The sequence below is a fragment of the Thermobia domestica genome, chromosome 9 (assembly GCF_964235325.1).
Source record: "Thermobia domestica chromosome 9, izTheDome1.hap1.1, whole genome shotgun sequence".
NCBI classification, from domain to species: domain Eukaryota; kingdom Metazoa; phylum Arthropoda; class Insecta; order Zygentoma; family Lepismatidae; genus Thermobia; species Thermobia domestica.
In genome coordinates this window covers 44,289,307-44,361,395 of record NC_137462.1, presented here as the reverse complement: position 1 = coordinate 44,361,395, position 72,089 = coordinate 44,289,307, and the positions used below count along the sequence as shown (strand labels likewise).

General features: G+C 35.2%; 1 protein-coding gene across 4 annotated transcripts; it reads left to right on the top strand.

Moving 5' to 3' along the window:
• Nucleotides 1-21,162: 21,162 nt before the first annotated feature.
• Nucleotides 21,163-70,500, top strand: LOC145694626 (cytochrome P450 6k1-like). 4 transcript variants are annotated; one of them, XM_081771032.1, is made up of 6 exons: nt 21,163-21,298; nt 26,662-27,645; nt 48,030-48,251; nt 65,091-65,247; nt 66,465-66,562; nt 70,023-70,500. In XM_081771032.1, exons 2-6 carry the CDS (start codon nt 26,715-26,717, stop codon nt 70,190-70,192), a joined length of 1,578 nt encoding a protein of 525 aa, XP_081627158.1. In that variant the 5' UTR covers nt 21,163-21,298; nt 26,662-26,714; the 3' UTR covers nt 70,193-70,500. The 4 variants fall into 4 exon arrangements, with proteins under 4 accessions (XP_081627158.1, XP_081627156.1, XP_081627154.1 ...); XM_081771030.1 differs by lacking the exons at nt 65,091-65,247; nt 66,465-66,562; XM_081771028.1 differs by lacking the exons at nt 66,465-66,562; nt 70,023-70,500 and having other exon boundaries at nt 65,091-66,240.
• The last annotated feature ends 1,589 nt before the right edge of the window (nt 70,501-72,089 follow it).

The window sequence follows — 72,089 nt, the reverse complement described above, 5'->3', positions numbered from 1 at the left end:
CAATTATTTCGCCTCGATCGAGTTCAACGACGGAAAGGAGGATTACTGATTGCCTTGAAACGAAGTTTCAAGGCTAGACAACTCCTTTTACCCCCGTTACACACACTAGAAGCCCTTGCTATAGAAGTCTTCCTCCCCGGGATTCCTCTCATATTGGTCACGGGCTACCGTTCTCCAGCACATGCCATAGACCCCAATGATTTCGACGTCATCTCGACTTTGGGCCCCAAAATCATATTGGCAGGGGACTTCAATGCAAAACATGGGGAATGGCACTCCAGACGTTCCAACGAAAACGGACGAATATTACACCGGTATTTGCACATCTCCATTCATCGCCTATGGGCCACCTGATCCAACTCACCATCCTAAAGCAGGCGGCGAACCGGATGTGCTGGACATAGTTCTAAGCAAAGATACCATCTTCTTAGCTACACGTCCTTACGTGATCTCAGCACTGGACTCAGATCATGATCCGGTCCTTTTCAAAATTTCGCATCGTCATATCTCCCGTCCTGCACCCGCTCTTATCTCCCGAACTACGAACTGGGATGACTATAAGCAGGAATTAAACTCTTTGCTCGACATAGCCGCTCGTCCAAATTCTCCTGCGGAAATTGATCAAGCGATTGTCCATCTTACAGTTGCTCTACGTACGGCTGACTCCCTCAGCACATCAATAATACCTGACTCGCAGTCCGATCCACTCTGTGACTTTCCATTACTTCGTCTTCATATCCATCTCAAACGCTGGGCTCGAAGTACTTGGCAGCGAACCAGACATCCACTATACAAAACGCTATGGAACACCTTAAGCCGCAAAATCAAGACCATCACACGACGACAAACCGAGCAGTACTGGGAGACACTTTTTCGTGGGGTCACACTTAATGACACTAAAATTTGGCAGTATTCCCGCCTTTTCCAGCGCCGAGAGACTTCTCGTCAAACTCAAATACTGCAAGGTCCGCATGGAGTCATACATGACGACCATGGGCAAGCAGACTTATTTGCTGCATCTCTAGAGCGCCAGTTTACACCTAATGCGACTCCTGTCGCTCCTCACATTCGGCAGGACGTTCGGGCCACTATGCGCATGCTCCATTTTCAACCAATACTTCCCCTGCCTGAGGTCGTAACACCAAGGGAAGTTGAGCGTCAGATTTGTCACTTGCCCAACAACAAAGCGCCTGGAGTTGATCAGATCCGCCCGGAATTACTGAAACATGGGACACGGAAGCTACTCCTCTATCTTGCTGCTCTATTTACAGGCATCCTTCAGGTTTGCTACTTTCCCCGTGCTTGGAAAGAAGCGAAAGTCATTCTTCTCCCTAAACCAGGTAAAAATCCGACTCTCCCAGAAAACTATAGACCAATTAGCCTGTTATCTCATGTGAGCAAACTCTTCGAACGAGTACTTCTCGCCCGACTTCACGAGTACGTCACCACTTTGGATATACTACCCCACCATCAATTTGGTTTTCGTGCTAACCACAGCACAACAAGCCAATTAGTGAGGGTAGTCGACCACCTGACTACCTCTTTTAATCGGCGACAATATGTTGTGGGTGTATACCTCGATATCTCGGAGGCGTTTGATAAAGTGTGGTTACCGGGCCTCATTTATAAACTTCGCTTACAAGGCTTCTCTTTACCCTATCTCAAACTCCTCACTTCATACCTCTTTCATCGCTTTTTCCATGTCTCTGTGGGACAGGCCAAGTCTGCTCCCAAACCAATTCAAGCTGGTGTACCTCAAGGCGCGGTTCTTTCACCTCTGCTTTACACCTTATACACCGCAGACTTGCCCATTGTGCCACACTGTTTTCCTGCAACATACGCCGATGACACTGCTTTCTTCACGAACAGCAGCAATCTTCGTCTTTCCTATCACTATATGCAGCGGCAACTCAATGTCTTTCAACGTTGGGCTACCTTCTGGCGCCTAAAAATCAACGCGGATAAGAGCGTTGCAGTCTGTTATAGCAAAAGACGCAGCAGAGCCATCCATCGTTTATACTATGACAACATTGAAGTTCCACACCGTCTGCATGCTAAATACTTGGGAGTTATCTTAGATCGAGGCCTTACTTTTGGTCTTCATATCAGGGACATTAAACACCGAGCCCTTCGAAAATTGTCTGCCCTCTATACTATTCTGCGTTGCAGTGCCTTAAGTCATGAAACAAGACTCCACGTCTTTAAAATGGTAATTTTGTCCACAATCACCTACGCATGTTCAGCATGGCAACATGCGGCACTCAGTCACTTGCGCACGGTCGAGAGTGTGCAAACCAGGGCAGCTCGTATCATAACAGGCCATGACCGATATACGCGTAATCGTCAACTTTTAGAGGATTTAAACATATATCCTATCCGGGACGTATTACATCAACACCATACTCGTTTTTGGGCCAACCTCCCTCGCCACGTCAACCCCGCTATAGCAGCCATTGGCACAGCGCATACACACCGACGAACTTACAGGACGCCACGGTTGTAGCATAAATCTTTACCCACACTCTCCCCCTCACTGCGACAGTTGCAGCTGAAGGTCACATGACGTCGTCGTATCTCATATTCTGACTCACCTCCAAAGGTCTAATTATTTTGTTTTCTATAGCTGTCATCGAGTCAGGGACTTTTGTCCGATACTCGACACAAAACTACACTTTCAAGCTGAACTGAGCAAGCTGAGCTACATTTCTATTGTTACATTTTAATAGACAGATAGGGTCAAAACGACGCCTAAAATGTGGAACAGAAAAATAAAGACAAGTTTGAAAATTTGAATGGGAGCTGCCAAATCTACACAAAATTTGGAATCGACCAGCGAAAACGCCACATTTCTAGCAATTGTAGTTTTCGAGATCTCATTGTCGAAAAGACTGGCCACAAATGTTTACTTTTCTTGACCACAAACATGTAAACATAGCATATTCTTAGAATAATATGAGCTGTTCTTAAGAGTGGAAAAACTGGAGTGAAAAACTGACGACCATTGATCACACAAATTTAAAACACTACACTATTTTAAAGTGACATTACAAATACAAGAAAAAGAACACATTTTTAAAAGTACAGTATTGGTTTTGAGGAAGTATTTCGTAGATGGTTACTCTCAAACACTTTAGTGAAAGTAAAGAGTGTTAATTTTTGCACACTCATTGCTTTGCATGATTTTTGTTAGCGTCCTTGGACTTGATCTTCTACATCACTACACGCCTAAACAACCTTCACTTGTTTCCAAACCCAAATAAAAACGTTTCGTATTCATTCGCTAAAGAGATTATATATGTGACGCACGAACTAACACTCATGGGGGGATTATTTCTCTCTCTTCTTTTTATACATTTACCATGAACAGTGTGTTGCAGTTTTGTTTATCTCCTAGTGCTTCTGCTAATCAATGAACCTAATTTCTGGGAAATAATAATAAAAAAGATATCAGTTTATCCAAATCTGTACTTATTATACGTCATTTATGTCAAATATTATTAACTTATAGTTGACCATTACTTCAACAAACCAAAATAAAATCACGATTTATACCTTTTAATCTTTAACACGTGTCCAAGCATTTTTCTTCGCCTCATACTACCAGAATAAAATATCTATATTTCTTAATTATATTTTTAAAAATATTTTTAACCTACAGTCAAAAAAGAAACCCAATAGCGTACTAGTAGTAGAAAAATGATCGATCTGGAACAGACCTAGCTCATAATAGAACAACTCAGGAGCCACTGGGAAAATGACCACCGTGCACCGTGAGCCCACGGTCTTTTACGACCTCCATTTTAGGGGTGAATTTATTCCCTTTTATGACCACTTTTTAGGGGGTGTACTCGTTCTCTTTTATGAGCACATTTTTAAGGGTGTACTCGTTCCCTTTTATGAGCACTTTTCCAACCCCTATGTTAATTACGAACACATAGAAGAAGAGATAACACATAACACTACGTAACACACAGCAGAACAGATAACAGATAAGAATATGAAACATAGAAGGGGTGTATTCGTTCTCTTTTATGAGCATATTTTCCAACCCCTATTTTAAGATAACAGAAATTACATACGATTACGAACACATAGAAGAGGAGATAACACATAAGAGTACCTAACCTAACAAGGGTGTATTCATTCCCTTTTATGAGCATATTTTCCAACCCTTATTTTAACATAGCAGAAATTACACTGAGACTATGAACACACAGCACAACAGATAATACATAGCACAGCTAATAAAAGAGCATGGCGTATTTTCCAACCCCTATTTTAACATAGCAGAAATTACGAACACATAGAAGAGCAGATAACACATAACATAGCAAGGGTGAACTCGTCCCCTTTTATGAGCATATTTTCCAACCCCTATTTTAACATAGCAGAAATATAGCGAAGATTAAACATAGTCCATTTTAAAGGGTGAACTCGTTCCCTTTTATGAGCATATTTTCCAATCCCTATTTCAACATGACAGAGACTACGAAACATGGCGGACATAGCACAGGGGGTGTATTCATTTTCTCCACCCCTAATTGAACATAGCAGAAATTACACTGAGAGTACGTAACACACAAAAACCTCCATTTTAGGGGTGTATTCGTTCTCTTTTATGAGCATATTTTTCAACACCTATTTTCACATAGCAGAAATTACATAAGATTTTTTTTCAACCCCTATTTTAAGACAATGAATACCTATGTAACATAGCGATTGGATACGCTCTTTGAACCGATTTGGATGGAACTGAACAAAGCAGAAATTACACTGAGAGTACCGGTATTAGGTTTTAAGTATTTTGACCTTTGACCTCGATGACCACTAATTTTGGAACTTGTAGTACCTGATGACCTATTGCTAAATGTGGAAACACCACTTCGATATTTGGCTCCGTTTTCGAGTTATTAGGTTTTAAGTGTCATACAAAGGGCGTATCCCACATAAACTATCAGATCCAGATAAAAATAGATATGATCTTCGTAACCAGCATGTCCGAAAACCCTCATATACCGAGTTTCATCCAAATCGGTTAAAATTGTCACACAAAGGGCGTATACCACATAAACTATAAGACTCAGATAAAAATAAGTATGATATTTGTAATCAGCATGTCCGAAAAACCCCCATATACCGAGTTTCACCCAAATTGGTTAAAATTGTCATAGAAAGGGCGTATGCCACATAAACTATAGGACCCAGGTAAAAAGAAGTATGATATTCGTACTCAGCATGCTCGAAAACCCCCATATACCGAGTTCCATCCAAATCGGTTCAAAGAGCGTATCCAATCGCTATGTTACATAGGTATTCATTGTCTTACAATAGGGGTTGAAAAAAAAATCTTATGTAATTTCTGCTATGTTAAAATAGGGGTTGAATAATATGCTCATAAAAGAGAACGAATACACCCCCAAAATGGAGGTTTTTGTGTGTTACGTACCGGTAACTCGAAAATGGATCCACATACTGAGGTGCTGTTTCCAGATTTAGCAAGAGGTCATCAACTACTACAAGTTCCAAAATTAGTCATCATCGAGGTTAAAGGTCAAAGGTCAAAATACTTAAAACCTAATATCTTGAAAACGGAGCCACATACTCAGGTGCTGTTTCCACATTGAGTAATAGGTCATCAGATACCACAAGTTCCAAAATAATGACCATCGAGGTCAAAGGTCAACATACTTAAAACCAAATAACTCTTAAATGGATCCACATATTGAGGTGCTGTTTCCAAATGTAGTAACTGGTCATCAACTACTACAAGTTCCAAAATAATGATCATCGAGGTCAAAGGTCAACATACTTAAAACCTAATAACTCGAAAACGAAGCAACGTATTGAGGTGCTGTTACCACATTTAGTAATTGGTCATCAGGTACCACAAGTTCCAAAATAATGTCCATCGAGCTCAAAGGTCAACATAATTAAAACCAAATAACTCGCCATTTTAACTAGCTGAGAATTATATGTCTTCTTGTACTAATTAAATAAACGAAGGAATATTGTACCAATGAGAAATGTCATTTTTTCTAGACCATGTTCTAATATTTAAACAAACGAAGGGGTGAATTTGAGTGACCTATTCAATTTTGCACCAACGAGAAATGCCATTTTAACTAGCTGAGAATTATATGTCTTCTTGTACTAATTAAATAAAAGAAGGAATATTGTACCAATGAGAAATGTCATTGTTTCTAGACCATGTTCTAATATTTAAACAAACGAAGGGGTGAATTTGAGTGACCTATTCAATTTTGCACCAACGAGAAATAATTGCGTATTTTAAACAACAATCGAATAAATTTAACCGGCTCAGAAGTTCAATACTATTTTGTACTCTTGAGTGAGCTTTCCAATTTTGTAGCAAGAAGGACCATTTTTTAAACTAACTCAGAATTTCATTTCATTTTGTAATACTCAAATTTGGATGGAGTGTTTAGTTTTGTACGAACCAGAAACATTTGATTGGATTATTTCCTTATGTACTAACTGGAAAAAGTGAAGGGCCATTATTCAAATAAACGAAGGAATACCAACTAGAAAAAAAAAGAGGTGAAGTATGAATAAAATTTAGGTGGACTATTTTCTTTTGTACCAACTGGAATGTTCTATTTTTGTATCAATCAGAAAAAAAATCGAAGAAGAGCCATTTTAACAAGTTCATAATTTCGATGTTCTACTTTTTATACCAACGAGAAAAAAATGAACTAGCTGAATATTTAAATATACGAAAGAACAAATTTAAGTGACCTATTCAATTTTGTACCAATGAGAAATGGCTCAGCAAAAGGCGAAGAAGGACTATTTTATATAATTTTACTACTCAAATAAACAATGGAGTATTTAGTTTTGTACCATTTTGGAGTATTCAAATAAACAAAGGACTTATAATTTGTGTCAACTCTAAAATCAATTAAACGAAGTAATGCATTTGAGTGAGCTATTTAATTTGAAAAACCGAAGTTGAGTATTTATACCATTTTGAATTATTTCAATAAACAAAGGAATAAGCAAAAAAGGATTATTTTATATCATTTTAAACTAATCTAATAAACGAAGGCATAAATATGAGTGAGCTATTTAATTTTGTAGCTGAGTATTTTAACGAAAGAACAAAATTGTACTAACCAGAAAAACCGAAGAAGACCCATTTTAACTAACTGAGAATTTCTGTACCTTTTTGTACTATTTAAACAAACGATGGGATAAATTTGAGTGACCTGTTTTTTGTACTAACCAGAAAAATCGAAGAAGGTACCTTTGTACTAGCTCAATGAACGAAAGAACAAATTTGGGTGTTCTACTTTTTTATACCAAACAAGGAAGAACCATTTTGTACTACTCAAATAAACGAAAGAAAAAGCGAAAAAAGACCAATTTAACTAGCTCAGAATTTATATACGTTTTGTTTAGGTGTCCTACTTTTTGTACCAGCGTGAAATGCCATTTTAACCAGCTCAGTAGTATTCAAATAATCAAAAAAACGAAGAAGGATCATTTTAACTAGCTCAGAATTTCTGTACTTTTGTGCCATTCAAACAAATGAAAAAACTAAATTTGGATGGAGTATTATTTTTTGTGCCAAGCAGAAAAAGGAAAGGCGAAGAAGGATCATTTTATACCTTTATGTGCTATTTAAATAAACGAAGGAATAAACGAAGGAAAAATACCGAGCTTGTTATAATGGACTTTCATGGTTGGTATAAAAGTGAATAGGTCACACAAATTTATTCCTTCGTTTATTTGAATAACACAAAAAGGTATAGAAATTCTGAGCTTATTCCGTCGTTTGTTTGAGTAACAGAATATGGTATTTCTTTGTTTATTTGAGTAGTACAAAATGTAAATAAAATAGACCTTTTCCGTTTTTTTAATTGCAAACAAAATATTTTCTACTTGGTATAAAATTGAATAGGTTACTCAGTTTTAATAGCACAAAAGGTACAAATTGACCTTCTTTGCTTAAGCCACTCAAAATTTATTCTTTCGCTTCTTTGAGTTAGTTGATATGGTTATTTAAATTAGTACAAAATGTTAATTCTTTTCTTTTCCTGCTTGTTTTCAAAACTGAATAGGTCACAAAAATTTATTCCTTCGTTTATTTGATTAGTACAAAATGGTATAAAATTCTGAGTTAGCTAAATTGGACCTCCTTCGCTTTCTTCGTTTATTTAAAATGGTATTTCTTATTGATATCAAATTGATTAGGTCACTCAAATTTATTCATTTGTTGATTTGTGTATCACAAAACTACCCAGCTAGTTAAAATGGCCCTTCTTTGCTTTTCTTCTGATTGGTATAAAATTGAATAGATCACTCAAATTTATTCCTTCGTTTATTTAAATAGCACATAAAGGTATAAAATGATCCTTCTTCGCCTTTCCTTTTTCTGCTTGGCACAAAAAATAATACTCCATCCAAATTTAGTTTTTTCATTTGTTTGAATGGCACAAAAGTACAGAAATTCTGAGCTAGTTAAAATGATCCTTCTTCGTTTTTTTGATTATTTGAATACTACTGAGCTGGTTAAAATGGCATTTCACGCTGGTACAAAAAGTAGGACACCTAAACAAAACGTATATAAATTCTGAGCTAGTTAAATTGGTCTTTTTTCGCTTTTTCTTTCGTTTATTTGAGTAGTACAAAATGGTTCTTCCTTGTTTGGTATAAAAAAGTAGAACACCCAAATTTGTTCTTTCGTTCATTGAGCTAGTACAAAGGTACCTTCTTCGATTTTTCTGGTTAGTACAAAAAACAGGTCACTCAAATTTATCCCATCGTTTGTTTAAATAGTACAAAAAGGTACAGAAATTCTCAGTTAGTTAAAATGGGTCTTCTTCGGTTTTTTCTGGTTAGTACAATTCTGTTCTTTCGTTAAAATACTCAGCTACAAAATTAAATAGCTCACTCATATTTATGCCTTCGTTTATTAGATTAGTTTAAAATGATATAAAATAATCCTTTTTTTGCTTATTCCTTTGTTTGTTGAAATAATTCAAAATGGTATAAATACTCAACTTCGGTTTTTCAAATTAAATAGCTCACTCAAATGCATTACTTCGTTTAATTGATTTTAGAGTTGACACAAATTATAAGTCCTTTGTTTATTTGAATACTCCAAAATGGTACAAAACTAAATACTCCATTGTTTATTTGAGTAGTAAAATTATATAAAATAGTCCTTCTTCGCCTTTTGCTGAGCCATTTCTCATTGGTACAAAATTGAATAGGTCACTTAAATTTGTTCTTTCGTATATTTAAATATTCAGCTAGTTCATTTTTTTCTCGTTGGTATAAAAAGTAGAACATCGAAATTATGAACTTGTTAAAATGGCTCTTCTTCGATTTTTTTTCTGATTGATACAAAAATAGAACATTCCAGTTGGTACAAAAGAAAATAGTCCACCTAAATTTTATTCATACTTCACCTCTTTTTTTCTAGTTGGTATTCCTTCGTTTATTTGAATAATGGCCCTTCACTTTTTCCAGTTAGTACATAAGGAAATAATCCAATCAAATGTTTCTGGTTCGTACAAAACTAAACACTCCATCCAAATTTGAGTATTACAAAATGAAATGAAATTCTGAGTTAGTTTAAAAAATGGTCCTTCTTGCTACAAAATTGGAAAGCTCACTCAAGAGTACAAAATAGTATTGAACTTCTGAGCCGGTTAAATTTATTCGATTGTTGTTTAAAATACGCAATTATTTCTCGTTGGTGCAAAATTGAATAGGTCACTCAAATTCGCCCCTTCGTTTGTTTAAATATTAGAACATGGTCTAGAAAAAATGACATTTTTCATTGGTACAATATTCCTTCTTTTATTTAATTAGTACAAGAAGACATATAATTCTCAGCTAGTTAAAATGGCATTTCTCGTTGGTGCAAAATTGAATAGGTCACTCAAATTCACCCCTTCGTTTGTTTAAATATTAGAACATGGTCTAGAAAAAATGACATTTCTCATTGGTATATTGACCTTTGACCTCGATGGTCATTATTTTGGAACTTGTGGTATCTGATGACCTATTACTCAATGTGGAAACAGCACCTGAGTATGTGGCTGCGTTTTCGAGATATTTGGCTTTAAGTATTTTGATCTTTGACCTTTGACCTCGATGGTGACTAATTTTGGAACTTGTAGTAGTTGATGACCTCTTGCTAAATCTGGAAACAGCACCTCAGTATGTGGATCCATTTTCGAGTTATTAGGTTTTAAGTATTTTGACCTTTGACCTCGATGACCACTAATTTTGGAACTTGTAGTACCTGATGACCTATTGCTAAATGTGGAAACACCACTTCGATATTTGGCTCCGTTTTCGAGTTATTAGGTTTTAAGTGTCATACAAAGGCCGTATCCCACATAAACTATCAGACCCAGATAAAAATAGATATGATCTTCGTAACCAGCATGTCCGAAAACCCTCATATACCGAGTTTCATCTAAATCGGTTAAAATTGTCACACAAAGGGCGTATACCACATAAACTATAAGATCCAGATAAAAATAAGTATGATATTTGTAATCAGCATGTCCGAAAACCCCCCATATACCGAGTTTCACCCAAATTGGTTAAAATTGTCATAGAAAGGGCGTATGCCACATAAACTATAGGACCCAGGTAAAAAGAAGTATGATATTCGTACTCAGCATGTTCGAAAACCCCCATATACCGAGTTCCATCCAAATCGGTTCAAAGAGCGTATCCAATCGCTATGTTACATAGGTATTCATTGTCTTAAAATAGGGGTTGAAAAAAAATCTTATGTAATTTCTGCTATGTGAAAATAGGGGTTGAAAAATATGCTCATAAAAGAGAACGAATACACCCCTAAAATGGAGGTTTTTGTGTGTTACGTACTCTCAGTGTAATTTCTGCTATGTTCAATTAGGGGTGGAGAAAATGAATACACCCCCTGTGCTATGTCCGCCATGTTTCGTAGTCTCTGTCATGTTGAAATAGGGATTGGAAAATATGCTCATAAAAGGGAACGAGTTCACCCTTTAAAATGGACTATGTTTAATCTTCGCTATATTTCTGCTATGTTAAAATAGGGGTTGGAAAATATGCTCATAAAAGGGGACGAGTTCACCCTTGCTATGTTATGTGTTATCTGCTCTTCTATGTGTTCGTAATTTCTGCTATGTTAAAATAGGGGTTGGAAAATACGCCATGCTCTTTTATTAGCTGTGCTATGTATTATCTGTTGTGCTGTGTGTTCATAGTCTCAGTGTAATTTCTGCTATGTTAAAATAAGGGTTGGAAAATATGCTCATAAAAGGGAACGAGTACACCCTTAAAAATGTGCTCATAAAAGAGAACGAATACACCCCCTAAAAAGTGGTCATAAAACTGAATAAATTCACCCCTAAAATGGAGGTCGTAAAAGACCGTGGGCTCACGGTGCATGGTGGTCATTTTCCCAGTGGCTCCTGAGTTGTTCTATTATGAGCCAGGTCTGTTCCAGATCGATCATTTTTCTACTACTCGTACTGGTAGAGTATTCAGTTCTGTTTGATAGTGATGCGTAATTGCAGACGGTTGTCCTATACTAGTTCCGCTCGAAGGTGGCTGAAATACGAAAATTGATTTTACGGTATAATATATGTCTGAATTCTGGTGATGAATATGTTAAAAAGCAGTGTCATTTGTGCTGTATCTGTGGCAATGAACATTTCAAGATCATTGTGTCTTCTTGTTTTAAGGTCATTATGTTAACTGTCCTTGAGAAGCTTACTTTTTGGACTCAAGTCGTAGATCTCGATGCGACCTCCCGAAGAGAAAAATTATAAAGTGGCCCAAACAAAAAGTAACATATCATGTTTTGCCCATTTCGTATAGATTTGTTTCATAAGATTGTCGTTTGTTTTACTGTAAAAAAAATGTACAAATAATGTTTTGCCATCATCGCATAGAGATAGTGAGAAATAAATAAATAAATAGCTACAGTATTTTTTTTTAAAAAAGTGTTCCTTCTTAGATTTCGGAATTACTAATTCATATTCCGGAATGACTCTTCCAAGTATCAAACACACAAAATAAATTCCTTGAGGTTCACTTCGCCGAATTCCTCTGTGTTGACCTTGTGTTTGGTTCTTGCTTGCTATTCGAGAACGAAAACACTAAAAGTTTCCAGATAATATGAGGGTTGCACTGAAAGTTTCGGAAAAATCAAAGAAAGAAAACATCTCTTTAATTACCTTTCAAAGTATTCACTCTTAACAGCAATATATTTGTCCATTCGAACAATCCAATTGTCGAAGCAGTTATGCAACTCAAAAGTAGGTATCTTAGAAACGTGTATTTTGTATGTTTGCACTAAATCTTTTGGATTTACAAATCGTTGCCCAAACGTTTTACATTTGATGGTTGAAAACAAGAAAAAATGGTTGGAGTCTGGATCTGGTAAATAAGCAGGGTAACATATGAGTTCAACCTTTTCACTGTTCATGGCTCAGTGGTAGAGCGTTCACCTCTGGTGCTTGGGGTCTCGGGTTCGATCCCAGCCCCGCCAAGTGAACTTTGTGGTGGACAAACACCGTGCTCGTGGGTTTTCTCGGGGTTCTCCTGTTTCCTCCCACTTTCTTCATTCCACCATTTCACTCATCTCTCATAATCACCGTCTCCTTTAGCCTAACCGTCATAACCGTGGGACGTAAAACTCAAAGATTTCATTTCATTTTTTTCACTGTTCAGAAACTCCAGTGTTTGTACTGCTGTGTGAGAGCTTGCTTAGTCATGATACAAAATGATGCTACGTTTGGAGTTGTGGGATCCAAGTGTATTGATTACTTCTGGCAAACAAATTGTAGATACTACTCACCATTAACTGTTTTACTTTTTTGTGATTATCCAATGTATAATAGCGATGTGTCAAGACTTCCCGAAGAATAAAACAGCCATTTGTGTTACAAAACTGTGAACGAACAACTTTATTTAGTTTTGACTCGTCTTGGAACACCCATACAGCAAATTTTCTTTTAATTTCGGGTTCATATGAATAGATCCACGTTTCATCATCGGTAATGATGTTGCACACAAGATTTAAGACTCCTGTTTTGAATTGTTTGAGCATAGTCTGGGAATCTAACGAAAACAACTTTTTCACTCATAAATAATCATAAAGAATAGTTGTATTTGACTCATGCCGATAACTTAATATGCCTGAACGATATTTCAAGATAGGTCAAACGTATGGCAAGATAACCCCACCACTTTAGAAAATTGAAACAATGACTAGGTCATTCGTTTGTACTACGTTTGTACCGTTTGTACCGAAAATATTTTCGTTTGTATCATTTTCCTTATAGGGTTACTTGAGAGGTCGACTGTGGAGCTATCTTGGCGCCAAGATAGCCCCCCCCCAAATATCATCTCCTGTTTCTCGAAAACTATCAGGGTACAAACAAAGCTTTTTTTCGGTACAAACGGTACAAACGATTTGCTTTCGAATGGTGTATTCCAATTTTTTGTGCTGTGATACGGAGGGGCTATCTTGGCCCCAAGATAGGCCCCCCAACTGTCATCCCCTGTTTCTCGAAAACTATCAGGGTACAAACAAAACTTTTTTCGGTACAAACGGTACAAACGATTTGCTTTCGAATGGTGTATTCCAATTTTTTGTGCTGTGATACGGGGGGCTATCTTGGCGCCAAGATAGCCCCCTAGTTGACCTCTCAAGTACCCCTATAAGGAAAATGGTACAAACAAAGCTTTTTTCGGTACAAACGGTACAAACGACTTGCTTTCGAATGGTGTATTCCAATTTTTTGTGCTATGATACGGGGGGGGCTATCTTGGCGCCAAGATAGCCCCCCTAGTTGACCTCTCAAGTACCCCTATAAGGAAACTGGTACAAACGAAAATATTTTCGGTACAAACGGTACAAACGATTTGCTTTCGAATGGTGTATTCCAATTTTTTGTGCTATGATACGGGGGGGCTATCTTGGCGCTAAGATAGCCCCCCAAATGTCATCCCCTGTTTCTCGAAAACTATTAGGGTACAAACAAAACTTTTTTCGGTACAAACGGTACAAACGATTTGCTTTCGAATGGTGTATTTCAAATTTTTGTGCTGTGATACGGGGGGGCTATCTTGGCGCCAAGATAGCCCCCCTAGTTGACCTCTCAAGTACCCCTATAATAGGGTGGAGCGAAAAAAATTTGTTTCGAAATTCGAATTTGGATAGGGGGCAAAAGTTGCATCATATCATAGTACTTTACCATAGAAAATTTCAATTATCTAAAATAATTTTTAGCCGGAGCGCAAGGGGCTTTAAATTAGATTTTGCAAATCAATTTCCGTTTACTATATAACTATTTAGCAAATCTGCGCTGAAAGTAGACTGTAATTTATATTTTAGGTAGAGGGCAAAAGATGCATCCTTTGTCGATAGATAACAACATGAATTTTTAATTCTCTAAAATTATTTTTAGCCGGGACGCAATGGTCCTGAAACTTGGAAATAATAAGACGAAAAGTGATCAATTATAAGCATTTTGCGAGTTTGTCATAAAGAAGCTTTTTGCTATTTAATAAGTCTTCTGATATCCTACAATGAACTTTTGGCAGTATTATTAATAGTACAGATGTTTGATTGGTGATGACAGTGACGTAACTAAGGGGGGAAACGGGACTTGCGCCCCGGGCGCCGAATTGTGGGCGCAAAAATGGGCAAATATTTATTTTCACTATAATGCAAGGAAAGGAGTTTTAGCAAACTAAATATCATAAAAATATCTCAGAAACTTCAGAGGACAACAACGACTCACCAACCTTTCGATCATATCCATAGATCATAAGTTAGCTTCAAAGCTATGTTTTGAGGACATTATAAAAACCTTTGCATCCAAAAGAGGCCGCAAGACTAAATTTTAGTTCCAGCTTTTTGCGTTCTCTTTTAACTTACATCGATTTAAGAGATTTGTAAAATGTCCGAATATAATAATCAAGACAACAGCTTGATTGTTTGTCATAATTAAATATTCTATTCAAATGCAAAAGACTGTTGATTTATTCTAAAATTCAAAGAGAGGTTGCGAAAAATCGTAAGTGTAAGAACTAATGAGACTGTTAATAAAGTGAAACCTCGTGCCATCTATTTTGATTGGAAGAAAGCCCAAACGCTCGTGATGTTCGGAAGTCAAAGATATGAAGATGTAGAACATTATTGCATCCATGAAGAACCGGGTAACAAATTTCTCGGCTATGCCTCTTTGACCGGATCAGCATCAGCAAAGAATATTGCTAGTTTCATCTGCCGCGAATTACAAGAAAATAATGTGGACCTATCAGATGTGGTAACTATCGGCTGCGATGGCACTAATATTAATGTTGGTTCAAAAGGAGGAGTGATTAGAGTGCTCGAAAACCATTTAGGGAGGCCCCTGCAGTGGTGCATATGATTATTGCATTTCATTGAACTACCACCTCGTCATTTACTAAAAGAAATCGATAGTGTAAGTACTGGCCCTTGCTTACACTTTTCCTGGCTCTATTGGTAGATCTTTTTTTTTTTTTTTTTTTTTTTTTTTTTTTTTTGTGAATTGTGAAACAAATTCAGTGCACGGCTCCGAAAAGATTTCTTCAGAACCATCTCCACTCCTAAATGTGCGTAATCTCAGTTATTATCAGAGGTACTTGTGTGAAATACTCCAATCTGGCATAAGAGGAGACTGATAAAAGCCAGGTAGATTAAGAAACCTGGGAAACATGGGCATGTTCGCTGGTTAACAATGGCTTACAAACTGTTGCGTCTATATATATCAACGCCAAATCCTTCAGAGGAGCTCAAAACTCTCGCAAAGCTCGTGGTAAAAGTATATGCACAGTGTGGCTCAACATCAAACTGAAACCTCTTGTCAGAGCTCCTGCGTGGCTAAGCGGTTAGCGTACGCGTCTTTAGCGTGAGAGACTCGGATTCGATTCCCGGCGGGAGCTCGTGTGGTTCGGATTCCACGTTAATCAGTAGGTCCCGTGTCATATAGCTTCGCTGCTGAAAGGGACGCTAACCTCAAAATCAACTCAAACCTCTTGTCAAATACGGAGCAAAATGGAGTTCTTGACCATAAAACTTTCGCGAGGTTTGCAAAAGCCATACAAGACTCCAGTCAATAAAGTAATTTTCAGAAATGCATTCTATGCGAATCCTTAAAACATTCTCATTGCCATGATTGGTGAAAACAGATCAGCTACACGAATCCTTGCTGCTGATAAAAAATTCCAATCCAGAAAGCAGTGTAAACCTTCTGAAATTCGTTCCTTCGAAGTGCCAGTATTAATCTTCGAGGCTAATAATTACACACAAATGATAAACAGGAATGAATGTAACAAAACAGAACCGCCAATACTGGCCTCATGTGACAGATGAAAAATTGCAAGAGATTCGCTCTTTAGAAAATACACGTGTTAATATCCCTCAAAAGTCATACACAAGTAGTGGTAAGATTAATGAAAATAATTAGTGAAGCTTCTTTCAGTGTGGGGCACGAGAGGGAGATGTCTTTATTCGTTAGAAAATTGACTTGAGAAGATGTATGCCTAATTCGAGACAAAGTCGCAGTATTTTGCACGAAGACGTGAATGAAACTTATGAAATGGTCAATCTAATGTTGGCGGGTGGGTGGATGGGATTGAACTTGATGGCAGTAACCTCTTAGTGGTGAATTCTGGGTTGATGCAGCCTGTAACATAGAATATGAACTTCGGTAGCTTTAGAAAATCATCTCGTTGCGGCAACGAATCTTACAGTCTACTCAAATTACAGTCTACTTCAAGTGAAGAACTGTCTAATAATTACACAAATACACAATAAACATGTATTTGTTTACAAAATCTACGAAACTTAAGGCCCATTGAGTCCCGGCTAAAAATATTTTACAAAATTTCAATTTTCCATGGTAGATTTTCCATGGGTATGATGCAACTTTTGCCCCATATCCAAATTCGAATTTAGATTTTTTAAAAATTGGCCTTTTTTCACTTACTTATATAATCTATCAAACTTAAGGCCCATTGCGCCCCGGCTAAAAATTATTTTAGAGAATTGAAATTTTCCATGGTAAAGTATTATAATATGATGCAACTTTTGCCCCCTATCCAAATTCGAATTTCGAAAAAAAAATTTTTTTGGCCTCTTTTCACTCCACCCTACCCTATAAGGAAAATGGTACAAACGAAAATATTTTCGGTACAAACGGTACAAACGTAGTACAAACGAATGACCTAGTCACTGTTTCAATTTTCTAAAGTGGGGGGGCTATCTTGCCATATGTGTAGGTCAATGTCGAATACAGATGTTCTCTTTCACTATGGCTGTCGCTGGTTGGCTTTCAATAACTTCGTCACCAAGGCTGTCGTGGCCAAATCTAAATTCATGAAACCAACGATAAATGGTTGTTTTAGATGAGGCTTCATCGCTAAACGTGGCATTCATTCGACAAACACATTGTTTTTGCATTAAATCCTGTCAGAAGTCATAATGGGCTAAACCATTGCACAAAAATGTTCTCTGGTTAAATCCATTTTGTTACATTTTGTTACATTCTACACTTGAAACTGATCCTGTAAAAATGAGAAACAATCATTGTTAGTTGGATAGCTACTTTATATTAAACACATATCATACTTTACAAATATAACGATTTTCAATATATTGCAATTTCCCCAATACTAAAGTCCCGAAAATTTCTAACCAATCCTCGTATCAATGGCTAGGTTTCACGAATAAAGATATCTTGGCTTAATGGTATTCTTCTGAAATTCTTGCCACGAAACATTTCCTTTAATTCACACTGAAATTTGGATTCTCAGTTATATATACATATAAGATACAAAGCCATACAAAAGTGTATTGTTGCATTGCGTAACATTGGAGAGAGTCCAATTCTAACTTTACTTTCCTTTAAAATTAAATGACAGAATTTAAATTAAACAAAAGCAATTTAAATTAAATGCAAAAATGACGGAAAATGACTGGAAGCTTTCGAAATGTGGGTGTGGAAAAGATTGGAGAGAATTAGTTGGGTCGAGCGACCGAATGAGAGGGTGTTAGAAAGGGTGGAGGAGAAAAGAATAATATTAGATATTATTAAGAAGAGGAAGAGAAACTGAGTGGGACATTGACTAGAAAATGAACTCTATCATGAGGGAAGTACTAGAGGATGTGGTGGCAGGAAAGAGAGAGCGAAGAAGGCTACAATTGATTCACGATATCAAAACAGAAAACAGTACATGAAGACGAAGAGGTTAGTTGAAGTCCGTGGAGCATAGGGCTTCTCAGCTGCGACACGTGAACTGTCAATAATGGCAGAATACTTATGATCATGATATATATATAAACAACCACTAATACACAACTGTGTTGTTGGATTGTATAACATTGGAGAGAGTCCAATGATAACGTTACTTCCAATACAATAAAAGTAAACTAAATTAAATGCTTAAATTTCTCATGGTTATTTCCGAAGGCACATCTCTTAAATTTCCGAAGGCACTAGAGGACAGACGTATAATGATTTTGAAAAAAAAATGGTTGGATGAGGATGTGAGGAAATCTCTTCTACTTCTTAAATCAAGATGACGTGCACTCAGGGCCGGATTTAGGGGGGTGCAAAGGGGCACGTGCACTCCCCCTTCGTTGTAAATATACACTACCAAAAGCGAGAAGCTGCAGTGCAGTTAGGCCACCCAATATACACCTTATCCCATAATCGTGTCAGGTAAAGAGACCCCTCTCTCTCCTCCTTTCTTCTCTCCCATACTAAAATTAGCTAAGAACATGAGCGCAATTCTTATTTCAAAATACACATGTATTAGTGTCTATAAAATGAAATAACAAAACCGAGGCAAAACAAGATTCATAAGTTGATGTAGGGAGAAACTGAAACACATACACAATGAAAAATTGAAACCAATAGGTGTCTATTACACAGAGATTCAGAAATGAGGTAGAGAGAGACAGAGAAAGAGAAAGATTCAGAGAAGAGGAGAGAAGAAGGAAACGAAAAGGGAGAACAGATAAAAATGTGTAATTCAAACGCAGTAAGAAAAGAACCTAACATTATAAAGTTCCGTTTCCAGAAATCCAACAGTTATATAGAAATAACGTTTACATACATACTTTTTTTTTTAGAACTATTCGAATATATAGAGGGTGCTTTAAACATTCATTAAGTCACTTTCATAAAGGATAGCATACTCAATTTCCAGTAGAACTGTAGATTTCCGAGACACATCTAGAATAATGTCAAAAGTTTAACACACATACTTTGTTTCCGCGTGATTCAATTGCAAATTCGGTAGTATACATTGAACGTACTGATCAAAAATACAGCCTAATAAATCCAGTAGGTAGCGTTGGTCATATCCTCCATTTCAGACTACTAATGCAAATTGAACAAAAAAATAAATAAAAAAAACCGAAAAGAAAAGAAAAAAGAAAAAAGAAAGAGAAAATTGAATGAGTGCTATTTTACTGCTAAATTTCTATCAGAAATACCCTATATTAAAAGTCCAAACTGTATCGTAATGAAAAGTTACAAATGTCCGAAAGGAAAAGTTTATTCCTCATAGATGTAGCATGTTTCAAATTCAAACGTGAATAAAACACATTGAATTATAGGATGAAAACAAATTTTGTGTCGAGCTAGTATAAATAAAACTTTGGTTACAAATAAACAAAGAGGTTACCATTTTCTAGTCTTTTCCGAAGATTTATCTGTTCCGATCATCCAACATTGATTTCCTCTCTTGCGGAAATAACGTAATTTGCACAGATAGAATGAATACGCTAGGGCTCAAACGGATCATTGTGTCAGTCGGATGATGTTGGTTAGGTTTTAGGCCACCACTGGGTCGAGGATTCAAACCCATAATGACCCATAGTGATCCGGTAATTCGACTGAGACTCGGTAACCCAGAGGATAAAAAAGATATTTCATTTCTTCCCTTGCGTTTGAACAGTATTTCTGTAAGAGATGATAAGTGATGAAATATGTAGCAACATTGCATAAAGCCGAACAGATTAAAGATTTGGGTATAGTGTTTGACAGAAATATGAAATTTACCTACCATATTAATGATATTATCCAAGGGACGAGAAGAATAATGGCGTTTATTTTGAGACTACGGCCTGAGTTTAAGAATGCCAGGTCATATGTATATTTATACAATTTGCTTGCAAGATCAAGATTAGAGTTCGGTGTAGTTATTTGAATAGTACAGGTAAAACATTGACAAACAAAATTGAGTCAGTGCAAAAATGTTTTATTAGGATACTATGTCATAAAATAAATAGAGATTACTAATTACGTAGTTATGAATATTGGAATCAATTTTGAGGATTACAGGCATTGAGCGACAGGAGAAAACTTATTGAAAGAGATCTTATTAAGAAAATACTAGACAATAGATATTATAGTGAAAATGCTTGCATAATATAGGTATAAGGGTACCAATGTATAATACAGTGTTTCTTCCAGACATGTTTTTGGGTGGGCAGTGCCCCCCGGAGCTCTGAGAGTGCTCTCCGGACGAGACCAAAATAATACGTATATAATATAATAATAAATAAAATAGTACCAGAAGTGCCCCCTTCGGAATACTGAGTATGCTCCCCGGAACATTTTTTCTGAAAGAACGACTAGTATAATACGAGATATAAATCAACATTAGTTCCTTTAAATTCAAAATCTGTAATTTTAAGAAGATTGGCCAATTCTTATAATTTAGTTTAATTTATTTTTATCAGCATAGAAGCATGAATTTTTGAGTTTGACAAATATTATTTTTAGTATTTTTGACGACGTATCTATTTTGAGACTAAAACTATTTGGTATTAATTTGACAAGGAATTATTAATCCGATACTATTTTATTTTATCATTATGTTTTATTGTTTCAGTAGGTAGGTTACATTGCATGCAATGTCTTTATTTTGTTTGATAAAGTGCTGCTGTATTTTTGCCGTTAGGCTGTTCATGGCACAATAATTAATAATAATAATAATAATAATAATAATAATAATAATAATAATAATAATAATAATAATAATAATAATAATAAAATATTATTACTATTATTGTATTTTCTATTAACTAACTTTTTTCTTTACAGCACTCTCCAACATTTTATTTACATGTAGTTGGCAATATTGACTAGTTCTCGCTAACTCATCCAACTGTCATTTTAATCAGATAGCTACGTTATATAACAGCATGACTGACACCAAAACCTGTCAGTGTTTAAGCGTTTGTGTGTAGTGAACATCACAAACCTTGAAAACAGTAAGTCACATAATTTCATTTTTATCCTTTCTTATTTTACTAATTACTATAATAAATTAAGTTCATTAACACATTAAAAATTTGCTTTGTAAACTAAAGCATTTGGTTGGGTGGAGCATCTTCGTTCAATTGGGAGTTTTCATAATGTATTTTTCGTACGTTTTTCAGGGGCTCCGTAACTCAGTGGTATTGCGTTCACTTCTGCTCCTCGGTTTCCTTGGTTACACCCGAAGGCAAGTGAGTTTGTCGTGGACAAAATCATGTCCGTTGGTTTACTAGAGATTCTTCCCTTTCCTCCCACATTGTCATTTTATCAATTAATCGTTTACTTTCATTCACTTCTCATTTAGCCCAAAGGCAGGGCTGGCTCTACCATATGTGCACTACATGCATTTGCACAGAGCGGTAAGTTCCGAGGGGCGGCAAAATCTTTCATAACTATATTATTTAAAAGTAAATATTTCTTGTTGGAAACAGACTTCGTGATGATCGTAGTTAAATTCACTAAGCTGACTTTCTATTTGAATTCTACGTTCATAAATCATGTTTAAGTTGTATTTGTTTAAAGTCACGTGGACAATGCTAAAGCAAATGTCAAACAAATCTCAGCATGACTTGCTTGGTTATTGTGAAATACAAGAACTCAATTCTCAAACAGAAGCGAACACCTGTTCCATTTAGTTAGTTATCACAGTTTTGATATGAAAACTAGTCCGTCACGAACAAATTTCTTATCGAAGTTGCAAACAAGTTTCTTTATTTAATTTGTTAACAGATGTAGAAGAAAAAAAATCAAGAAATAAAGGTAAAAGAGCTAGTTGCACTGTAAAATAAAATGAAATGAAATCTTTATGTTTTACGTCCAACGATTATGCTGACTAAATTAAAAGAGACGGTGATGATGAGAAATGAATGAAATGGTGAAATGAAGAAAGTGGGAGGAAAAGGGAGAACCCTGAGAAAACCCACGCACACGGTATTTCTGCATCACAAAGCTCACTTTGCACGAGCTAGGATCGAACCCCATACACAAGAGGTGAGCGCTCTACCAATGAGCCGCGTGGCCCCTAAAGTTGCACTGGAATTGGAAACTGATATATTGAGATTTGAGCTCAATATTGAATTCTGTAAAAAGGATTACCGTCTTTCCTGTGCAAGTGTGTTTGCTTTATCTTTCACTAACATAATATTTATTTAAAAGGAAAAAAAAACAGGCACAACGAGATTGTATTTGCAGTGTTTAGGTGTTTCTGAGTGTAAGTGCTCTTTCTCTCCACTTCATTGGCCATGATAGGGTAGGATACTCAAAATCGAGGCTTGCAAGATTTGTTCCTTGTGGAGAAAAGGGGGCAGCAAATTGCCTAGGGCCGGCCCTACTTAAAGACCATAACCATGAAAGCTTAAGATAAATATTTCAACTTGTATATTATTCATTATTGATTTGGAAATATGTAACATGTTTTAATTTTAAAAAAATGACTTAAGCTACAAATATATTAATAACATCATTTGGGTATCATTTTCGACAACATAACATCGCCTTCATCAGACACTTTATGAAAAAGAAATCTAAAAATAACAACTTAAATATAAACAGAAAGTGAAAAGAGAACACGCCTACTCTTTCCACAGTTTAAGGAAAAATCTCCGGATACGAGATATATACCAAACGATATGTATCATTGAGTTAAACATTATTATATGGATCGGCTAAATTCCCATGCGTAGTTTTCGAGAAAATCAATTTTTATTTTAGTAGACCTAAAAAATCGATACTGTACAATAAGTACGACATCTGTTAAGTTAAAACAGATCCCGAAGTTTGCGTTCATCAATTTTCGTTTATAATGCTAGAGAAACTTATGGATGGTTAATGAGATATAACTAAAAATAATATTATTCAGACTAAACCCTAAATTTTTGTATAATTATAAGTATCCAAAGATAAGGACATATCAGTCAATACGGGTACGCGATGGCTCAGTGTAGAGCGTTCACCTCCGGTGCTTGGGGTCTCTGGTTCGATCCCAGCTCACGCCGTGTGGACTTTGCGCTGGACAAACACCGTGTTCGTGGGTTTTCTCGGAGTTCTCCCGTTTTCTCTCACCTTCTTCATTCCACCATTTCATTCATTTCTCATAATCACCGTCTCCTTTAGCTTCACTGGCATAACCGTGGGACGTAAAACTTAAAGATTTCATATCAGTCAATACACGACATCAAGCTGAACAGAATGATTTGTTTGGGGATATATTTTCTTTTGTAATTTTCAAAGCAAGAGAAAGAAATTTTTATTGCGCAGCATGGGTATAAATCATAGCCAATAATAAATTAATAATGTTTATTCTCCTCGTGGAGATTATTTATTTTTATTTATGCAGTGCTACGGTATATATAAAAAATTCGCTGTCAAATTACAGTTTGTATTAATTGTTGTTTCTGCTCCCCTAACAGTGACACTATCAGTAATATACATGGCCCTAAAAGTAACGCATATACCATAGTGACCGCGAGAACTCGTCAAGCCTAGGCTCTACTCTACACCAATCGTAGAACTGCTTTGCCTCACGTGTGATGCATCGGAAGAATTCGGTTCAATTCGTGGAGCTGCCTTCCGAACGTGCTCTTGAGAGAAAGTGAAAAGGCAGAAGTGCACCAACAACGTTGCCAAACTTAAAGGACATGGCAAACGAGCGGGAAAAGAAAACCAGCACTTAAATAACTATAGCACGAATACTAACAATTATTCAAATTAAATGGTAACAATAATAGCTAATAGCAAAAATATAAATTAATGACAACAAAACGAAATTTAGAGGCATTCCGACAACACTGCACTCTCAGGAGATTTTTTCCGTGTAGCGTGAGAGACGACACTGGCAAAGGTGCGGATTAACGGATTGGGGCACACCATCATGTTCTATTAAGTGGTAAAATTGGTAGTCTAGATCAAACTTCACGAATCATCGCGATCACTAAAGTTGTAGAAATGGTTAGGAAGAAAACTCTCAGTTTAGATGATTTTAATGTTTTGAAAGTTCCAATACTATAGTATAATTTGTTGCGATTCATCTGTTGATATGTTTTCTCTAAGGCTAAAAGAAAGAGTTACTTTTACTATGATGACTTAAAACTAGGTTAGGAATAACACCTTTTGTTGTTCAGTTTCTGATCGTTCGATCCTTAATTAAAGCATAACAAAATGAGTTAACGCTGTTTAATCTTTGGTGATGTATCTGTGACATCTAAAGTTAATGAGGACGTATTAAAGTTTATCATTTCTTTAATCTAAGTAACACTAAACTCCACGAATATAAACATTTTCTCACTGAATTTCGATCTCTGTATATTTAAAAGAAAAGTAAAATAGAGTTCATTTCCCTTCTGAGACAGGCCACAAAGGTGAAGATCCGTATGTAGATGCAAACCTTGTCATGGAGGTGATGTAGTCAGCACGAATTTGTGATTAACACAAACCATGTGCATGGGTTTTCTCGAGTTTCTTTCATTTCCTGCCACTTTTTCATTCCACCATTTCATTCATTTCTCATCATCACTGTCTCCTTTAGCCTATCCTGCATAATCGTGGGACGTAAAACTCAAAAGATTTTATTTCATTTTTGTAGTAAGAGCGACGCTTCATACTTTTTCTAAAAACTTCTCCAGGATGCACTACGTACCCGTTTTACGTAACTAGGGTGAGTAAACCTCCAGGGCAGAACGACAAAAATTTTACCCTTCTGAGGATCAAATCCAGGCCACACAGATTGTAGGTAGAGACCGTCCCACCTGTGGTACTGCTTCTCTTCCATATATGTTTACTTTCTAAATGTAAAATAAACTTATCTTGTAATCTTACTACATAATATTGCCATTTTACATAATCGCGAAATACAGAGTGAACCAAGAAAACTTCCCAAACTTAAAAAAAATGAAATTAAATCTTTAAGTTTTACGTCCCACGAATATGCCGGCTAGGTTAAAGGAGACGGTGATGATGACAAATGAATGAAGTGGGAGGAAACGGGAGAACCCCGAAAAAACCCCCACACACGGTGTTTGTCCACTACAAAGCTCACTTGGCGCGAGCTAGGAACGAACCAAGAACCCCATCCCCATGTACCAGAGGTGAACGCTCTACTACTGAGCCGCCGCGTCCCACATGTTTAAGGCTCATAAAACAAAAAGTATTACAGGTAGAACGGTGTTTATTCAAAAATATAAAATGGTAATGAAAACATTGTAATTCGGTTATGATCAGATCAATAGTGGAAATTGTTCATTTACACAACCACTTAATGGAATTTTGCTTTTTCACAAAAGGGCAGCATCCTCTAGAATATTTTCCATAATGTTCTCACATGACTTTTGACGTCTTAAAAATCTGTTGGTTTAGGTTCCTCTTACACTCTACCAAGAAACCCCAACAGTAGCAGCACGCTTTCTTGCAGAACATTCTGGGAACTCAAAACAGACTGTCTCACAGTCTCAGGTACGAGCACTCTTAGGGTGGCCAGATGATTTTTCTTTTCAAAGCTGAATTTGTTGATCGGAAATTCTCGACCCTCTGCTTTTCCTTACATGGAATAGTTTTTTTTTTTTTTCATTCTAATCACATAACTACTGCTTTTGAAAACCATTTCAACTGCATACTCACGATGAGCTCCTGACCAAACCATAAAAACTAGGGATGGCCACATAGTTCCGGCGGAACGGATTCTCGGAGATCCGGTTTTCAGAACCGTTTCCAGACCTGGACCCGAAAAACCGGTTCCGGAACCGGATCTTCTAGAACCGGATCCGTTCAGACCCGAAAACCGGTTCCAACAGGAGCCGGTTCTGGCCATCCCTAATAAAAACAACAGGAGAGTAGTGAGCGGAAACCACGTCCCTCAACCCTTTCGCCTCTCCGCTGACAGTGCTACAGCCATCAAAATTGTGAGTGTGTATGTTTTTTTATTGCATCACCCTGCATAATTCGTTAAACTTATCTACCTAGGTATATTCATACCTTATGAGTGCAATACAGTCATATGTACAGTCTTGTTAAAAAGAAACTGACCACCCACTCCTTATGAAAGGTCTTTTATTCTTACTCAGAATTGGAATTAAACAAATATGCAAATCCTTTGGCTAATTGATATATTCATTTAGAAGCAAAGTATTAGAACTTTCTACGTACGGTTCCAAAATACAATGATAATCTAAAGCAAAGTGAATGTCCAAGAATTTTGAACATGACTGTACATAGTTATTGAGAGGTCTAGTATTTTTTTGAAGGTCTTGATATTTTCGAAGTCGAACTCATAGATTTTAAGATCTCTGAGTGTCGTATACTATAAACAAAATTTTCTTCCTTTCAGAAATTGACATAAACAACACCTAGTGACGCTTATTGCTAACTCCAAAATTCAACATGTTGTCTATATCAGAGTTGCTTATCTTCATAATTACATCCTTTGTTGGATTCACTGGGCTAATATATTGTTTTTTTACAAGCAGATATCGTTATTGGAAAAAGAAAGGAGTGCCTTACCTGGAACCTGTCCCGTTCTTTGGGAATATGAAAGACAATTTATTGAGCAAAATTCATTTGTCAGAGTTGCAAGCAAAGATTTACAAAGAATTAGAAGGGAATCGATTTGGTGGATTCTACGCACTTTGGAATTCTGCGTTAATGATACGAGATCCTGAGTTAATAAAGGCGGTCCTTATTAAAGATTTTTCATATTTTAGTGATCGCGATTTCAAGGTGGACGAAGAAGTCGATCCTATACAAGGAAGAAATGTATTCACACGGAGAGGAGAGAAATGGAGACATTTAAGAATTAAAATGACTCCAGTATTTACTTCAGGAAAAATAAAACAGATGTTTCCATTTGTGGCAGAATGTGCTGAAGAACTCAACACATGCCTGGAAAAATCTGCTAAATCTAAAGAGCCTTTAGAGATAAGAGACATTGTTGCCAGGTTCACTACTGATGTTATTGCTTCTTGTGCATTTGGTATCAAAGGAAATGCTCTCCAAGATCCTAACTCAGAATTTATGCAAATGGGGATTAAAATAATGGACACTACAGGATTTCTTCGCAGTTTGCAAGTTTTTACTCTGTTTGTCTTACCTGGTCTTGCAAGCTTTTTGGGCTTCGGATTCACAACGCGTGAAGTTACAAATTGGGCAAGATCTTTCGTGAAGGAAACATTGGAATATCGTGAAAAAAACAAAGTGAAGAGAAATGATTTTGTAGATTTATTGATAGAATTGCATAAGAAGGGCCAATTGGAAGATGACTCACAGAATGGACATGCAAATGGTGTTGCGGCTGAATCCAAGAACAACAGTGAGGGTAAGTACGAGATTCAGTTGTAGTTTGTATGTAGTTTCTCTCTGTTTACAAATATTTATTTACTTGGTATTTACGATAAGCAAAGGGCAGCCAAAGTGGAAAATAGAGCAAACTGATACGTTAATTTTTTTGTTAAAGGTATTTCACGAAAATCATAATTCTATGAGTACACAGAGCCTTCTATAAAAGGATTTGTAAATTTAAGATGCCATTGAGAGCACAGCTGTAAGTTTCTAGGCAACTGATGTTAGAAAAGAACTCTTTTGGGTCTGTTGAAAGTATAGGCTCATCCCTCAACTTTGTGGAAATACTGATAATATTCATACTGTTCCACCTTCTTTCTGCTCGTAAGTAGCGAAACATCAAATGCGATATTTTACAATCACCCTTATAATCAGAGTACTGAGAACACTGTTGTGAGACAAGAATTCCCTTTCTCTGGAATTGTTAATACCTCTACAAGTCGGCAATTTACACAGTAGTGATTAAAAAATTATATCAGTATAAAGAAACCGATCAGTTATACACTTATATTTTTATTGTGCTTTTATTTCAAATTTAATATTGTTTTGTTAAAAATTTGAAAATTTACAACTTCATGTTAGAAAATCTATTGTAAACTTTTAAAAATTATTTTATAATTTCGTTCGTGAAATTGCTTTATGTGCTGAAAACAGCTTAACTTATATAATAAACTTCCCCATTATATAAATCTTGCATTGACATATTTTCATCGTTTGAATCAAATTCCAATTTATATATAAACGTATAAACCCAAATTCGCAAATCAAGGATGGCTGTACGTCATAACCACGGGCACCTTAAGTAAAAACCTTAACAAAAATACTGGTATATAACCTTAAAATACTTTAAAAATAGTGTACTATGTAGCTAAATTTTACATCATGCGTTATCTCTATGTATGTCGCTCTAAAATTATATCTTATCTTCAAACTAAAAACATCATCAATGTCTGTAAAAGTTTCAAAAAGTGACAGTAAATATCAAACCAAAGCTATCTCTATAAACTTCTTACTAAAATTAAGTACTTGTGCTAAAATTGTGTTCTAAGTAACCAACTTATAAAACATTCATATCAATTAAAAAGTAAGCAAGTACATAGGCCTATGTGCTTAATTAAAATCTGTCAGCTGCCATACGTGTCACACCACATAAACACTTCACAAACGCCATAGAACGACAAACAATGAAAATCATTAAATTGATTACACATTAAAACTTATATCCAAATGACCAAAATAATAATGTTTTTATTCATATCATAAAACTTTACTATCAAAAGTATACTGAAAAGTTAGTTATGTTTAGGTTACTAAAACCTCTTGGAACGCATGAGTAAACCAAATGCATAACCACGTGGTGGAAGGGTTATGCCTTTATAATAATCTTTTATAATAAACCCAGAGCATAACCACAATAATACCTTTTTTTGTCAATGAACCTTACTAACTCTATTAGAGCTAGTAGAAACGTTTCTCTTTGTAAAGTATATAGAAATGTTGTTAAAGTTATTACATAGAATATAGTGTTGGAAACGGGTAAAAGGAAATAGTGCTTATATATATAAGAAATGCAAGGGCTCGGAAAAAAACCGGCTTTTTTTGAAAAAACTCGGTTTTTTCTGCTTCGCTTTTTTGCTTGGGAAATTTTGGGCTTTTTTCAAAATTCTGCTTTAAATTGCTAAAGCAGACTTTGTTTCGCTTATCTATAACACAAACAGTCATTTAATTAGTGGTTGATGCTGATAATAATATAAAACCTCGAAAATAAACCATGAATTTCGAAAAAATATTTTAAACAATTTTACTCCAACATTTTTACATTATGAATTCCAAAGGATTAACCAGTGTATATAATAAAAAAATTAACCTCCTATATACAAAAGTAAGCAGAATTGGCAAGAACCATGGTTGTTTCTGAAAATACCAAAAACCTATTTTGGGGGGGCAGTTTAAACCAGGATTTTTGGGGGTTTAAACCAGGTTTTTTGATTTAGATATTTTGCTTTATGTATTTATATTACATATTCACAGAAATAAGTTTGATTCGCCTTGGTGTTATTATGCAACAACGGGGTTATGCTGGAAGAGGTCCCATAAGCTTAAAAAAGTCCGGTCAGTAAATTTCTTAAATTGAGGAACTCCCGCCCTAGCCATCGGGAAAATCCCGTCATTATTTTAAATGTAAAACAATAACGGGAAAATCCTGTTATTGCTTTCCATGTAAAATTTAAATGTCAACGTATTATAATCAGTGCGCTGAATTGAGGTATTAAATTACAAATTTAGTATGTAGATATCATTGAAAGTCCAATCCAAGCTAATGTTGGAAGCTACGTAGGCAATCGATAAATTTTACCAATTTCAATCAATATATTTAAGCAACCTTGGCTTCTTTATAAAACAACAGGCATGCAGAAATATATAATTTGGTTTCGTTTCGTATGCTTAGGCTTAACATCCTTACGTAATACCGAGGTTATCAAGGAGAAGACTTTCACTTATAGTGACATCCGAACCGCTACTTGGTTTACACATGAAAGAAGAGTTGTGGTTCGACCGAGAATTGAACATGGGACACCTTGATTAAAAGGTGAAAAGGAAATAAGACTAATGCAGATGGTTTGACATGTGGAAACGTCACCATGAAGTTCACATGATTCGCATTTTTGTTCTTTTTATTATTATTATTGTTATTATTTGGTTTAAACCAGTTATTAAAAAAACAGCTGGTGTAAACGAGCCAACCCTAAAAGTAAAAACTTCTTTAAAAAAAATATACAAATAACTAGCAAAATTGTATGTAGTATTTTTACTTCAAAATATTCCATACCCTCTTTTTGAAACAAAATAAAATTAAAATAAAACATAAGAGAAATACTTAGATTTATATGATACAATTAAAGGTTGCACATCTGGAACTTTTGGTTCTGTATATTCTTGAAATTCTACAGTTAAGTTTTTTTATAACCACCATCAAGGGCGCCCAACAGGGGGGCAAGGGGGGCGCTTGCCCTCCCTAGAGGATAATGTACTTCAGAATATCGAAAATCCAATAGAATTTTTACATTAGTTACAGCAAAATTTGAAACTATTTTTGAAACGTCGCTTATACTTGCCCCCCCTTGGAAACCACAACATGGGCGCCCTTGACCATCATCACGGTTTACCCAGTCCTCAAGTTTTCTGAATTTTTAACAAGAGGGATTCAACATATCATTACGGAACTCCCCCACCCCAAAAAAAGGACTATATTTAAGTTAAGCTAAATACAACTGCACAACAAACCTGACTGAGTGGTTGGCTTTTGCGCTTCTATCGGGAAGTCCGGGATTCAACCCAGCATTCGACCATTCTGAAAAAGCTTTCCTTCATTCCATCTGTGAATGTAGAAATAGTGCGTGTACTGGCCAACTAGGAGTGTAGGAGTTGGCCGACTTCTTTTTTTATTGTTTTTAAATCGTTATTATTACTAATTACCAGCAGTGAGGGTTTTTTGAAGGTTAGGGGGTCGGTCTTTCGGACTGAAGCCTGTTCCCCAAAGTTGCGGAATGTCTAAAACGAACGAAATATCTATTAGGTATGCCTTTACTCATAAACTTTAAGCTCCCGTCAAATAAAAATTACGAATGTATAGAAAAACTAAACATTAGTAGTAAGAAAACCCCTCCCAAAATACTTTTCTAAATTCGCCACTGATTCTCAGCATAAAATGATCTTCAAGGTTGTATCCGGAAGATTATTGGTAAACATATAAACGAAACGAAATATTAGTTATGCCTGTACTCATAAACTTCAAGCACCTCCCAAATAAAATTAGGACTTTTTAGAAAACGAAACAATCAGAGAAACCCCTCCCAAAGTACTTTTCTAAATCCGCTACTGATTATTTGTATAAATTGGTATTCAAGGTTGTATCCGGAAAATTATTGCTAAATCATTGCACAACTACAGTGTAACAGAAATGTGGAAGTACGGTTTGACAGACATATTGAAAAACGTATGATTTGACGGATATATAGAAAAACGTAAGTTTAACTTTTGTGCTAGAAGCTAGAGTACCAAGGTCTTAGAAATGAAACACGGATGCCAAACTAAAATGATCTAGAGAAGAAAAAAAATGTCTGTAACTCAAAAGTTAAAATAAACTTAAATAGCCTGTAAAATTGTCCTTAGCTTTAATTCGTAAAACATGTGCTCCATCCATCTTGATGGTGAATTACAGAGCTAAATATGGCATATAGGTCATGGAATTCTTATCTAACTAGCCCCTATAGAATATACTATATGAAAGCTATTTGGATAGAAAAATCATGAAAATGAAAAAAGCCAAAATTTCCAAAATTCTCGTTTTTTCCCAAAAAAGCCGGCTTTTTATGTGAAAAAAACCATCGATTCAAAAAAGCCGTTTTTTTGCATCTCTAATATATATATATATATATTGAGGATTTATATTTCTGGACTTTCAGCATATGGCCATTTAGCCCGTCACGTTTGAGGGATGACGTCCCTCGGCGAGCACACTATCCGGGGAAAGGGGAGGAAAAAAGGAGTGGGGAAGGAGGGAAGCGGTCTGGGACCTATAAGTTAGGTACCACCCCGGCATTTGCCTGTTGTGAATGAGGAAAACCCAGGAAAACCTCAATCAGGGTGGCTGGCCTGAAAATGCGTGATACACTTTTTCGACCAAGTGGTCCCACTGGGAGTCGAACCCGAGACCTATATATATAATTAATACCTCGGTAAATCAAATCAATCAAGAATCAAAGTACTTGGTAGTCAGAAATAAGAGATGATGGATCAGCTAGCCACTTTCATTTTTCAGAATAAACGTACCAGAAAATATTCACTTCGTGAATGATAGTTATAGCTATAGCTAGAAACAAAGCTAGGCACTACAAAATGTTATTAATTGTATACCTAAGTACATTTATTTCGTTTTGTAAAATATGCCAATTTATATATGAACTGTATTGATTCATTATAATCAACCATTATCAATCCACTACTGGATAGAGGCCTCATCATTTTTCTCTACAATCGTATGCTGTAATTTGGACAATTCCTTCCCTTTTTTATGTAGCAATGTGTTCCTTGATTTCCTCACATTATCTTGTAGGAGGACATATCTTTGATGGTATCTTATCTCTTAGTATCTGATGCAACGTTAATACAGTGAAAGCTGACTTAATGGACACCTCTCAATAACGAACACCTCTATAATACGGACAAATTATTTTGTCCCGGCAAAAATGTATGTTCTCTTACGGAACAAAACCCTCCCTTTTACGGACACTCTCAGATATGGAAGCGAACAGTCTTTTTTCCTTCCAAACTTTTCAATAACCTCTTCATAACGAACAGGAATTATTCTCGGTTTTGCGATATATTACAGTAGACAAAAAAGTCTTTCCCCACAAGTGTATGTATCATGAATCAAGACCTGGTGAACCATCAAATAGAACCGCTTTAAGCTGAACTTTAAATTCTTCTTTTATGCTGCTTGCAATAAACTGTTTTTTGATGGAAATCCTAGAAAACCTTCAATAAGCACTAACATTCATGTAGGGTCAGTCGTATGGCCAAGAATTTTATGCGAAAGATCCTCCCTTCCCTAACAAATTTAGTCCTTTTTCCTCTGGGCGTTGCATCTTCCTCGACAATTTCATAGATAACAAAACAAACATTGTTTGTTTTACAATAACATTTTCAACGAGCAATGTTTCCTCTCTTACTTTTTTGGAAAAGCAACAATTTTCTTTTACTTATGTTATTGGAATAAGTCTAGGTTGGAGTTTTCCCATTTGCTTTTTCATTTTCTCTAAGAGGATATTATTTGTGATTGGGGCTGGGTCAATAAACATATGCACTCCCAATAACTTGCCTTTTTATCCATTCCGCCAACGAAAATACAACGTCAGTACACAATCTCACACACATTACTTCCGCAACCGTACTAAGAGAACTAAGAGGACACTTGCTAATGAATTTTATTACCATTGTAAAGGAAAAAGCATGCCTTATTAAGATATTTTTCTCTTAGTATAGGCGGTATATTAGCTAATGGATCTTTTTTTAGGGTGATGACATGTACCTAAGGAAATAACCATACGCATTACCTTTTGCAGTATACGAATATATTAATATATCACCCAGCAAAAATATTATTTAACAGAAATGAATTTCTCCTTCATCCCTCACAGTAATTCAAATATGTACTAAATAGAGTATTTTCATATTGAATTTTACATATGTACGCTCATACATAAGGTATTTACTGTATATTACTGCATACAATTACCGTTGTGAGAAATTAAATTTCTGTAATCTCTCTGTAACGAACACCTCTCAGTAAGGGACGAAAATTCATATCACATTGGTGTCTGTTATTCAGAGATTTCACTGTACTAACTTTTCTTTTGCGTTGTATTAGCTCTAATTGATATACATACATTATCCTAATAAATTTGGAACAATTATATATTCTTGACATCTCTAAACCTATAATATGGTGTCAAAAAGGATGCCATAGTGGGCAATCTACCTAGGTATATCAATTGTTTTGTTTCAGTTGCGTACATTAATTCCGAACTATGGAAATTATACAAATTCTTTTCTAAATTTAATATTCTCAAATAAACTTGTTTAAAGAGCCCTAGATACCACATTACTTCTGAAATATCCATACATTATTTATATCTTATACTTTGTTTTGAAAGAGCTTTGGAACCTCACATAACAGTTCATAAAAACTTAAGTTTTATGTTATGTCTATTGCACAAATACACGTACATCATATTCAGTGGCGTATTTACGATTTTGTTTCGGGAGGGGCTTTGCTAACTTTCGGGGGGGGGCTTTGCTTGGAAATGTGAAAATTCTGCAAGATATTTCATTTACTTTACTATACTAAGTAAGATTTCGGGGGGGGGCTTAAGCCCGGAAGCCAGCCCCCTAAATACGCCACTGATCATATTAAACATATTTATATACGTACAATATAATAATTGTTATTTTCCTGTATCGTAATAAGAGTGTCTATACAGAAGATACCAACAGTTAAAATTAATAACAGGAGCGTACAAGTTATATTTGATGTGTGCATGAATTTTAAGGGTTTCCAAAAGATGGCGTAACTACTGTAGTTCTATATTGCATCGGGGTATAATGTTGCTAACTTTCGTACCAAAGCATCAACACGTTTCGTTAGTTGTTAGTATGTATTACTTTGCGGAAGTGTAAAAGATATTTTTTAGCTTTGAATATATAAAATTTGGTGCTACAAACCTCAATTTGCAGGAAGCTTTGCTTTTTGCTTCCATTTAAAGAAAAGTGCTGCTGAAAGTCAACGAATGCTGTCAGAAGCTTATAGTGAGTATGCTCCATCAATTACAACATGTAAGTACTTATTTCGACACTATAAAAATATTTTGCGACGGAAGAAAGGAACATTCAGATCAGCTAGAAAAATTTCAAGACGAGGAACTGAAAGCTTTACTCGGTGAATAATTCGAATCAGACGCAAAGAACTTGCAGCAACAATGAATGTTGATCGATCAATGATTTCCAGACTTTTAAACGCCATTGCCATGATTCTCAAGCATAGGCATTGGATGCCGTACGAGTTAAAGCCGAGGGGTGTTGAAAGGCGCAAAACGACCTCTGAGGTTTTGCTTCAAGGAGACATAAGAAAATGTTTATTAATTCGTATCATGACGGGAGATGAAAAACGAATACGCTACGATAATTCGAAGCGCAATGAATTATGGTGCAGGTCAGGTGAACCATCAACATCGATGACAAAGCCGTACATTCATGGCGGCAAGTTGATGCTCTGCATTTTGTAGGATCATCTGGCTGTAGTGTATTATGAGCTACTACAACCAAACGAAACCATCACTGGGGAACACTACCATCAACAATTATGCAATATAGCTGAAAATTGAACCAAAAAACAGCCAGATTTCGCGAAAAGACACGACAAAGTGATGTCTCAAAATAACAACACTCAGCTCACGTTGCGAAAGCGATCAAGGGAACATTCGAAGCGCTTAACCTTGATAACCTACCAAATGTACAGCATTGCCAGATATTGTTCCTTTCGATTACCACCTATTACGATAGATGACTTATGATTTGTCTAACCAGAGTAGTAGAAAATGGATCGATCTGGCTCATATGAGGCCAACATAGAACAACCTAGGACAACTCACAAGCCCCTGGGAAAATGACCACCGTACACCGTGAGCCCACGGTCTTTTACGACCTCCATTTTAGGGGTGAATTTATTCCCTTTTATGAGCACTTTTTAGGGGGTGTATTCGTTCCCTTTTATGAGCACTTTTTAAGGGGTGAACTCGTTCCCTTTTATGAGCATATTTTCCAACCCGTACGAACACATAGCAGAACATCAGACTACGTAACACATAGCAGAACAGATAACACATAAGACTCGTTCCCTTTTATGAACACTTTTTCAGGGGTGAACTCGTTCTCTTTTATGACCACATTTTAAGGGGTGATCTCGTTCCCTTTTATGAGCATATTTTCCAACCCCTATTTTAACATAGCAGAAATTACACTGAGATTATGAACACACAGAAGAGAAGATAACACATAGCACTATTTTAACATAGCAGATAACATATAAGATTACGAACACATAACATAGCAAGGGTGTACTCGTTCCATTTTATGAGCATATTTTCCAACCCCTATTCTGAACATAGCAGATAACACATAGAAGAGCAGATAACACATAGCACTATTTTAACATAGCAGATAACATATAAGATTACGAACACATAACATAGCAAGGGTGTACTCGTTCCATTTTATGAGCATATTTTCCAACCCCTATTCTGAACATAGCAGATAACACATAGAAGAGCAGATAACACATAGCACTATTTTAACATAGTAGGTAACATAAGATTACGAACACATATAAGAGCAGAAGACTACATAACATAGCAGGCCTCCATTTTAGGGGTGAACTCGTTCTCTTTTATGAGCATATTTTTCAACCCCTATTTTAACATAACAGAAATGACATAAGAATACGTAACATAGCAGATAACTCATTCCAACCCTTTCAACCCTTATTTTAACATAGCAGAAATTACACTGAGACTATGAACACACAGCAGAGCATAAGACTACGTAACATAACAACCTCCATTTTAGGGGTGGACTCGTTCTCTTTTATGAGCATATTTTCCAACCCCTAGGAACACATAGCAGAGGTGTATTCGTTTTTAACCCCTTAGCATAAGACTATGTAACATAGCAGTTACGAACACATAGTAGAGCAGATAATAAACACAACAACCTCCATTTTAGGGGTGAATTTATTCCCTTTTATGAGCATATTTTCCAACCCCTATTTCAACATGACAGAGACTACGAAACATAGCGGACATAGCACAGGGGGTGTATTCATTTTCTCCACCCCTAATTGAACATAGCAGAAATTACACTGAGACTACGTAACACACAACAACCTCCATTTTAGGGGTGGACTCGTTCTTCAACCCCTATTTTACCATAGCAGAAATTACATAAATTTTTTTCAACCCCTATTTTAAGACAATGAATACCTATGTAACATAGTGATTCGATACGCTCTTTGAACCGATTTGGATGAAACTCGGCATATGGGGGTTTTCGGACATGCTGATTACGAATATCATACTTATTTTTACCTGTGTCTTATAGTTTATGTGGGATACGCCCTTTGTATGACACTTAAAAACCCAATAACTCGAAAACGAAACAACATATCGAGGTGCTGTTTCCACATTTAGCAATTGGTCATCAGGTACTACATGTCCCTGGCCATCGAGGTCAAAGGTCAACATACTTAAAACCTAATAACTCGAAAACGGAGCCAAATATTGAGGTGCTGTTTCTACATCGACCACCAACTACTACAAGTTCCAAAATAATGACCATCGAGGTCAAAGGTCAAAGTACTTAAAACCTAATAACTCGAAAACGGAGCCAAATATTGAGGTGCTGTTTCCAAATCTAGTAAGAGGTCATCAACTAGTACAAGTTCCAAAATAATGACCATCGAGGTTAAAGGTCAACATACTTAAAACCTAATAACTCAAAACCAGAGCCACATATTGAGGTGCTGTTTCCACATTTAGTAATCGGTCACAAACTACTACAAGTTCCAAAATAATGATCATCGAGGTCAAAGGTCAAAGTACTTAAAATCTAATAACTCGAAAACGGAGCCAAATATTGAGGTGCTGTTTTCCAAATTTGGTAATTGGTCATCAACTAGTACAAGTTTCAAAAATAATGGTCATCGAGAATGGTCATCGAGGTCAAAGGTCAAAGTACTTAAAACCCAATAACTCGGAAACGGAGCCAAGTATTGAGGTGCTGTTTCCAAATCTGGTAATTGGTCATCAACTACTACAAGTTCCAAAATAATGACCATCGAGGTCAAAGGTCAAAACTCGAAAACGGATCCAAGTATTGAGGTGCTGTTTCCAAATCTGGTAATTGGTCATCAACTACTACAAGTTCCAAAAATAATGACCATCGAGGTCAAAGGTCAATCTCGTAAATGAAACCACATATTGAGATAACGTTTCCTCATTTAGTAAATTTGTGTGATCTTTTCAATTTTGTACAAAGATGAAAAAAAGTGAAGAAGGAATAAATTTGAGAACATAATTTTAACTAGCGCAGAATTTCTGTACCTTTTTGGGCTATTCAAAAGAAAGAAAAGATATGCCATATTAACTAGCTGAGAATTATTTAAGCAAAACGAAGAAAGCGAACATGGACCATTTTACTCAAATCTTTGTGGAGTATTTATATTTGTATGAGTCAGAAAAAAATGAAGAAGGTCCGTTTTGACTAGTTCAATATTTCTGTACAATTTTGTACTACCCAAATAATCACAAGAAAATCAAAGAAGGGTCATTTTAAGTAGATCAGCATTTTACACCTTTTTGTGCTATTCAAATAATAGAGGCAACAAATTTCAGTGGTCTATTTTATTTTTGTACCAATCAGAAGAAAAGCAAAGATATGCCATTCTCAGACTTTTATACCATTTTGTACTACTCCAATAAACGAAGGAATACCAACCAGAAAAAAAGAAGTGAAGATCAGGTGGATTATTTTCTTTTGTACCAACTGGAAAAGAGAAGAAGAGCTATTTTAACTAGCTCATTATGTACTGTTTAAACAAACGAAAATTGAGCATTATGTAACTTCTGAACTACTGAAATGTTCTATTTTTGTATCAATTAGAAAAAACCGAAGAAGGGTCATTTTAACAAGTTCATAATTTCTGTAACGAAAGAAGAATTTCGATGTTCTACTTTTTATACCAACGAGAAAAAATGAACTAGCTGAATATACGAAATAATATATTTAAGTGACCTATTCAATTTTGTACTACTCAAATAAACAATGGAGTAATTAGTTTTGCACCATTTTGGAGTATTCAAATAAACAAAGGAATTATAACTTGTGTGAACTCTAAAATTAATTAAACGAAGTAATGCATTTGAAAAACCGAAGTTGAGTATTTTATACCATTTTGTATTATTTCAACAAACAAAGGAATAAGCAAAAACAAAAGATCATTTTATATCATTTTAAACTAGTCTAATAAACGAAGGCATAAATATGAGTGAGCTATTTAATTTTGTAGCTGAGTATTTTAACGAAAGAACAAAATTGTACTAACCAGAAAAAACCGAAGAAGGCCCATTTTAACTAACTGAGAATTTCTGTACCTTTTTGTAAATTTGAGTGGCCTGTTTTTTGTACTAACCAGAAAAATCGAAGGAGGTCCAATTTAGCTAACTCAGAATTTTATACCATTTTGTACTACTCAAATAAACGAAAGAAAAAACGAAAAAGACCAATTTAACTAGCAGCTCAGAATTTATACACGTTTTGTTTAGGTGTCCTACTTTTTGTACCAGCGTGAAATGCCCTTTTAACCAGCTCAGTAGTATTCAAATAAACAAAAAACCGAAGAAGGATCATTTTAACTAGCTCAGAATTTCTGTACTTTTGTGCCATTCAAACAAATGAAAAAACTAAATTTGAATGGAGTATTATTTTTTGTGCCAAGCAGAAAAAGGAAAGAATTTGTACTGACCAGAAAAGGCGAAGAAGGATCATTTTATACCTTTATGTGCTATTTAAATAAACGAAGGAATAAATTTGAGTGATCTATTCAATTTTATACCAATCAGAAGAAAAGCAAAGAAGAGCCATTTTAACTAGCTGAGTATTTTTGTGATACACAAATCAACAAATGAATAAATTTGAGTGACCTATTCAATTTGGTATCAATAAGAAATACCATTTTAAATAACTCAGCATCTTATACCTTTTTGTGCTATTTAAATAAACGAAGAAAGCGAAGGAGGTTCAATTTAGCTAACTCAGAATTTTATACCATTTTGTACTAATCAAATAAACGAAGGAATAAATTTTTATGACCTATTCAGTTTTGAAAACAAGCAGGAAAAGAAAAGAATTAACATTTTGTACTAATCAAATAACCATATTAACTAACTCAAAGAAACGAAAGAATAAATTTTGAGTGGCTTAAGCAAAGAAGGTCAATTTGTACCTTTTGTGCTATTAAAACTGAGTGATCTATTCAATTTTATATCAAGTAGAAAAAATTTTGTTTGCAATTTAAAAAAACGGAGAAGGTCTATTTTATGTACATTTTGTACTACTCAAATTCTACTTTCTGTACCAACCAGAGAAAAACAAAGAAATACCATATTCTGCTACTCAAACAAACGACGGAATAAGCTCAGAATTTCTATACCTTTTTGTGTTATTCAAATAAACGAAGGAATAAATTTGTGTGACCTATTCACTTTTATACCAACCATGAAGGTCCATTATACCATTTTGTATTACTCTATTTCATTTTTGTAACAATCAGAAGAAAACAGCTCAGAATTTTATACCTTTGTGTCATCCAGAGAACAATTTAAATTGACTCTCACTGACAATTCAGTTGCCAGAGTCCAATGTTTGTAATATTACAGTACTACAAATTGATCCAGTTAACAGTTCAAGTTCTTCTATTCTTACACAATCAAATGCATATGATACAGTGGGCTCAGTGTTCATTTACAGAATTAAATAATTGTTTATCTTTCTCTAAAAACATTTCTACTATTTTGTTGATATAATAATCACACTCTGTAATGTATTCATATACCAGATTAAATTTTTTCTCCAAAGTATAAGTGTTCTTAATATTACAACCTTTAAAATGCTTCTTTATATAAAGTTTATAGATTTTCTCTCTCATTTCACATTTAATTAAGATCGTCCACACCTTTTGCAATAATTCGTAATCATACTGCAGCAAACAGTTGTGATCTTTTTCATTCTCATTATGTTTAGAACATGCTTCACATAATAATACTGAATTTGGTGTATACTCATTAAATAATTGTATAACACATGTATGACTAATACTTTCACTAGTACACTCGCACTCATTAGCTTCCAGTTCAAAACAGGTAATATTTGAAACACTGTCATCATCACTTTCCGGGAGTATTTCATCATTATATTTAGCGTCTAAAATAATACACTTCTTCTATTTCTTGTGTTGGATATATGATTCTCACTTTATCACGTAATTCATCTGGCAAATCGGGGTCAGACGGGTGAATTAACAGTATAGGTTTTTCGTTTTCACGTTGAATTTCTTTTTCTCTAGTTAAAACATAAACATTCTGCATGCTCTTCAGCAAAACAAATCAAGTGTGATGCATCTATTTATATACCTAAAATAAAAGCATTCTATGCATTCTCCGTGTTTAAATGTTTCAAGCAATATAAAACATTATGATGTATGTTCTATTATTTTCCAAATATACACCATAAACTTATATTCCATTATAATAAAATACATAAATGCAAAAATATATATTTGAAGTTTCATATAATTTACCTTAGACGAGTAAAAAGTTTTAAAAAATAATTGGATCGTTGAGCAATACGCAGTACCTTAGGACTCTCATTATACTAGCAATACAAATGTTAGGTAACGCATTCGTAACGTTGTTTAAATATCTGCAGCACTCTTTATAGATGGTATGAAACATGGAACTTTGAAAACTTCTCTTACTTTGATATAATCTCTTCTTCTGCTGATTCAAAATGGTCAAGTATGCTCTTTCTTCTTTTTTTCTTTAGTACGCAAATTGCTATGTAGTCTGTTCTACACAATTATGACTCAACTCTGGTTTGTTAAATCTCACGTTCAATATTTTATGAGAATTTCTTATTGACGGGAGAGTCAATTAAAATTGTTCTCTGGATGACACAAAAATATACAAAATGTAACACCACAAAGGTATAAAATTCTGAGCTGTTTTCTTCTGATTGTTACAAAAATGAAATAGAGTAATACAAAATGGTATAATGGACCTTCATGGTTGGTATAAAAGTGAATAGGTCACACAAATTTATTCCTTCGTTTATTTGAATAACACAAAAAGGTATAGAAATTCTGAGCTTATTCCGTCGTTTGTTTGAGTAGCAGAATATGGTATTTCTTTGTTTTTCTCTGGTTGGTACAGAAAGTAGAATTTGAGTAGTACAAAATGTACATAAAATAGACCTTCTCCGTTTTTTTAAATTGCAAACAAAATTTTTTCTACTTGATATAAAATTGAATAGATCACTCAGTTTTAATAGCACAAAAGGTACAAATTGACCTTCTTTGCTTAAGCCACTCAAAATTTATTCTTTCGTTTCTTTGAGTTAGTTAATATGGTTATTTGATTAGTACAAAATGTTAATTCTTTTCTTTTCCTGCTTGTTTTCAAAACTGAATAGGTCATAAAAATTTATTCCTTCGTTTATTTGATTAGTACAAAATGGTATAAAATTCTGAGTTAGCTAAATTGAACCTCCTTCGCTTTCTTCGTTTATTTAAATAGCACAAAAAGGTATAAGATGCTGAGTTATTTAAAATGGTATTTCTTATTGATACCAAATTGAATAGGTCACTCAAATTTATTCATTTGTTGATTTGTGTATCACAAAAATACTCAGCTAGTTAAAATGGCTCTTCTTTGCTTTTCTTCTGATTGGTATAAAATTGAATAGATCACTCAAATTTATTCCTTCGTTTATTTAAATAGCACATAAAGGTATAAAATGATCCTTCTTCGCCTTTTCTGGTCAGTACAAATTCTTTCCTTTTTCTGCTTGGCACAAAAAATAATACTCCATTCAAATTTAGTTTTTTCATTTGTTTGAATGGCACAAAAGTACAGAAATTCTGAGCTAGTTAAAATGATCCTTCTTCGGTTTTTTTGTTTATTTGAATACTACTGAGCTGGTTAAAAAGGCATTTCACGCTGGTACAAAAAGTAGGACACCTAAACAAAACGTGTATAAATTCTGAGCTACTAGTTAAATTGGTCTTTTTCGTTTTTTCTTTCGTTTATTTGAGTAGTACAAAATGGTATAAAATTCTGAGTTAGCTAAATTGGACCTCCTTCGATTTTTCTGGTTAGTACAAAAAACAGGCCACTCAAATTTACAAAAAGGTACAGAAATTCTCAGTTAGTTAAAATGGGCCTTCTTCGGTTTTTTCTGGTTAGTACAATTTTGTTCTTTCGTTAAAATACTCAGCTACAAAATTAAATAGCTCACTCATATTTATGCCTTCGTTTATTAGACTAGTTTAAAATGATATAAAATGATCTTTTGTTTTTGCTTATTCCTTTGTTTGTTGAAATAATACAAAATGGTATAAAATACTCAACTTCGGTTTTTCAAATGCATTACTTCGTTTAATTAATTTTAGAGTTCACACAAGTTATAATTCCTTTGTTTATTTGAATACTTCAAAATGGTGCAAAACTAATTACTCCATTGTTTATTTGAGTAGTACAAAATTGAATAGGTCACTTAAATATATTATTTCGTATATTCAGCTAGTTCATTTTTTCTCGTTGGTATAAAAAGTAGAACATCGAAATTATTCTTTCGTTACAGAAATTATGAACTTGTTAAAATGACCCTTCTTCGGTTTTTTCTAATTGATACAAAAATAGAACATTTCAGTAGTTCAGAAGTTACATAATGCTCAATTTTCGTTTGTTTAAACAGTACATAATGAGCTAGTTAAAATAGCTCTTCTTCTCTTTTCCAGTTGGTACAAAAGAAAATAATCCACCTGATCTTCACTTCTTTTTTTCTGGTTGGTATTCCTTCGTTTATTGGAGTAGTACAAAATGGTATAAAAGTCTGAGAATGGCATATCTTTGCTTTTCTTCTGATTGGTACAAAAATAAAATAGACCACTGAAATTTGTTGCCTCTATTATTTGAATAGCACAAAAAGGTGTAAAATGCTGATCTACTTAAAATGACCCTTCTTTGATTTTCTTGTGATTATTTGGGTAGTACAAAATTGTACAGAAATATTGAACTAGTCAAAACGGACCTTCTTCATTTTTTTCTGACTCATACAAATATAAATACTCCACAAAGATTTGAGTAAAATGGTCCATGTTCGCTTTCTTCGTTTTGCTTAAATAATTCTCAGCTAGTTAATATGGCATATCTTTTCTTTCTTTTGAATAGCCCAAAAAGGTACAGAAATTCTGCGCTAGTTAAAATTATGTTCTCAAATTTATTCCTTCCTCACTTTTTTTCATCTTTGTACAAAATTGAAAAGATCACACAAATTTACTAAATGAGGAAACGTTATCTCAATATGTGGTTTCATTTACGAGATTGACCTTTGACCTCGATGGTCATTATTTTTGGAACTTGTAGTAGTTGATGACCAATTACCAGATTTGGAAACAGCACCTCAATACTTGGATCCGTTTTCGAGTTTTGACCTTTGACCTCGATGGTCATTATTTTGGAACTTGTAGTAGTTGATGACCAATTACCAGATTTGGAAACAGCACCTCAATACTTGGCTCCGTTTCCGAGTTATTGGGTTTTAAGTACTTTGACCTTTGACCTCGATGACCATTCTCGATGACCATTATTTTTGAAACTTGTACTAGTTGATGACCAATTACCAAATTTGGAAAACAGCACCTCAATATTTGGCTCCGTTTTCGAGTTATTAGATTTTAAGTACTTTGACCTTTGACCTCGATGATCATTATTTTGGAACTTGTAGTAGTTTGTGACCGATTACTAAATGTGGAAACAGCACCTCAATATGTGGCTCTGGTTTTGAGTTATTAGGTTTTAAGTATGTTGACCTTTAACCTCGATGGTCATTATTTTGGAACTTGTACTAGTTGATGACCTCTTACTAGATTTGGAAACAGCACCTCAATATTTGGCTCCGTTTTCGAGTTATTAGGTTTTAAGTACTTTGACCTTTGACCTCGATGGTCATTATTTTGGAACTTGTAGTAGTTGGTGGTCGATGTGGAAACAGCACCTCAATATTTGGCTCCGTTTTCGAGTTATTAGGTTTTAAGTATGTTGACCTTTGACCTCGATGGCCAGGGACATGTAGTACCTGATGACCAATTGCTAAATGTGGAAACAGCACCTCGATATGTTGTTTCGTTTTCGAGTTATTGGGTTTTTAAGTGTCATACAAAGGGCGTATCCCACATAAACTATAAGACACAGGTAAAAATAAGTATGATATTCGTAATCAGCATGTCCGAAAACCCCCATATGCCGAGTTTCATCCAAATCGGTTCAAAGAGCGTATCGAATCACTATGTTACATAGGTATTCATTGTCTTAAAATAGGGGTTGAAAAAAATTTATGTAATTTCTGCTATGGTAAAATAGGGGTTGAAGAACGAGTCCACCCCTAAAATGGAGGTTGTTGTGTGTTACGTAGTCTCAGTGTAATTTCTGCTATGTTCAATTAGGGGTGGAGAAAATGAATACACCCCCTGTGCTATGTCCGCTATGTTTCGTAGTCTCTGTCATGTTGAAATAGGGGTTGGAAAATATGCTCATAAAAGGGAATAAATTCACCCCTAAAATGGAGGTTGTTGTGTTTATTATCTGCTCTACTATGTGTTCGTAACTGCTATGTTACATAGTCTTATGCTAAGGGGTTAAAAACGAATACACCTCTGCTGTGTGTTCGTAGGGGTTGGAAAATATGCTCATAAAAGAGAACGAGTCCACCCCTAAAATGGAGGTTGTTATGTTACGTAGTCTTATGCTCTGCTGTGTGTTCATAGTCTCAGTGTAATTTCTGCTATGTTAAAATAAGGGTTGAAAGGGTTGGAATGAGTTATCTGCTATGTTACGTATTCTTATGTCATTTCTGTTATGTTAAAATAGGGGTTGAAAAATATGCTCATAAAAGAGAACGAGTTCACCCCTAAAATGGAGGCCTGCTATGTTATGTAGTCTTCTGCTCTTATATGTGTTCGTAATCTTATGTTACCTACTATGTTAAAATAGTGCTATGTGTTATCTGCTCTTCTATGTGTTATCTGCTATGTTCAGAATAGGGGTTGGAAAATATGCTCATAAAATGGAACGAGTACACCCTTGCTATGTTATGTGTTCGTAATCTTATATGTTATCTGCTATGTTAAAATAGTGCTATGTGTTATCTGCTCTTCTATGTGTTATCTGCTATGTTCAGAATAGGGGTTGGAAAATATGCTCATAAAATGGAACGAGTACACCCTTGCTATGTTATGTGTTCGTAATCTTATATGTTATCTGCTATGTTAAAATAGTGCTATGTGTTATCTTCTCTTCTGTGTGTTCATAATCTCAGTGTAATTTCTGCTATGTTAAAATAGGGGTTGGAAAATATGCTCATAAAAGGGAACGAGATCACCCCTTAAAATGTGGTCATAAAAGAGAACGAGTTCACCCCTGAAAAAGTGTTCATAAAAGGGAACGAGTCTTATGTGTTATCTGTTCTGCTATGTGTTACGTAGTCTGATGTTCTGCTATGTGTTCGTAGGGGTTGGAAAATATGCTCATAAAAGGGAACGAGTTCACCCCTTAAAAAGTGCTCATAAAAGGGAACGAATACACCCCCTAAAAAGTGCTCATAAAAGGGAATAAATTCACCCCTAAAATGGAGGTCGTAAAAGACCGTGGGCTCACGGTGTACGGTGGTCATTTTCCCAGGGGCTTGTGAGTTGTCCTAGGTCGTTCTATGTTGGCCTCATATGAGCCAGATCGATCCATTTTCTACTACTAATCAGTGCTTCCATTGTTATGATACAAGAAAAAGAAGTCAATTCGTAAGTAGCCTCTAAAGATGGGTCGTTCTTGAGACGTTGAATCCACCTATTGTCACAAAGATAGGGAAAAGATAGGGACAAAGATAGTGTCTAGCGATGAACAAGATTTTCAATGACCAATTTCTAACAATTCCTTCACAATAAAGGCGGATTGTTATTAACAAATCCCTTAAAAGTAATGCACATTTCCAATATATTCATGTGTGATATGTTTGTATACGTACAACAGCATCAATTGTAATTCAGAAATATTTTCATTATTTATATGAGCATGTTCATTTGGTTTTGGTTACTAAGAATATTTTACACGGTAGAAAAGAATATGGACCTTCTGGTCAATTCATAGAACCCATAGAACCCATAGAATAGAACCCTCATCATTGTAATGAAGAAGAATTGCTTTTGTCTACAGATAATAATTTAATCTTGCAATACAGAGTGGCCCAAAAGTAGGTATACAGTACCGTACTGATCAAGTTATTGCATTTTATAACATTTCTCACTGTTATCCATCAGGTAGACTTAGTTTCTTTATTGTTTGTTCTTAATGTTTTTACTTACATCTTAAGCTCGGAAGACCCGAAGCAAATAAACTCAAACTAGAATGTTATACTTGATCAATGCAGGGGTATATACATACTTTTGGGCCACCCTGTATGTCCGGATTGATCACACTATGGTGATTGATTGCTTTAGCATTAATTTCTCGTTTTTAGCTCCAAGGATCTACGAAATCAGGATGCACCTTAACGGGGCGTTTACACTTAGTCGATTTGCGTTCGATTCAGTTGAATTGACGTCACTTTCAACTTAATCGACCGTGTAAACGGGACTTCAACTTAATCGCTTGTTGATCGAAGGCGACTAATCAACTGGCAACTGAATTGAAAGACGTTCTATTTTCTGCGGTTGAAATAATTGAACACATCAATCGATCTAATTCGGCCTAGTTGCTTCGATTTAGTGGCAAATGCAGCGAGTCGATTTAGTCGTGCGACTAAATCGACCAAGTGTAAACGCCCCATAACGTGACATTGTAACCACACTAGTTACTATCGAGAATCTAAAGCACTATAGACGTTAAACATTAATACACTACGATCATTGTTATTTTTCAGAATTCACTCTTGATGATATAGCAGCTCAGATGGTAATGTTCTTCGGTGCTGGATTTGATACAAGTTCCACTGTAATAAGCTTTGGTTTATATGAGTTGGCTTTGCAACAGGATATTCAACAGAGGTTGAGACAAGAGATTGATGACGTAACTGAGAAATTTGGAGGGAAAATAACATATGAAGGAATCCAAACAATGGAGTATCTGGACAGAGTTGTTTCAGGTAATCTTAATGATACTTTTTTTTTTTTTGCATTAGATAAGTTTAGAAGGTAAGGTAAAAATGCCACGTTTATTTATAGTACGTACCAGGAACCTACCGATAGCCACTCAAATCGTGTTAGACACGATAGTGTAATCTTTTAGTAGGACTTGTACAGAGATCAGGATGGAAGTTTGTAATTCGAGACGAGACCAAGATTCGAAAAGTCAAAATTTACTCGAGAAGAAACTAACAGAGATATTGTAATTCAAAACAGGCAAGTCTAGCTCTCGTTCCGAATATTAATAAAAAATGTTTAAATTATACATGCTAGAAATTCGTTTAATTACCAAGTTGTATGTAAGCTAGTGGAACGGTTGCCCAAGATTGCGGCAGTCATAGGCGTACGCAGACCCGTATCCACGGGGGTTAGGAGGGCCGGGCCTCCCCTAAACTTTTGCTGGCCCCCTCTAAAATTTTCACGGTAGGCTTGCAAATGAACTATAACATGGTGATGAACCATATGGTTCAATCGGCCCCCCTAACTTCTACAATCCCCCCTACATTTTTGGCGCTACCGGCCTGGGCGTATGCACGGGTAACAAGAAGGGCAAATGACACTCTTACTCATACGGTAGTAGGACGATTGCCCAAGGATAGCGGCAGTCATAGAAGTACAGTACATACGGAGAACAAGAAGGACAAATGGCACACTTAATCATCCAGTAATACTGGGAATTTTTTTAAAAGTAATACTCAATAATTCAACATTAAATTCAAAATATTTTACTCCCTTTCTAGTCATCCTAATAGCTTTTTAGTCTAATCTCTGTCCATAAGAGCTGTAGAAAAGTCGGGGATGACAGCAGATCTCTTCAGAACCTGTTAGAGGGTGATCAATTAATGAAAAAAAAAATCGAAGGTAACATTTCCGCAACCGGGGCCTTCATTGTGAAATTCAATATTCAAAATGGTGCCCGCGCGCAAGTACCAAATTATATTTGAACTGAAATATCTTCTCACAGAAACAAGTTAGAAACTTCGTTTTAGTACCAAATTAAATATAATTGATAGTAGAAGAAAACTGGATATATTGTTTACATCAAGGATCTTATAAAATAGAGGATCTGCCCATATATATCTTCATCCTATTAAATCAATGAAGCCAAAAAACAACCGAGAATCGGCACGTCTTATTGGCAACTCTCATTTATGCCATCGTCTGATTGGCTACTTTCGTTTCCTCCATGGTTGTTGGCTCAAAACATTGTGATCCTATTGGGTGGAGTGGGCAGAGTAGGGGCGAGGAAACTGTGACGTATGGCTTCAAGATCTTGTTGTAAGGGCAGATCCTCTATTTTATAAGATTCTTGGTTTACATGTTGCCGCGATATTTAAAAATAACGATTATTTGGGCCAAAAATTAGTTTTTCTCGTTTCTCTGTTTTTATTTCATGACAAATAACTATGAAGTTATTAAAAATATGAAAACGCAGCCCAAACTAATTAAAGAAGCATAATCTTAGCTTTCTATCGTTACCAATATCTTTAGTAGATTTTAAAAGATGACGGAGCTATTTAAATTTAAGTTGCGCAGGGTGTAGCATTTTTTGGACTGTTTAATAAATTAACAGGTTCTGAAGAGATCTGCTGTCGTCCCCGACTTTTCTACAGCTCTTATGGACAAAGCCTGGTTTATTTCCAAGATGCGTTTTGTATATAATATCTATAAGTTAAAGTTTGAATAACGAGTACACAAAGTCTAAACTTCCAAAAGGAATTTGAATCTTAGACGGGGTATTTAAACTGTGATCACACGCAGCAAGGATGAGTGATGTAGGAAATATAGGCTACTACCGAAGATAAGCTATAATTTAGTTACACAATTATTGTGTTATAAAGTTTCAAATTAAACTTTAATTTTTTCAAGAGAATTTTTATATTTTCCAGAGTTGGAAAAAAAATACTTTACGGAAACATAATGAAAATGAAAAGTAAGTGAACTGTTTTGTTTCGAACAGTAGCTGTAATAAAGGCCCCGCGATGCCGGAGAAGGGAGTCTTAATTAAGTGACTGATTTCTTATTATGTTCATTAGGAAACCTTTGTCCACTCATATTAGTTATTCGTTTTTAACGATAAGGTTTCTTTTAATGACATAGATAAAAGTTTAAACTTATGACGAAATGACGACGAAATTTGTAACATTTTCATAGTCAATCCAGAAAAAAACTGTGAATGGTACTTTTCTGGATACTAATAAGAAAGAAAAATAACGAAATATGAACGGTATAGCAACTTGTTTTAGATTAGACATACATGTGCCAAACGATTCGGGAGTTACAAAAATATTAATCACAATAAAACTTATGATGCAATGTTTAGAAGTTTAACTTTATAATTTAACTTGTAAGATTTTTTAAATATATAAATCTGTTTGGTTCCTCGACTCTTAAGCCACTGCAAGATAAATGAGTATCCATAGGCCTATCGTGAAGTATTTATCCCCAAAAAGGGTCGACCCATATTTAGGAACTTTATCGTGGAGTTCCCTGTAAGTGATTATTGGGTTCATGCCTTAAAACAGTCTTGTGTAGAAATCGAAACCAGTATCTGCAAATCGAAACGAGAGCAAACCGAGATGGCCATTTACAAATCAAAAGGAGAAGGAGACGACAGATGAGCGGCTCGGGCGAACATAATGATATGCGCCCCTTCAGGTGAAATTTAGTTATTGGGTGAAATGGGTTGGCATCGAACCACAGCACAATATGTAGGATGTTTAATTTCGGAAATGCACCTGTAGATTTCAAAGGAAACTTGTTTGAAATGTGTCATTCATTGAATTACTGGGAATTTTGGGGAACCTTCTTTCCCCGTTTATTTGGAACTTAGAAAATGTGACATACCATTGTGTTTCGCCGAGCAATCACATGCTTATGAATCAAAACGAAATTTGTATTTAATACCTCAGGCTCAGTTCTTCGGACATTTCTTCAACAGTATTCAGTGAAATGCTGTTACATATTGTTAATAATTATATATGATTGGTCGAGAAATGTTAATTTGAAATTAACATCATGCTGCTGGGACACAATGTAAATCTTTAACTCAGTTTGTTATTGTCGAAAGAGTATTGTAAAGAGATAAAACATTGGTTTACCTTTCATGTTCATCGTTTGTAATTATTGCTACTGCATTGGACAAAACAAAAATATATATAAAGTAACAGCAAAGGTGCATATTAAGTTATAGAAGAAAGGGGAATGATGAAAAGTTAGCGCTAACAGAACATGCGACTGTGCAATATCATTCTATCGGTCCTTATCTAAAGGAAATATGCACTATTTAATGAGACTTATTCCTCTTTAACTGTCTAATGATCGATTCAATTTGAAAATGTGAAAATGGTACCTTCAGGAGCTCAGTATTGTAGATATCCACGACTAGTTTGTTTGTTTGTTGAAAGTTAGGTTACATTTTCAACATTGAGGCTACATGAAACTTGAATCTACTGTGTAAGTTGGAATGCAGACCACTGCAATGAGTCAAATTCTCTTCTACCGGAAACTGAACCTGGGACTACTTGCACGAAAGGCTTACATGCTATTCTAGTGGCAATTCCCACGAATGGTGTCGGTCTTTATTCTTTGTTCTTGTCTGTGTAATATTCAGTTTATGAGGACTCATGCTGAAGCTGTGATATAATTGTAATACATGCATAATGTTATTATTCTATTTGAAGCATAAAGAGGGTAACAAAGCAGATCCGACAGAATGAGTCAGTCTTTATTCTTTATTCTTTTCTGTGTAATATTCAGTTTATGAGGACTCATGCTGAAGCTGTGATATAACTGCAATACATGCATATTGTTATTATTCTATTTGAAGCATAAAGAGGGTAACAAAGCAGATCCGACAGAATGAGTCAGTCTTTATTCTTTATTCTTTTCTGTGTAATATTCAGTTTATGAGGACTCATGCTGAAGCTGTGATATAATTGTAATACATGCATATTGTTATTATTCTATTTGAAGCATAAAGAGGGTAACAAAGCAGATCCGACAGAATGAGTCAGTCTTTATTCTTTATTCTTTTCTGTGTAATATTCAGTTTATGAGGACTCATGCTGAAGCTGTGATATAACTGCAATACATGCATATTGTTATTATTCTATTTGAAGCATAAAGAGGGTAACAAAGCAGATCCGACAGAATGAGTCAGTCTTTATTCTTTATTCTTTTCTGTGTAATATTCAGTTTATGAGGACTCATGCTGAAGCTGTGATATAACTGCAATACATGCATATTGTTATTATTCTATTTGAAGCATAAAGAGGGTAACAAAGCAGATCCGAGAGAATGAGTCAGCCTTTATTCTTTATTCTTTTCTGTGTAATATTCAGTTTATGAGGACTCATGCTGAAGCTTTGATATAATTGTAATACATGCATATTGTTATTATTCATTTGAAGCATAAAGAGGGTAACAAAGCAGATCCGACAGAATGAGTCAGTCTTTATTCTTTATTCTTTTCTTTGTAATATTCAGTTTACGAGGACTCATGCTGAAGCTGTGATATAATTGCAATACATGCATATTGTTATCATTCTATTTGAAGCATAAAGAGGGTAACAAAGCAGATCCGACAGAATGAGTCAGTCTTTATTCTTTATTCTTTTCTGTGTAATATTCAGTTTATGAGGACTCATGCTGAAGCTTTGATATAATTGTAATACATGCATATTGTTATTATTCATTTGAAGCATAAAGAGGGTAACAAAGCAGATCCGACAGAATGAGTCAGTCTTTATTCTTTATTCTTTTCTTTGTAATATTCAGTTTACGAGGACTCATGCTGAAGCTGTGATATAATTGCAATACATGCATATTGTTATTATTCTATTTGAAGCATAAAGAGGGTAACAAAGCAGATCCGACAGAATGAGTCAGTCTTTATTCTTTATTCTTTTCTGTGTAATATTCAGTTTATGAGGACTCATGCTGAAGCTTTGATATAATTGTAATACATGCATATTGTTATTATTCATTTGAAGCATAAAGAGGGTAACAAAGCAGATCCGACAGAATGAGTCAGTCTTTATTCTTTATTCTTTTCTGTGTAATATTCAGTTTATGAGGACTCATGCTGAAGCTGTGATATAACTGCAATACATGCATATTGTTATTATTCTATTTGAAGCATAAAGAGGGTAACAAAGCAGATCCGACAGAATGAGTCAGTCTTTATTCTTTATTCTTTTCTGTGTAATATTCAGTTTATGAGGACTCATGCTGAAGCTGTGATATAATTGTAATACATGCATATTGTTATTATTCTATTTGAAGCATAAAGAGGGTAACAAAGCAGATCCGACAGAATGAGTCAGTCTTTATTCTTTATTCTTTTCTGTGTAATATTCAGTTTATGAGGACTCATGCTGAAGCTGTGATATAACTGCAATACATGCATATTGTTATTATTCTATTTGAAGCATAAAGAGGGTAACAAAGCAGATCCGACAGAATGAGTCAGTCTTTATTCTTTATTCTTTTCTGTGTAATATTCAGTTTATGAGGACTCATGCTGAAGCTGTGATATAACTGCAATACATGCATATTGTTATTATTCTATTTGAAGCATAAAGAGGGTAACAAAGCAGATCCGAGAGAATGAGTCAGCCTTTATTCTTTATTCTTTTCTGTGTAATATTCAGTTTATGAGGACTCATGCTGAAGCTTTGATATAATTGTAATACATGCATATTGTTATTATTCATTTGAAGCATAAAGAGGGTAACAAAGCAGATCCGACAGAATGAGTCAGTCTTTATTCTTTATTCTTTTCTTTGTAATATTCAGTTTACGAGGACTCATGCTGAAGCTGTGATATAATTGCAATACATGCATATTGTTATCATTCTATTTGAAGCATAAAGAGGGTAACAAAGCAGATCCGACAGAATGAGTCAGTCTTTATTCTTTATTCTTTTCTGTGTAATATTCAGTTTATGAGGACTCATGCTGAAGCTGTGATATAATTGTAATACATGCATATTGTTATTATTCTATTTGAAGCATAAAGAGGGTAACAAAGCAGATCCGACAGAATGAGTCAGTCTTTATTCTTTATTCTTTTCTGTGTAATATTCAGTTTATGAGGACTCATGCTGAAGCTGTGATATAACTGCAATACATGCATATTGTTATTATTCTATTTGAAGCATAAAGAGGGTAACAAAGCAGATCCGACAGAATGAGTCAGTCTTTATTCTTTATTCTTTTCTGTGTAATATTCAGTTTATGAGGACTCATGCTGAAGCTGTGATATAATTGTAATACATGCATATTGTTATTATTCTATTTGAAGCATAAAGAGGGTAACAAAGCAGATCCGACAGAATGAGTCAGTCTTTATTCTTTATTCTTTTCTGTGTAATATTCAGTTTATGAGGACTCATGCTGAAGCTGTGATATAACTGCAATACATGCATATTGTTATTATTCTATTTGAAGCATAAAGAGGGTAACAAAGCAGATCCGACAGAATGAGTCAGTCTTTATTCTTTATTCTTTTCTGTGTAATATTCAGTTTATGAGGACTCATGCTGAAGCTGTGATATAACTGCAATACATGCATATTGTTATTATTCTATTTGAAGCATAAAGAGGGTAACAAAGCAGATCCGAGAGAATGAGTCAGCCTTTATTCTTTATTCTTTTCTGTGTAATATTCAGTTTATGAGGACTCATGCTGAAGCTTTGATATAATTGTAATACATGCATATTGTTATTATTCATTTGAAGCATAAAGAGGGTAACAAAGCAGATCCGACAGAATGAGTCAGTCTTTATTCTTTATTCTTTTCTTTGTAATATTCAGTTTACGAGGACTCATGCTGAAGCTGTGATATAATTGCAATACATGCATATTGTTATCATTCTATTTGAAGCATAAAGAGGGTAACAAAGCAGATCCGACAGAATGAGTCAGTCTTTATTCTTTATTCTTTTCTGTGTAATATTCAGTTTATGAGGACTCATGCTGAAGCTTTGATATAATTGTAATACATGCATATTGTTATTATTCATTTGAAGCATAAAGAGGGTAACAAAGCAGATCCGACAGAATGAGTCAGTCTTTATTCTTTATTCTTTTCTTTGTAATATTCAGTTTACGAGGACTCATGCTGAAGCTGTGATATAATTGCAATACATGCATATTGTTATTATTCTATTTGAAGCATAAAGAGGGTAACAAAGCAGATCCGACAGAATGAGTCAGTCTTTATTCTTTATTCTTTTCTGTGTAATATTCAGTTTATGAGGACTCATGCTGAAGCTTTGATATAATTGTAATACATGCATATTGTTATTATTCATTTGAAGCATAAAGAGGGTAACAAAGCAGATCCGACAGAATGAGTCAGTCTTTATTCTTTATTCTTTTCTGTGTAATATTCAGTTTATGAGGACTCATGCTGAAGCTGTGATATAACTGCAATACATGCATATTGTTATTATTCTATTTGAAGCATAAAGAGGGTAACAAAGCAGATCCGACAGAATGAGTCAGTCTTTATTCTTTATTCTTTTCTGTGTAATATTCAGTTTATGAGGACTCATGCTGAAGCTGTGATATAATTGTAATACATGCATATTGTTATTATTCTATTTGAAGCATAAAGAGGGTAACAAAGCAGATCCGACAGAATGAGTCAGTCTTTATTCTTTATTCTTTTCTGTGTAATATTCAGTTTATGAGGACTCATGCTGAAGCTGTGATATAACTGCAATACATGCATATTGTTATTATTCTATTTGAAGCATAAAGAGGGTAACAAAGCAGATCCGACAGAATGAGTCAGTCTTTATTCTTTATTCTTTTCTGTGTAATATTCAGTTTATGAGGACTCATGCTGAAGCTGTGATATAACTGCAATACATGCATATTGTTATTATTCTATTTGAAGCATAAAGAGGGTAACAAAGCAGATCCGAGAGAATGAGTCAGCCTTTATTCTTTATTCTTTTCTGTGTAATATTCAGTTTATGAGGACTCATGCTGAAGCTTTGATATAATTGTAATACATGCATATTGTTATTATTCATTTGAAGCATAAAGAGGGTAACAAAGCAGATCCGACAGAATGAGTCAGTCTTTATTCTTTATTCTTTTCTTTGTAATATTCAGTTTACGAGGACTCATGCTGAAGCTGTGATATAATTGCAATACATGCATATTGTTATCATTCTATTTGAAGCATAAAGAGGGTAACAAAGCAGATCCGACAGAATGAGTCAGTCTTTATTCTTTATTCTTTTCTGTGTAATATTCAGTTTATGAGGACTCATGCTGAAGCTTTGATATAATTGTAATACATGCATATTGTTATTATTCATTTGAAGCATAAAGAGGGTAACAAAGCAGATCCGACAGAATGAGTCAGTCTTTATTCTTTATTCTTTTCTTTGTAATATTCAGTTTACGAGGACTCATGCTGAAGCTGTGATATAATTGCAATACATGCATATTGTTATTATTCTATTTGAAGCATAAAGAGGGTAACAAAGCAGATCCGACAGAATGAGTCAGTCTTTATTCTTTATTCTTTTCTGTGTAATATTCAGTTTATGAGGACTCATGCTGAAGCTTTGATATAATTGTAATACATGCATATTGTTATTATTCATTTGAAGCATAAAGAGGGTAACAAAGCAGATCCGACAGAATGAGTCAGTCTTTATTCTTTATTCTTTTCTGTGTAATATTCAGTTTATGAGGACTCATGCTGAAGCTGTGATATAACTGCAATACATGCATATTGTTATTATTCTATTTGAAGCATAAAGAGGGTAACAAAGCAGATCCGACAGAATGAGTCAGTCTTTATTCTTTATTCTTTTCTGTGTAATATTCAGTTTATGAGGACTCATGCTGAAGCTGTGATATAACTGCAATACATGCATATTGTTATTATTCTATTTGAAGCATAAAGAGGGTAACAAAGCAGATCCGAGAGAATGAGTCAGCCTTTATTCTTTATTCTTTTCTGTGTAATATTCAGTTTATGAGGACTCATGCTGAAGCTTTGATATAATTGTAATACATGCATATTGTTATTATTCATTTGAAGCATAAAGAGGGTAACAAAGCAGATCCGACAGAATGAGTCAGTCTTTATTCTTTATTCTTTTCTTTGTAATATTCAGTTTACGAGGACTCATGCTGAAGCTGTGATATAATTGCAATACATGCATATTGTTATCATTCTATTAGAAGCATAAAGAGGGTAACAAAGCAGATCCGACAGAATGAGTCAGTCTTTATTCTTTATTCTTTTCTGTGTAATATTCAGTTTATGAGGACTCATGCTGAAGCTTTGATATAATTGTAATACATGCATATTGTTATTATTCATTTGAAGCATAAAGAGGGTAACAAAGCAGATCCGACAGAATGAGTCAGTCTTTATTCTTTATTCTTTTCTTTGTAATATTCAGTTTACGAGGACTCATGCTGAAGCTGTGATATAATTGCAATACATGCATATTGTTATTATTCTATTTGAAGCATAAAGAGGGTAACAAAGCAGATCCGACAGAATGAGTCAGTCTTTATTCTTTATTCTTTTCTGTGTAATATTCAGTTTATGAGGACTCATGCTGAAGCTTTGATATAATTGTAATACATGCATATTGTTATTATTCATTTGAAGCATAAAGAGGGTAACAAAGCAGATCCGACAGAATGAGTCAGTCTTTATTCTTTATTCTTTTCTGTGTAATATTCAGTTTATGAGGACTCATGCTGAAGCTGTGATATAACTGCAATACATGCATATTGTTATTATTCTATTTGAAGCATAAAGAGGGTAACAAAGCAGATCCGACAGAATGAGTCAGTCTTTATTCTTTATTCTTTTCTGTGTAATATTCAGTTTATGAGGACTCATGCTGAAGCTGTGATATAACTGCAATACATGCATATTGTTATTATTCTATTTGAAGCATAAAGAGGGTAACAAAGCAGATCCGAGAGAATGAGTCAGCCTTTATTCTTTATTCTTTTCTGTGTAATATTCAGTTTATGAGGACTCATGCTGAAGCTTTGATATAATTGTAATACATGCATATTGTTATTATTCATTTGAAGCATAAAGAGGGTAACAAAGCAGATCCGACAGAATGAGTCAGTCTTTATTCTTTATTCTTTTCTTTGTAATATTCAGTTTACGAGGACTCATGCTGAAGCTGTGATATAATTGCAATACATGCATATTGTTATCATTCTATTTGAAGCATAAAGAGGGTAACAAAGCAGATCCGAGAGAATGAGTCAGTCTTTATTCTTTATTCTTTTCTGTGTAATATTCAGTTTATGAGGACTCATGCTGAAGCTTTGATATAATTGTAATACATGCATATTGTTATTATTCATTTGAAGCATAAAGAGGGTAACAAAGCAGATCCGACAGAATGAGTCAGTCTTTATTCTTTATTCTTTTCTGTGTAATATTCAGTTTACGAGGACTCATGCTGAAGCTGTGATATAATTGTAATACATGCATATTGTTATTATTCTATTTGAAGCATAAAAAGGGTAACAAAGCAGATCCGACAGAATGAGTCAGTCTTTATTCTTTATTCTTTTCTGTGTAATATTCAGTTTATGAGGACTCATGCTGAAGCTGTGATATAATTGCAATACATGCATATTGTTATTATTCTATTTGAAGCATAAAGAGGGTAACAAAGCAGATCCGACAGAATGAGTCAGTCTTTATTCTTTATTCTTTTCTGTGTAATATTCAGTTTATGAGGACTCATGCTGAAGCTTTGATATAATTGCAATACATGCATATTGTTATTATTCTATTTGAAGCATAAAGAGGGTAACAAAGCAGATCCGACAGAATGAGTCAGTCTTTATTCTTTATTCTTTTCTGTGTAATATTCAGTTTATGAGGACTCATGCTGAAGCTTTGATATAATTGCAATACATGCATATTGTTATTATTCTATTTGAAGCATAAAGAGGGTAACAAAGCAGATCCGACAGAATGAGTCAGTCTTTATTCTTTATTCTTTTCTGTGTAATATTCAGTTTATGAGGGCTCATGCTGAAGCTGTGATATAATTGCAATACATGAATATTGTTATTATTCTATTTGAAGCATAAAGAGGGTAACAAAGCAGATCCGACAGAATGAGTCAGTCTTTATTCTTTATTCTTTTCTGTGTAATATTCAGTTTATGAGGACTCATGTTGAAGCTTTGATATAATTGCAATACATGCATATTGTTATTATTCTATTTGAAGCATAAAGAGGGTAACAAAGCAGATCCGACAGAATGAGTCAGTCTTTATTCTTTATTCTTTTCTGTGTAATATTCAGTTTATGAGGACTCATGCTGAAGCTGTGATATAATTGTAATACATGCATATTCTTATGATTCTATTTGAAGCAGAAAGAGGGTAACAAAGCAGATCCGAGAGAATGAGTCAGTCTTTATTCTTTATTCTTTTCTGTGTAATATTCAGTTTATGAGGACTCATGCTGAAGCTGTGATATAATTGCAATACATGCATATTGTTATTATTCTATTTGAAGCATAAAGAGGGTAACAAAGCAGATCCGACAGAATGAGTCAGTCTTTATTCTTTATTCTTTTCTGTGTAATATTCAGTTTATGAGGACTCATGCTGAAGCTGTGATATAATTGCAATACATGCATATTGTTATTATTCTATTTGAAGCATAAAGAGGGTAACAAAGCAGATCCGACAGAATGAGTCAGTCTTTATTCTTTATTCTTTTCTGTGTAATATTCAGTTTATGAGGACTCATGCTGAAGCTTTGATATAATTGCAATACATGCATATTGTTATTATTCTATTTGAAGCATAAAGAGGGTAACAAAGCAGATCCGACAGAATGAGTCAGTCTTTATTCTTTATTCTTTTCTGTGTAATATTCAGTTTATGAGGACTCATGCTGAAGCTTTGATATAATTGCAATACATGCATATTGTTATTATTCTATTTGAAGCATAAAGAGGGTAACAAAGCAGATCCGACAGAATGAGTCAGTCTTTATTCTTTATTCTTTTCTGTGTAATATTCAGTTTATGAGGACTCATGCTGAAGCTGTGATATAATTGCAATACATGCATATTGTTATTATTCTATTTGAAGCATAAAGAGGGTAACAAAGCAGATCCGACAGAATGAGTCAGTCTTTATTCTTTATTCTTTTCTGTGTAATATTCAGTTTATAAGGACTCATGCTGAAGCTTTGATATAATTGCAATACATGCATATTGTTATTATTCTATTTGAAGCATAAAGAGGGTAACAAAGCAGATCCGACAGAATGAGTCAGTCTTTATTCTTTATTCTTTTCTGTGTAATATTCAGTTTATGAGGACTCATGCTGAAGCTGTGATATAATTGCAATACATGCATATTGTTATTATTCTATTTGAAGCATAAAGAGGGTAACAAAGCAGATCCGACAGAATGAGTCAGTCTTTATTCTTTATTCTTTTCTGTGTAATATTCAGTTTATGAGGACTCATGCTGAAGCTTTGATATAATTGCAATACATGCATATTGTTATTATTCTATTTGAAGCATAAAGAGGGTAACAAAGCAGATCCGACAGAATGAGTCAGTCTTTATTCTTTATTCTTTTCTGTGTAATATTCAGTTTATGAGGACTCATGCTGAAGCTTTGATATAATTGCAATACATGCATATTGTTATTATTCTATTTGAAGCATAAAGAGGGTAACAAAGCAGATCCGACAGAATGAGTCAGTCTTTATTCTTTATTCTTTTCTGTGTAATATTCAGTTTATGAGGACTCATGCTGAAGCTGTGATATAATTGCAATACATGCATATTGTTATTATTCTATTTGAAGCATAAAGAGGGTAACAAAGCAGATCCGACAGAATGAGTCAGTCTTTATTCTTTATTCTTTTCTGTGTAATATTCAGTTTATGAGGACTCATGCTGAAGCTGTGATATAATTGCAATACATGCATATTGTTATTATTCTATTTGAAGCATAAAGAGGGTAACAAAGCAGATCCGACAGAACGAGTCAGTCTTTATTCTTTATTCTTTTCTGTGTAATATTCAGTTTATGAGGACTCATGCTGAAGCTGTGATATAATTGTAATACATGCATATTCTTATGATTCTATTTGAAGCATAAAGAGGGTAACAAAGCAGATCCGAGAGAATGAGTCAGTCTTTATTCTTTATTCTTTTCTCTGTAATATTCAGTTTATGAGGACTCATGCTGAAGCTGTGATATAATTGTAATACATGCATATTGTTATTATTCTATTTGAAGCATAAAGAGGGTAACAAAGCAGATCCGAGAGAATGAGTCAGTCTTTATTCTTTATTCTTTTCTCTGTAATATTCAGTTTATGAGGACTCATGCTGAAGCTTTGATATAATTGCAATACATGCATATTGTTATTATTCTATTTGAAGCATAAAGAGGGTAACAAAGCAGATCCGAGAGAATGAGTCAGTCTTTATTCTTTATTCTTTTCTCTGTAATATTCAGTTTATGAGGACTCATGCTGAAGCTGTGATATAATTGTAATACATGCATATTGTTATTATTCTATTTGAAGCATAAAGAGGGTAACAAAGCAGATCCGAGAGAATGAGTCAGTCTTTATTCTTTATTCTTTTCTCTGTAATATTCAGTTTATGAGGACTCATGCTGAAGCTGTGATATAATTGTAATACATGCATATTGTTATTATTCATTTGAAGCATAAAGAGGGTAATAAAGCAGATCCGAGAGAATGAGTCAGTCTTTATTCTTTGTTCTTGTTTGTGTAATATTCAGTTTATGAGGACTCATGCTGAAGCTGTGATATAATTGTAATACATGCATATTGTTATTATTCTATTTGAAGCATAAAGAGGGTAACAAAGCAGATCCGAGAGAATGAGTCAGTCTTTATTCTTTATTCTTTTCTCTGTAATATTCAGTTTATGAGGACTCATGCTGAAGCTGTGATATAATTGTAATACATGCATATTGTTATTATTCTATTTGAAGCATAAAGAGGGTAACAAAGCAGATCCGAGAGAATGAGTCAGTCTTTATTCTTTATTCTTTTCTCTGTAATATTCAGTTTATGAGGACTCATGCTGAAGCTGTGATATAATTGTAATACATGCATATTGTTATTATTCTATTTGAAGCATAAAGAGGGTAACAAAGCAGATCCGAGAGAATGAGTCAGTCTTTATTCTTTATTCTTTTCTCTGTAATATTCAGTTTATGAGGAATCATGCTGAAGCTTTGATATAATTGCAATACATGCATATTGTTATTATTCATTTGAAGCATAAAGAGGGTAACAAAGCAGATCCGACAGAATGAGTCAGTCTTTATTCTTTATTCTTTTCTCTGTAATATTCAGTGTATGAGGACTCATGCTGAAGCTGTGATATAATTGTAATACATGCATATTGTTATTATTCTATTTGAAGCATAAAGAGGGTAACAAAGCAGATCCGAGAGAATGAGTCAGTCTTTATTCTTTATTCTTTTCTCTGTAATATTCAGTTTATGAGGACTCATGCTGAAGCTGTGATATAATTGTAATACATGCATATTGTTATTATTCTATTTGAAGCATAAAGAGGGTAACAAAGCAGATCCGAGAGAATGAGTCAGTCTTTATTCTTTATTCTTTTCTCTGTAATATTCAGTTTATGAGGACTCATGCTGAAGCTGTGATATAATTGTAATACATGCATATTGTTATTATTCTATTTGAAGCATAAAGAGGGTAACAAAGCAGATCCGAGAGAATGAGTCAGTCTTTATTCTTTATTCTTTTCTCTGTAATATTCAGTTTATGAGGATTCATGTTGAAGCTGTGATATAATTGCAATACATGCATATTGTTATTATTCTATTTGAAGCATAAGGAGGATAACAAAGCAGATCCGAGAGAATGAGTCAGTCTTTATTCTTTATTCTTTTCTGTGTAATATTCAGTTTATGAGGACTCATGCTGAAGCTGTGATATAATTGTAATACATGCATATTCTTATGATTCTATTTGAAGCAGAAAGAGGGTAACAAAGCAGATCCGAGAGAATGAGTCAGTCTTTATTCTTTATTCTTTTCTCTGTAATATTCAGTTTATGAGGACTCATGCTGAAGCTGTGATATAATTGTAATACATGCATATTGTTATTATTCTATTTGAAGCATAAAGAGGGTAACAAAGCAGATCCGAGAGAATGAGTCAGTCTTTATTCTTTATTCTTTTCTCTGTAATATTGTTTATGAGGACTCATGCTGAAGCTGTGATATAATTGTAATACATGCATATTGTTATTATTCTATTTGAAGCATAAAGAGGGTAACAAAGCAGATCCGAGAGAATGAGTCAGTCTTTATTCTTTATTCTTTTCTCTGTAATATTCAGTTTATGAGGATTCATGTTGAAGCTGTGATATAATTGTAATACATGCATATTGTTATTATTCTATTTGAAGCATAAGGAGGATAACAAAGCAGATCCGAGAGAATGAGTCAGTCTTTATTCCTTATTCTTTTCTGTGTAATATTCAGTTTATGAGGACTCATGCTGAAGCTGTGATATAATTGCAATACATGCATATGTTATTATTCTATTTGAAGCATAGAGAGGTAACAAAGCAGATCCGACAGAATGATTGTGAATATCATTCCTCATTATTTTCTAATAAGAAAGACGCGTTATGTAAGCAAGTTGTATAATGGAGGTTAAAAAGTACTTTCTGCTAACCCAGTAAATACGAATCTTAGCCATAATATAGTCAGCAGTTTGATAACCACGGAAGAAGAAATTGCGAGCAAGCCAAGAAAGAATTTTGCTTTATAATCTAACGGATTTCAATATTTGAGACGGAAGGCCAAACAACTGGAACATTACGAGAGGTCAGCCTCGAAAAATAGTTCTAAGGGATCACTGTGACAAACTGGCTGCTGATGTCTTCGGATCGATCTTGCCAAAGTTTAAAAATGTAGAGAGGAGGAGACGATGTCATTCACGAAGAAGAAAAGGTTGTCCTTCAGCTGCTGACCATTTTTAGATTTGCCGTACATTGACTACATGACATTACTAGAGGACCCGGCTCAAGGCTGGGTGAATTGAAAGAGCACTTTTCATTCTAAACTCAAAAGCTAGATGAAGGTAAAGAGCGCCTTTCATTCGGAATTGAAAGACTGGGTGGAGGTAAGGATCCATAGTTCTATATTTCGGCACATAGAGAAGGTAGTGTAGTCATCATCACTCTTGGGTCACCTTTATCCCCAGGTTTCTCCAAGTACCCATTTTACAGACTAGGTGAACCTCTGAACCACGTTGGAACTACAGTACAAGAAGAAAAATGTTGTCAAATCGGGAATCGAACCAAGATAGCAAAGCTAGTAAGTAGATGTTCCATCGAGTGTAAGACTGCGACTCTGATCATAACATAATATATCTCATATTAATAGAGAACGATCAACTGATGTTTTACTGTATTTAATGTAAGACTTGTTCAGCGTTGATCTTGCACAGTAATTGTATATTGATTCACCATTTTATTATATCAATCAATTATGATTCAAATTAGCAACTTTTCCTGCAACACTCAGTAGACGTGGAACCGAGATACCTATACAATGGTATTATTAAAATGGATCAATATAAATGCAAAAATACAGTAAAATTTCTATTGATCGTTCTCCTTAAATATGATTGAGACTCATTGTAGTATTTTGTGTTGTGTATATAGGTTTCTTAGCTTCAGCTAATTGTTTTGTGCTTCTTTTGAGCAGAAATCATGAGGAAACACCCGCCTGGAGCAACTGCAGTTGGTCGCATGTGCATGAAAGATTATCTGATACCAGGAACCAATATTGTACTTGAAGCTGGTACTCGCGTTAATATTCCTGTGCTTGGTCTGCACTACGATCCAAAATACTATCCGGACCCACAGAAATTTGAGGTTTGGGTACAAAACCTCGCGGCCAGAACCTCGCGGCGACAACCTCGCGGACCAAAACCTCGCCTGGCCAAAACCTCGCCTCCCAAAACCTCGCGGCCCAAAATCTCGCCAGGCCGAAACCTCGCCTGGCCAAAACCTCGCCGGGCCAAAACCCCGCCTGGCCAAAACCTCGCCTCCCAAAATGTCGCGGGCCAAAATCTCGCGGGGCCAAAACCTCGCCACCCGAAACCTCGCGGGCCAAAATCTCGCCGGGCCAAAACCTCGCGCCCCAAAATATCGCCATACCCAAAATCTCGCCTGACCAAAATGTAAATGTTCCAACAGATGATAAGGATGACGGTATAAAAGACGTTGTTTCAGAAGAAGTATCACGGGTATTTGACCAAGTCCCGCGATACCATATGAAAATTCTATTTCTGTATTAGAGGATTTCAATGTGAAGGTAGGGCGACAGGATGTTTTTAAACTGGTTATAGGGAAAGAAAGTCTGCATAAGGAAAGTAATGACAACTAACGAGGTTAGTTTCGTGAACTTTGGAACATCCAAAAACTTAAAATTTTAACAAAAATCTAATAATATTTATGAAAATATGAAACAATATATGAGTTTTTACGACGTCCCTTGATTATGTCCTATAGGTTAAAGGAGACGTAGATGACCAGGATGAAGGAAATGATCGAATAAAGAAAGTGGGAGGAAACGGGAATAACCCGAGAAAGCCCACGTACACGATGTTTTGTATATTATTATTATTATTATTATTATTATTATTATTATTATTATTATTATTATTATTATTTGTAATGTGGAATTGCATATTAGGAAACACATTGGGTAAATTTTAAAGAAAAGTTTCATTCGCGGCGAGGTTTTGGCACGGCGAGATTTTGGGCGGCGAGGTTTTGGCACGGCGAGATTTTGTCCCGCGAGGTTTTGGGCGGCGAGGTTTTGGCCACGCGAGATTTTGGGCGGCGAGGTTTTGGCCACGCGAGGTTTTGGCCCGGCGAGATTTTGTCCCGCGAGGTTTTGGGCGGCGAGGTTTTGGCCACGCGAGGTTTTGGCCCGGCGAGATTTTGTCCCGCGAGGTTTTGGGCGGCGAGGTTTTGGCCACGCGAGGTTTTGGCCCGGCGAGATTTTGTCCCGCGAGGTTTTGGCCGGCGAGATTTTGGGCGGCGATGTTTCGGCCGCGAGATTTTGTCCGTATACCAAATTTGATCCAGAAAGATTCAGCGAAGAAGGAAAGGCCAGTAGGCCTAATTACACTTATTTACCGTTTGGTGATGGACCCAGGAATTGTATAGGTCAGTACTTACTAATAATTGTTTCCGTTGGGTAAATACGTAGGTAGTACACTTCACTTGTATATTTTAATATAATTTATACTAGAATCTTATACTTCCTAGACTATACGTCCAATTTTGAAACTTATTGTTGCATATGGTAAAGTGGAGTGAGTGCTTCCCCTAGGTAAATTGTGCATAAAAGTTCATGGTTCATGAGGGACGTGATGTTGGTAAAATTTAATATTTTACCAATGTGACTTTCTTCGAGATTTATAAAATATTTAAATTAGCATACACAGTCCGTTCAATAAGTTCCGGGACTACCTCGAAATAACATAGTTAGCGATGCAAGAAAAATGTATTACCAATGTTAGTTTTGTACATACATTCCTTTTCGAGCTACAGAGTCTCGGAACTGGTCATAGAGACTTTGGGACGCCGTAGGAATGTCATCCACCGGAAAGCTGTTCAGCAATGCTGTAATGTTCGTTTGAATAGATGAAACATCCTGAAAACTTCACCATTGAGGGCAGATTTGAAGTTAGGAAACAACATAAAGTTCGCTGGGGTCAAATCAGGCGAATATGGTTTATTGAAGGACTGTGATTTTTCTTTTGGTCAAAAACCACAATGTGCCGGCCAATTCTATATTTTTCTTGTAGTTCAGTTTTTGGCCAAAATAAAAGTCACAGTCCTTGAACAGCTCATTTTCCCCCCAATTTGGACTTAGTGGACTTCACCCTCTTTCCTAAGCTCAAATCTGGCCACCAGGTTACTTTGAGGCACTTTCAGGATATTACATCGTTTCAAGCAAACGTGACGACAGTGCTGAAGAGTATTTCAGTGGACAACTTTTCTAGGGTGTTCCAGACCCTCTACCACCGGTACCGCGAGTGTGAAGCATTCTAAGGGATGTACCTAGAAAACTGAAGTGTTTCTTTTGGCACCATTAACTATATTATTTCAAAGTACTCACGGAAGCGTTCGAATATATTGTGCATTTCAGAAGTGATGGACAGATTGTTGTTCTTCTAAAGCACTAGAAGTTATGTCAAGGACAAATTTCTTTCATTCTTCTTTTATTGTTATCAGTTCAATTATCAATTTAGCCAAGATTTTCACGAAAAATGCTCTTCTACATTCGGAAGCTACGAGGGTCGTTCAAGTCAATCCGGGTCGTTTTAAAAAAACAAGTAGAAGAACAAATTTCAAAGTGTGCAAAGTGGACTTATTTTTCCACATAGCCTCCAGCTACAGTTATACGCTTATCCCAGCGTTCATCCAGGATCAGCTGCTCCACGCGCTGAATATTCTCTGGAATGACTACCGTGGGCTGTGATCCACCACGACAAAGATCATCAGTAATAGAGCTATGGCCATCTTTGAAGCGCTTACACTATTTAAATATCTTACTGCGCCTGAGTGTCTCATCACCGTACTGAGCGTAAAGTCTTCTGTAAATTTCACCAGGTTTTATGCTCTCGTTCACTAAAAACACGCTGTTACACGTAGACTTTCACACTGTTGTCCGCCATCTTAAATAACTGTCTATCCAGAAGTCTGGGAAGTGTGCGCCATCTACCAGTAACAGAACACAGGTGCCAGTCTCTACTTCATACAAAGCCTCCAGCCTAGGCGTCCATTTAAACCTGGAAAGAAAGAAGTCCCGGATTGAGTTGAACGACTCTTGTATTTGAAGCTATACTATTCTATTCAATGAAGTGGGTAGTTGTTGTTAACGTTCATAATTTGGTTTAATTGAGTAATCTACGTAATTTACTACTTGTTTATGTTATAGCGTCGTATGTGTGTGTGTGTGCCCTTGTAACGCATCTAATTTTATACATGGCGGTTTTCCTTATATGCCACTTCCTGAAAGTGAATAATAAACTGAAACACGTAAAGACTTCTTGAAGAAGAGAAAGACAAAAGAAAACAGGATGAAAGTAAACTATATCTTGTATTATTTCCATGTACTTTTCGTTCCCTATATCTTGTATGATTTCTATGAGCTTTTTCTTCCCTATATCTTTATTATTTCCATGTACGGTTTTCTTTCCTATATCTTGTTTTATTTCCATGTATTTTTCTTCCCTATGTCTCGTATTATGTTTCCGTGTACTTTTATCTCCTATATCTTGTATTATTTGGTCCGCATATTTCAATCGCAGAATCCCTCTAGATATTTTTTCTTCTGCCATTCCCCTCGTAGGTAATAATAGCATGATTCTTCCTTTTAAGTCTCATAATTTGTGGAATCATCCTATCTCTTCTTTTTGAAATATTCTTTAGATTACTCTCTTTTCTCTTACCATTTCCATCACCTGTTTACTTGATATCTTAATTAACCATATAATTTTCGACATTCTTCTATAACATCGCATTTTGGACGTTTCTATTCTCTGTTTCTCCTCTTCTCCTGAAGTTCATTACTCACATGCATACAACACCATACTCCATAGATAATGCTTCAATCAGCCCTTCTTTGTTTCTATTTAGAAGCCTTTGTATTTCTTTGAATTCTTCGTTCGAGACATTGTTTTCACATAGCCTATGTTTCGATCATTTATCTATCGTTATTATACTCCCTAGTAAGAGAATTTCCACACTTCTTAAACGGGTGATCCCTTATTTTGATAACTTTTTTTGTGCATCTTGTAATTTTTGTTTTATTCTTGTTGATCTTCATATCAAAATTGCTGCTAAACATCTATTGCATTGCGTTTAGGTCATTAATAGATGTTACTTGTAATAATAGTAATATAAACCGATTTGAAAACAAACGGATTCCATAAAATCTACTTAGGAGGTAGTTCAAAATAAGAAAGGTTTGAAACTTCAATAATTCAGTCTCGCTTGAGCGGATGTGTTAGCCTAAAGGCCAGATAGGCTAATTGAGTATGTTTCAAACATTATCCATAAATTTTAGCTCTTAGCGGTCAAAAAAAATTATACTCCAGGTAATACAGCAACATGCGAAACTATAAAAAGGAGTAGCAATTTTAAAAATTCAAGTGTAAACAACCCTCAACTCTTTTTACCCATATAATTTAAAAAAGGATCTCAGCCTCAGAACCTCAAAGTCCACGGGACGTTACATTTCTACATCATTGAACATTCCGTGGGCATTCTACCGAAAACCAAACGTTCTCTTATGTCCTTCGAGGTTTCTATGATACTTTTTGTTGTCCTTGTGGCACAATAACAGGACGGCTTGTGGATGTCCAAATATTGACAGGCGTATTCCATTGAAATCCAAGAAATGTCCAGTGGATATTTCCACCATCTTCTACTACTCCCGGGACAGGTATGGAACTTGTAGAATACATCTGAAGGAAGCCTCGTAGTCATGTTCTGCTATATAAATGGGAACTTTTAAAATTTTCAATGATGCACTCTAAAGATAAACCCAAATTTAATGCATTTAAAATCTTCTGTTTGATACTACATTGTTTACTCTTAATTCTATTGATTACAGGTATGCGATTTGGGAGTATGCAGACAAAGGTTGGTTTGGTTTACATGTTATCGAAGTACGAGTTTCGTCCATGTGAGAAGACGTCTGTTCCGATGGAATATGATCCTCAGTCACTTAGCCTGCGAGCAAAACACGGCATATTATTGAAGGTAGTGCCGAGAAGTACATGATTGGGTGGTAATCACGATTGGAGACTGACATGATAATACATTGCTTAGGACCTAAACCCAATATAAGAGCCAATCAAATTTGTATTTTGATTTATTACATCTACCAGAGATAAAGTACAAAGAAGTATTTACGAATATTAAAATTTGCCTATTTAATGTTCCCTAGCATTATAATCTTATATGTTATCTTTTGAGTATTAGGATTACATATTGTCAGTCAGTGTGTTTGTAACAAACCTACGCCTAAGCTCTTACCATGTTGTAACTAATTATTATTTATCAAATACAGCTATTTTTGTAATTTTTGATCTTATGGTTATTATTTCAACCCTTATTGTCTTCGCAATACGTCATAGTACAAAACGCACTCATTTTATTGGAATAGGATGTCAGCTGTATTCAGAGATGTGTATTTCTATGCCAGCCTACGTGTAAGTCTGTAGAGAATATGATATATGAAAATTGGAAGAGATATGTCGAAGGATACAGTACTATTAGCAAACTAGCTGAAATGTCGGTTCTAGAATAATTTTATGGAATTTTACTTTCTGACAGGCTTAAACCCCTTTCTTCTCTTACAAAACACATTTCAATCAAAGGGTAATCATAAAACCCAAAGTCGACCCAAGTGTTCAAAAATCATTTTGATTAGTTGCAACCCTTCCTCACATTCAGCATTTCTGAATACAAAATGGGAAATTAAGATATTTTTCTTTTAGAAATTTACCCCATCTACTATGAAGGTAAATAAGAAAGTTCTGTCGGTTTTTAACCCACCACCTTCGGACATCTATATGTCACCTAAGACCTACCTGGAAGATCAAAAATAGTTGCCATCAGCATCGACGACCTTCTGACAATGTTGTGGAAGGCCAAGGCTTCTATCGCGGTCGAACTTTGCGGGCCGTAAAGCGAAGAAAGTATCAAGTGCATTTTGCACTTCTACTAGGAATTTGAACTTGCATCCTCTAAGGTGATTGTCCAAGGAATGGAACAGATGATAATCGGACGGTGCAATACCTGGGAGTATGGCAGATGCAATAATGTTTCCCATCCAAGGGGTAGAATGATGTCCCGGGTCATCCTAGCCACATGGAGCATAGCGTTATCTTGTAACAGGAGGACCCCTTTGCGATTCGGATGTGCTGGCTCTAGAGTTTTGAGTTTTTCTTGAACACGGCTCCATTGATGACAGTACATAGTTGCATTGATGCAATGACTAGCTGCTAGCAGTTTCCGATGCACGATGTCCCGAGCAGTCCACCAAACACACTGGAGCACCTTCTGGTGCAATGCTGGTTTCGACTGTTTTGGAAGTGGTATATCAGATGCTAATCAACGATGACGGAGCCGTGGAGCTTCGTACACTTCTCATTACATGTCAACACCTTGTCAAGAAATGGCTCTTCCTCAGACGAGACAGCAAAGAAACACAGGTGTCTGCTCGCGTTGCCTTCTGCCCGGAATCAAATCATGTGCGACCAATCGATCCAACTTGTAATGCTTCCCAATTTGATGGAGGTGCTGCCGAATAGTTTCTCCATTGAATTGTAGTCTCATTTCGCCACGTGTCTGCAACTGTTCACCTTAATTGCTGAATGCAGATCTTCACTTTGTACATGTGTTGGTCTTCTGGGACGTGGTGCGTCTTCGAGTATTTCGTCCCCGTCTTTAAACTTCTTAAACCAGCGCTGGTCGTTTTCTGATTGGTTTTCAATTCAAGACTTTGAAAGCGTTTCTACGTTCTTCCATCTAGCTACATTACCTGCTCACCAAAGCCTCCTACACTTGATGACACACTACACAGGGAAATGAATGGGGAAGGTGCGAAACGACCTTGGTCTATTATTTGAGGTACTATCCAGGCATTTACGTGGTGAGAGTGAGCAAAATTCAT

Bases quoted from the DNA above. Each gene is read 5' to 3' on its own strand.
- LOC145694626 (XM_081771028.1), top strand. From the start codon at position 26,715: ATGTTGTCTATATCAGAGTTGCTTATCTTCATAATTACATCCTTTGTT. The intron at 27,646-48,029 runs GTAAGTACGAGA...GTTATTTTTCAG, and splicing joins ATCCAAGAACAACAGTGAGG to AATTCACTCTTGATGATATA. The intron at 48,252-65,090 runs GTAATCTTAATG...TCTTTTGAGCAG, and splicing joins TCTGGACAGAGTTGTTTCAG to AAATCATGAGGAAACACCCG.